Below are 71,531 nucleotides of genomic sequence, written 5' to 3'. Positions count from 1 at the left end.
CCTCATCGAATCTCTCAAAATAGTGTCAAACCTCTTAACAGCCAATGAATTATTTTTGCAACATCTGCTGAAATCCTTTTTAAAATGAACAAACCCCCCGTTAATATGCGACCCAAGATGTTCATTGTTATCAAATCCCTTAGCAGTCTAAGTCCTGTTTATTTAACAGATACATTGCACAGAAGACAAGGTGTATTGATGCATTTTTGGAAATAGGGTGTTTTTGCTCTCATGGTTGTAAAATTGCATCAATAAATGAAAGTAAATATTAAATACCTATTCCCTCCCCCTACCCCAGACACACACAAAAAAAGGACTGGATGTGAAGTGTCAGGAATGTCAGAGTTCTTGGTTGGCTGCGGTTTTTCTGTGAAGTTGTATTTGATGCCGAGTCACTGACTGGGAGGAGCCAGCGCCGGATCCCGCAGTGAAAAGAGCAACTCGCCAATCAATCAGAGCCAGTGCAGAATGAGGAGAGAGAGGAGCTGAATCTATTCCAGAGCTGCCTGCAAGCAGAGCCCCAGCGGCCACTGGTAACTCGCTCCCTCTCCGTGTGTCTATCAGCTCCGGGTCCGCAACTCAGTTTTGACCTGAACTACCTGCTCAAAGCGGCGCCTCATAAACGTCCTGTCATTTCGGGGAAGTTTTTGTTGTTGTTGTTGTCAATACTGCGCACGATTGTTTCACAACAACCCGCTTTAAGGAGTAAGCAGGGAACACAGAAATTTTACCCCACCTCTGAAAGAGCAGGTAAGGCTTTCCTCCGTGTCTTTGGCCAGGACTGGGAGATCGTTAATCGACCAGAATATGGAACACTGGTGTTAGGAATCAATGTTTCAATATGAAGGGGAGAGAAAAGTTCCAACACCTCTGCTGCTGAGGCCGTGATTGAGGGGGTACAGCTCTCCAACCACCCACCACGTACCTGACCCAGGTATAATTCTGGGCAGTGAGTGTCGGGGAGGTGGGGATGGATAGTGGGTGGGGGGGGGGGGGGGGGTGGAGGTGGATGCTTCCCAATAGGGATCACTTGACAATGCGCAGGAACTCTTTCTTTCTCATCCCTCAACGCCGATTTTAATGCCCATCCCCAGCAACTCAATCGAAATAAGGACGGAAAATGTTGGAAATACTCAGCCGGTCAGGCAGCATCTGTGGAGAGAGAAACAGAGTTAGCGTTTCAGGTTGTCGACCTTGTATCAGAATTTTTGTTTTAGCAATTAAATTAATTGAGATCTGCTAACTTATTATAGTTCAGGACTTACTTGACCTATGCATCACCGTAAGCTGTGTATGTTTGTGTGTGTGATTCACCCAGTCTTGTTTCATAATACAGCAGTTAATTGACACATGAATATTACCTGCCAAGTCACTTACCTCACAACGTCATTTTAGCTATATTCTTCGAGGAAAGAATTTCCAGTTAGATCCTGAAAACTTACATGGCAGAATTTAAAGGGACTGTCAAAGTGAAAGTCACACTCGGGACACACAAAGAGGCAAATAGAACCAGAGAAAGAGATTTTATCGGGTTCTGCCACCTATATATTTAATATAAATTAATCATTGCATTGCGATTTTATTATGACTTAGAATCTATAGGGCTAAGGGACACCTACAAGGTTGAAACAAGTAGAAGGAAAGACGAGATAAACAGGAAGTAATGATTAAGCAATGCTTAGCTCCGGTTTAGTAACCCTGCAGAGTGTATAAGGAAGAAACTCGGAGAGGTAAGGATTTAAGGGTTAGAATAGAAGATGGGGCTATGAATTTTGAATTGAAGACGTAGATATAGGTTTATATTAGTGCAAGCTTTGCGCTTTTATTGTACTCATTTTTTCCCCTGTAGTTCAACACAGGATTTGAGAAAGAGCGACACTACCTGATTATTTGGCATTCCTGGCAAGTCCGATTAACTGAGGAAAAGCAGCAGAGATGCAGATAGGAAACTTATATTATTGCTGCGTTTTAATTTACCGCCTCAGCAATAGGCCTGTTGGCTTTACCAATACTATCACAGATTGTCAATGGGTTGTCTTCTAATTTCACAAGCTGCTAGGAGGACATGCTGTGAGTGAAGTCGTACCTATTTCTTGGAATGATCATGTTTGATATTGCGCTGAAGAATTTAGAAACTAAATCCATCTGTCTTTGAAGAAGCTTTGAACTCACTTTTAATTCCGTCACAGAGAATACTCTTAACGTTTAGTGAAGATGATGTATTATTGTGGGAAGTCTCTTGCTAATCTTTCAAAGTGTGTGGCCATAAATTAAACTGAGGTATAACAGCTCATACGCAGTCTTTGTTATTCCTTGAGTTAAGATTAAATTATCTTTTACTGAGAACATCCAACAGCACAATTGTTGGGGTTCCCTCTTCCAAACTTGCCTTGAGTCTCAAAGGCATAAGGTGATAGAATACTGATAGAGGTCTTTGATGGCGATTGGAGCAATCTGAGTAAGGATATTGCACGGCGTTAGCCATGAATTCTATTTTAATTTTGCTTTAGATTATATTCCAACACCGAGAATTATTCTGTTTATTTCTAGACACGTGTGTACAGTAAAAACGCAGTCTAAAACCAGAACTGAGATTATTGTAGGAAAAAAACTACTCCCTTCCCAGGTATAAATCTTACCCTCATCAGCCTGGCACAGACAAGGTAAGAGGATTCTAAGGGGCTGGACATCAAAATATATAGATTTTACACAAGACTAGAATAATATGAAGATTAAGTTTCAATAACGACATAGTATAACATTTAAAATTTGTTGTATCCCGCGCATATTCGAGAATAAAAAATCTGCGTTAATGATTGATTTTAAAATGACAAAAAGCTGCAAACTTTGGGAGCAGTAGAAGGAAGGAAAGGTTTCCAACTTTCAGGTCCTGAGGATGCGGTGACCAGGAAGAGCAGGGTCAAGCTGTGATAGTTTTGGAAGAACAAGAGATAACCATTCAAAGGAGCTCTCCCCCCTGGTAGTCTCAATAAAGCGGAGAGAAACAAGAAATGTTGCAAGAGCGATTGGAAGCGAGAGATAAGAGAGCAGTAGTATATTAGATAACAAACCATTTCTTACCTGCTTTCTAGAAATGCGAGAGAGGAAGTGGAAATCTTTTCATGTACAGGACATGTCAGTTTTAACACTAACAAATGGTTAATCACTAGTCGCATATATTAATGGGAAAGAGTTGGATCATAAAAACATACATTAGTTTAGTTTAGTTTAGAGATACAGCACTGAAACAGGTCCTTCGGCCCACCGAGTCTGTGCCGACCATCAACCACTCATTTATACTAATCTTACACTAATCCCATATTCCTACCACCTCCCCACCTGTCCCTATATTTCCCTACCACCTACCTATACTAGGGGCAATTTATAATGGTCAATTTACCTATCAACCTGCAAGTCTTTGGCATGTGGGAGGAAACCGGAGCACCCGGAGAAAACCCACACAGACACAGGGAGAACTTGTAAACTCACAGATAATCCGAACTATATATATGTATATATGTGTGTGTGTGTGTCTGAGTGATGTGGAAAAACAAAGTTACTGTAAGCAGAAATGTCCAAAATTTAAATATTCTACAAGGTTTGGTTCCGATTTTGTAGGCTGCCCTGTAAAGCAGAAGTTGAATTGGGAACAGGGTGGAGTAGTATTGTGTTTACATATTAGTCCTTTTCCTCCTTTTACAATAAACGGTACATACTTTCATTATTTGTTATTTGCCTATTTGGACCTGTTCTTTCAGCGCCATAAGTTAATTTACTCTTATTTATTAATTAGTTCCAAACTCTACCCCCTAAATGGACAATCATTGCAATGGGGCAGAGAACGGTCAATCAATTCAAATAGTGTAGAACCCGGGTTTTGGGATTTGTTCCTGCCTTGACCAGATATAACTCCGGGATATCTCGCTGGCAACCCCGATATTCATTCAGCACACAGATCAAATAGGTTCGTGCTAAATGAATAGTATCAGATAGACAAATTATGTTTTTAATTGTATTGTCCATTTGATTGCAGGGTTCAAATTTCTAATTCTGTTTGTAGACATTTTTGATACAAAGACGGACAAATTCCCCTCCACACAAGCAATTTGTGCGAGATCGCTTACATCTAACATGTAACTGCGAACTGTTGGCAAATAACCATGTCCTTTGCATGACGCCTGTAATTTCGGTCATTAACGAGCTCCTTATTAACTTAATGACAAATTATAGCACGCAAACCTGACTCATGGTAGTTTTCGTTCACTCGCACATCCTTTTTACGTAAAGGATGTTCCTTTACTGTTAGGTAACATTGTCTTTTCTTTGCAGTCGACTTCGACTCTTGGTGGAAAGTCCCTCGGCAATGCAAACTGCCACATGGAGTAACCTTGGAGAACAACAGGCATCGCCTTTAACATCCGGCTTCAACTCTTGGAAATCTGCCGCCCTTCCCAAGAACTTGGGGATAGCCACATCCGGGAGCAGTGCATTTGGCCCCTCATTAAACGCAACCCCCAACTTTTCCTTTAATAATAAATATGCCTTACTTAGCAGCCCAAGCTTAAAATCTCAGGATTGCGTTCAGTTCAAACCCAACGTCCAGTCGACAGTTGAATACTTTTCCAACTCCTTGCACCCACGTGTTGACATGGCTCACTATCACGACTCTTGGTTCAGACCTCCTCACCAGAGCGGTGCTACTGAGGATGGGGGTCTCTCGGCCACCTGGTGGGACCTACATGCTGGATCGAGCTGGATGGATCTTCAGAACACGCAAGGTGGCCTCCAAAACTCCACCCATCCAGGTGGGCTCCAGCCTCCTTTAGGGAGCTACGGGTCTGACCACCAGATCTGCGGCCCCCCAACTCACTTGATGCAGTCAAGCCAAGTTATGATCAACCAGGACGGATATAAACAAACTGACCCCATCCAGGAGCCCATGGTCCTGAACCAGACGCTGGAAGGAGCAACCAGGGCAAAGAGCACCCGGCGGTCCTTGTCTCGAAGCTCGGCGCAAGGGAGCTGCCGATGTCCCAACTGCTTGGAGGCTGAGCGAATGGGGACATCCACGGATGGCAGCAACAAGAAGAAAGTTCTTCACAACTGCCACATCCCAGGCTGCGGGAAAGCCTACGTAAAGACCTCGCACCTCAAGGCTCACCTGAGGTGGCACAGCGGGGACCGGCCTTTCGTCTGCAATTGGCTCTTCTGTGGTAAGCGCTTCACCCGGTCCGATGAGCTCCAGCGGCACCTCCAGACCCATACAGGCTCCAAGAGGTTCTTCTGCCCCATCTGTAACCGGGTCTTCATGAGGACCGACCACCTTACCAAGCACTTGAAAACACACGGAGAAGGCAGCCAGGCAGCCAACAAAGAGCCCAGCGGGGAGGCTAGCAAGTGCAACTCAGTATCTGTACAATCCCAGTCCCCAGGGGCCATCCAGAGGGACTGTGAGGGTAAGGGGGTCAGCGATGGCCTCCCAGTTGCTGATAGACAGCAAAATTAAGACTTTTTGAAAAAGGGTTCTTTTCAATTATGTAAAAAAAGTTGTTGCCAGTGTGTGAGATAGTTGCGCTTGTCAACTACTGTTTATTATCCTCGGGTGAGATTCTGAAGGAAATTCAACATTCCCGGAAAAGGTTATACTTATCCAATGCTCTTACACTATTAAAGAGACACTCTCTTTTTGAAAAGGTGTTGAAAAAATCGATGTTCATTTCTTCACAAAATACACAATATAATTAGGTCTCCCCCCGCCCCGCCCCCCAGCTCCGCCATATCCCCCTCTGTTTGAAATATATATATGAGATGCAATAGTTTCTGACTCGACTATTCCCTGTGGCAAAGAATTTCACACCCCAGAAATCCTCTGTGTAAATAACTTGTTCTTAGCTTGTCTCCTCAATCTCTAGTGACAATTTTAAATTACGATCTTTCGTCACTGACTCCCCCCGACCAGAAGAAATTGCTCTTTCCTATTCATTCCATTGAAACACTTTAAATAAAGTAATTTAAATAAAACTCTATTAAATCTACTCAGCCTTCTCTGCTCCGGTGGAAATAGTCACAATATTTTAATTCTCTCCTCATAACTATAGCTGTCCACCCCTGGAATCTTCCTGGTGAGCCTACTCTCTGAATGACTTTAATATCCCCAGTTGGAAAAAAATAAGTCTTGTCAACTTTTGTTTTATCACGAGACAAGTGCCCCATTAATATTCTTGTGTCTGTTTCATTTACATTTCTGCTGATGTTTATTGTCAAAATGTAAACTGCCAATTTGAACAGAGATGTTCTCACTAGAACAATTTGGAGAATAAGGGTGATGATGACTACAAGGTCTATTTACATATTAGTCTCAGTTCTACAGAACAGCAATTTCTAAGGAATAGTTCTTTAGTTTTATTAAAATTTAATAATTTCTGCGCTTCAAAAAGAGATTCACTGTGTGCAGTGTTTCGAGATAAGTTTGATGTGATAAAGTGCTGTATAGTGCAAGTAACTTTACCAAAATGCTCCAGCGGGCAAGAATGAATCTTTCATGCAGCTTTGTGCCATAAACTCAACCTAACTAATGCCTCTTTAATGGAAGGAATTGTTCACATCATAACCAATACACCATTCTAAACCAGCAGAGTCTATTTATTTCAGCCACATGTTCAAAACATTTGAAGTAAAGCTTACTGATGTAATATTAAACAGACTGAACAAGCATCTCAGAGACTTTCAAAGTGAAGGTTCTTGCAATGAGAGAGTAAGAGTGGTAAATTTGTTTTTTCATTTAAAAAATGGTTTTAATATTCATCATCCAGGTAGTGTCTGGACAGCAATAAGTAAATCGCTAGTGATTTTAGATGTGATATAGAGTTCCTTTAATTACCTAGGATGAAAGCTTTCAACAGCAGATGCACTTCATGATCTTGCCCTAGTCTGAGTAGTTTTTTTTATATAATCAGCATCCTGTGTACAGTGTAATGATGTGTCAAGGCAGTAATGGGTGAGAAGTCATGTGCATGTTGCCTTTCAACACAATGAAGAATGATGTGGCTTGGAGCGAAGGTGAAACAAATCTTAGACAAACATTTTTTAAAAATTCATTACTGCTATTAGATATGGTTGTTCGTAATTTTGTCAATTTTTCAGCAACATTTTTACATTCATTTTCAGCTGTTGTCTATGTTTCCATTTTATTCTGTGGACATTAATGTAATTTTAATAGTTTGCTTCACATGGGCAGCAAAATAGCACATTGCACCCTCCAGAATATATGAACTATTGCACCTAGTTTTGCACCTAGCCACAAAGACAATAACATTCAGTCAGATCCTAAAGTCTTTAGATTGCTGGGATTGATACAGAAACATTTAATAAATTGTATATTTACATTAAAAAATAGTGAATATTTATATTAATGTAAATACATAGAATAAATAGAATATCACACTGGCTTTGGTTCCTTGGTTTATTTGACTTGTGGGAGGCATCTAATTATTTACTTGTGATAGTGATTGCTGTGAGTTATTAGTCTTTACAAGGTATCAGATAACTAAAGGTGCACTGCTGCTGGTACAATATCATATTGTCAATCATCAAAATGACAAGGTAATCACATGAACTGATAGCCCAGTCTTCCTTCCAATAGCCATGCTTCTGATAGCTGCCTCACAGCTTCTGACAGCATGAACCTTGAAAGCTGATGACACTGTCCTTGTTAGCCTTGTCTCAGTACCTCTAACTTAGTCCCTGTTCACCCAGCTGCTGATGATTCTGCCTCTCTTACCCACTTACCTTTACTGCCGATGGCCCAGTCCTGTCTCCAGCAGTTTTCTGGTACATCCTAGTTTTTAAAAAAAAGTCAATCATGGGATCTGGACGCCGCTGGCAAGGCTGACATTTATTGTCCATTCCTGATTGTCATTTAAAAGTTGGTGCTAAGTGTTCTTCCTGAACCACTGCAGTACAGTGCTGTTGGGGATTTCCTTCCAACCTGATGGAACATCATTTAACTGTAAAAGAATAAACTCACAAATGCTGGAAACCAGAAATTAAAAAAAAACTGCAACATTCTGGAAATACACAGCAAGTCCATTAATATCCCTTAATGAGAAGCATAGGTTAACATTTCAACTATTAACCCTTGATCAGAGCTAAGATCAATACCTGAAACCCATGTTTCTCTTTGTAGATGCTGATGGGCTTACGGTATTATTCATTAACATTTTAATGTAAACTGTTTCTTGCATATCATGATCAAGGAATTGTAATAAATCATAATGGGCAGTGAACACAGTAGATATGTTAGTGTAGAACAATTTTATTTAATTTCAACCGAAATTGAATTACATACAATGTACAGCACAGAAACAGGCCATTAAGCCCAACTGGTCCATGTTGGTGTTTATGCTTCATACGAGCCCCCTCCAATTTATCTTCATCCCATGTGCCAACCAACAACCACACATGTAGGATTATACTAATCCTACATTTAATCCCATATTCCCTACCACATCCCCACCTTCCCTCAATTCTCCTACCACCTACCTACACTAGGGGCAATTTACAATCACCAATTTACCTATCAACCTGCAAGTCTTAGGCTGTTGGAGGAAACTGGAGTACCCGACGGAAACCCACGTGGTCACAGGGAGAACTTGCAAACTCCGCACAGGCAGTACCCAGAACTGAACCCAGTTTGCTGGAGCTGTGGTGCTAGCCACTGCACCACTGTGCTGCCCCTAATCTTATTGGCATAACCTTCCATTCCTTTCTCCCTCGTGTGTTTATCTAGCTTCCCCTTAAAAGCTGGCTGATGAATGCAGTGTTGGGAAACTCAATCCTCTGATACTGCTTCAAGTCATCTAATGTAATTATTTACAACAGCAGGTCTGATGCTGATTCCGATGATGGAACAGAGTTGGAGTTCATGCTGGAAGGCTATTACAATGGTGTTCAACCAATCAAAACCATGGCTATGTTTAAACATAATTTTATAATATTTGTGTTGCATGACAAATTTATAACAGGTTCCAAATTGTTCCTGTACAAAGAATGTGATTTTCTAGACCACGATGTTATTACAAATATTGAAGCATATGTTAAAATAATACACTCTCCCTCCACTTAGAAAAATGGCCTGTATATTCTTACAGAAACTATGCTGTGAATTACATACACAATAGGAAACTAATTCTGTGTCTTATTTAATTGACGTCTTTATAGTTGACAAAAAAAAAATAAAGATTTGTTTTCAAATGTTTCATGATGCCTCTGATGTGGTTTTTCACAGTTTGGATTGTACAATACTGTAGAAAACTCAAGGAGGGAGTCCAACTGATAACAAGGTTAGTAAATTAACTGCTCAGAGTAGAATTAAGCCACACAGATCAGAAAATACAAGATTGATTCCTGGGCTGTGCCTAGGGTCACCAAATCTGGCTGGATATATTCCAGGGAATTTCATCAGCTGATCTCCTGCCTCCAACTGCCCCTTCCACTCAAATAGGTTTTGTTCTCATCTTCAATGTTTTTATAATAAATAAGACTGTTCAAGGAAAAGGGGGGAAAAATACACTTTTAAAGCCCGGTGATTTTATTCCTGGGTTGCTTGTATCAGTGTTAATCATTAATTATAGAATCATAGAGTCATGATGGCACAGAAGGGGGCCATTGGGCCCATCAAGTCCATACTGGCTCTCTGCCGAGTAATCCAATCAGTCCCATTCACCTGCTCTATCCCCATAGCCCTGTAAGTTTATTTCCCTCAAGTGCTCATCCAATTTCCTATTGAAATCATTCATCGTCTCCACTGGTTTTGACAGAGTAAATGAGGAGAAGCTGTTTCCACCGGCAAAAGAATCAGAACCAGAGGACACAGATTTAAGGTGTTTGACAAAAGTACCAGAGGAGACAGGAGGAAACAGCTTTTACACAATGAGTTCTTATTATCTGGAATGCACAGTCTGGTGGGATCAGATTCAATTACTCCAGAACAATCCTGGAGAGTTGGGCACCCTACCTGTGTTGAGTTAGCTGATCTTGGACAGGTAGCAGGAGGATACTGCAATTGGTCTCAGCACCTCCAGGCTTGGAAAGAAGAATCAGCCAAGGCTCCTGCTCCTAATCACCATCCAATGACGCCTGCTGGAATTTATGTACATGCAAACATGAGCAAGGATAGAATCAGGTTGAGTTGTGATGCCCCCTATTGTCAGATAGCTTACAATACTGATGGTGGTCTCAGTCATAAAGAATGACCACTTGGTTGGAGTACCAGAAGGTGGATGACATTGTTGGAACTCTATCCCAGCATGCGTTGATGCCTTCAGGAGAGGAACAACATTGTAGGGATATAAAGATAATAGAGCTACCTGGAAAGTGGATCAGCAGCGACTGTCACACAAAGCATCAGGTGTTGCTGATAGCAGGAGAAATTGGAAGTTGGGATGAAATGAAATGTACAGATGCCATTCATAAATGATTGGACGAAATTAATTCTGGTATTCATGGGATAAAATTGACAGTTTTTTCAAATCGCTGACATAGGCACGATATGCCAAATGACTTCCTTCTGTGCTGTAAGGCTGTATGATTCTAAAAATAGCAATAAAGATCAAGTGTCAGTAAAGTCTTACAGTATTTGAGGCAGAAAGATAGAAAGGGGGTGGGGGGGGAGAGAATGGGACAGCGGGGCCTGGATCGGGTGGCCGACGAGTGGGGTGGGTGGGGGCTCGGGGGGGTTGAAGTGGGAGCGAGTGGACGACGGGGTTGGGGTTTGGAGCGGTGGGCAAGGTGGGCGGCTGGTGGGGTGGGGTGGTGGGAGGCAGCAGGTGGCCAATGGTGGGGTGCGGGCATTGAGGCAGGGGGTGTGTGGCTGGTGGGGCCGACGGAGGGGCCGAGAGTGAACGGCAAGCACTCGGGTGCGGGAGGCTGTGCCAGAGAAGAGAAGCGGGATATTGTTGGGGGTGGAGTGGGATGGTAGCGATTGAATTTAATTTTTTGTGATAAATGGAGCAGTGCCATCTCTAATCCTGGCAGCTGCCTAAAACGTTACAGTCAGTGACGTTACAGTGCATGAGGCTGCATTTGTGCATGTGCACCTAGTGGTTGCTTTGTCAGCAAACACAGCCATGGGAAAAAGGCGTTGACCTGGATGATCAGCCATGATCATATTGGATGGCGGGGCAGGCTCGATGGGCTGAATGGCCTACTTCTGCTCCTATGTTCCTATGCTCCTAAAATGAGCAAGTGGGCAGTCGAGAGGAATGATAACCAGTGAGTGAAGTATAGATGGAGAGCAGGAGAGAGAGGCAACAGAAAGACAGTCAATATCAGAGAACAGCAGCTTGTTAGCAAGAAAAATATACAGAAGGAGGGCAGTCATTGAGAGAGAGACAGCAGAAGGAGAATAGAGAGTAAATCAGCCAGTGAGAGACACAATCAGAACAAAACGGTATACAAACTGTTTGGAGTGCAGTAGTGCACTGCACATGCAGTGAGTGCGCAACAAAGTAATTTATGGGTAAAACCCAACAAGGGGTAGATGGTGAGAGATCAGAGGCTGCATTTTGGAAGGACTGTGGAGGCGGGAACGGAGGCGGGTGGGATAGCCAAGTAAGCCCCTAATGGGCCTATTAAGGCCACAATGCAGATGCCAACTGGAATTTTCCAGTTGACAGTCAGGCCCACACCCCCCCAACACCGAGGCTGAATCCTAGTCAATAAATGGAGACAACCTCCCGGCGGCAGGCCTGGCAGGGGAGCCAACATTGCAACCAGCACTTTTACCCCACCCAGCCACCCTGTGGCTGTCCGTATGCGATGGCTGTAGCTGCAGGCGATCTTACGGTGAGGCTCCCGATTCCAAGATGATGTCTTGACAGCTGTGGCCTCTTTTTAATTTTAAGTTTTTTAAATATCTTCGGAGGGCGGCTCAAGATGGAGGCACCGTCTCTCCTAACTACATCGGTGACAGTGAAGCTGCCAATCTGTCAGTGCTGGAGTGTCTTCTATTGGTCCTCGGGCCTTGGGAGCCTGCCCATCATGCTTAATTGGACAGCGAATGCGGAGCTAGGCCACTAATTTGCCAGCTTATCTAAAATTGCACTGGGCATCAGGCTCCAACAAGATGCAAGGTCGGGACCTGGAAATGCACCCGACATCGATGTCTCAACTCCAGAACAAATATTCAGCCACAGGATTAATGTTTGTGCTGCAAGTTTGCATCTGTTATGAATTTTCAGCAAGATTACAGTGTGAGAGAAGAAAAGCAGGGAGGAGCTATTCTGAGTTCAGGGTAAAAACAAACTGTGCAGCTTCCATTCAAATTTTCTCATCAGAGCAGTGTATGTGCCTGAAATATGTGTCAGATTGGCTCAACTTGTAGCACGCAGAATGGCATGGATTTTTAGTTCTGCGCCAGTATCCCATCCATTCTAGACTATCACTGCAGTGCAATACTGAGAGGGTACTGTGTTGTTCGATGTTATTGTTCAGGGGTATGTGGAAATGTGGAGTAATCAGTTCAGCCATGAACTCATTGAATGGCGGAGTAGGCTCGAAGGGCCAAGTAGTCTACTCCTGCTCCTAACTTGTATATTCGTATGTGAGATGTTAAATCAAGAGAAGTCTACCTGTTCAGGTGAATGCAAAAGATTTGAAGGGATGTAGAGATTTCTCTCATAGCCCCTGGCCAACACTCCTCCCTCACCATATACCAGCAGAACCAGATTATTTGCTCCTTAGTGTCGTATCTGTCTTGGGGGTAATTGTTGCATCCACTCAGTTGATCAGTGGATAGAGTGCAACACTGATCCATACAAACTAGGAATCACAGAATGATACAGCACAGGAAGCCATTTGGCTCATTGTCCTATGCTGCCTCTTTTGTAGTCCCACTACCAATCAGCCGTGTGCCCCTACTCTTTCCCATAGCCTTGTAATTTTTTTTCCCTACAAGTATTCGTCCAATTCCCTTTTAAAAGTTATTATTGAATCTGCTTCCACCACCCTTTTCTGCAATGCTTTCCAGATCACAACTCGCTATTTCCTCATTTCACTTCTGATTCCTTTGCCAATCACCTTAAAGGTGTCACCTCTGGTTACATTCTGCCACTGGAAGGAAGTTTCTCCTAATTACTCTAACAAAACCATTCATGATTTTGAACATCTCTATCAAATCTCCTTTTAGCATTCACTGCTCTAAGGAGAACCACCCAGCTTCTCCAGTCTCTCCACTTAACTGAATTCCCTCATCCCTGGTGCCAATCTAGGAGAACCACACGTTCAATCCCTGGTCTGTCATAAGCTAAGTTGATCGAAACCTAGTGATGTGTGACAATACAATTGGGCCTCATGGCCCCTGTATTAGGAAGGGGGAAAAATATCTTCAGCCCAACTAACTTCAAAAACCCAACTGCTTGTCTAAAAGCCAAATGATTGAGTGAGCAATCACACAGATTAAAAAATCAACAGACATTTGCTGCATCATCCATCTCCATAGCAAGTGGTACATATGGGATGTCAAGTGGTACATATGGGATGTCCCAGATAGCATTTTAAACTAATTATTTCCAACTCCAAATCTTCTCTTTGATTCCTGATGCCTACATATGCCCCTGATACTGCAAACAATGACAGAACAAACTCTCCTAAACTTCTGGTTCCAACACCCCAACTAAATGAGACCACCTGTGATACTAAAGCTCTCACCTCTCTAACTCTGTCTCTGTAAGTTTCGAAGAAGCGGGACCTCCGGCCGGTAAGATTGATGTGGGCGGCCACCGGGACAAAGTAAGTTGATTTAAATTTATTTTCATTAATTTTAATATGTAAATGTGGGCCCCGCAGCCGAGCGACGGGGACGCGGGGCCGGACCGAGGCCTCGCCGCCACCGGTAAAATGCAGCAGGCCCTTCCTCGGACCTCCCGCCACGACCTCCAACACCGGATGCCTCATAAAATTCAGCCCACTATTTCCATCATCATGTTTAGAGGGGCTCCCATTGTGTAGGGTCTTTACACTTCCCGATATGACCTTATTAAATAAACATAGGCCACCCTTTGATTTGTAAACAGGATATCACACACATACATGATGGACGTGCTCTCCAAAATGGGGTTTGGGGATGGAATCACAATTGGATCAAATTGCTCTACACAAACATTAATGGCGCCGTCTCAATCAATCAGAACGTTTCCTGATCCAATCTGTAGTCAGACAGGGCTGTCCTCTCTCCCCTGTTTTGTTTGTTTGCTGTATTGAACCTTTTGCTGAGTCCATTAGGAAGGATGCGGGCATAAGAGGGGATGACAATCCCGGGTAGCAGAGGCACTCGGGTCAAAGCCTCCCCGTATATGGATGACGTCGCCTTCTTCTACTTGGATCCGCTGTCCGTTTGCAGGCTGATGAGCATCTGTGACCAGTTCGAACTGGCCTCGGGAGCCAAAGTAAATCGCAACAAGAGCGAGGCCATGTTCCTTGGGAACTGGGCTGACCGATCCTTCGCCCCCTTCACGGTCAGGTCAGACTGCCAGAAGGTTGCTGGGGATATGGTTCGGAGCGGTTGGGATGTGTGCCAAAACATGGAAGGAGCGAGTAGCCATGGTAAACCATAAACTTAGCATGTGGGAGCAGCATTCTATCTCCATTGCAGGTAAGAACCTGCTCATCAGGTGCGGGGCGCTCACGTTGTTGCTGTATGTGGCACAGGTCTGGCCCATACCCCACTCCTGCGCCGTGGCAGTCACCCGAACCATCTTCTGCTTTATCTGGAGATCCAAAATGGACCATGTCCGGAGGGACATGATGCTCAATCCTCTAGATAAAGGGGGAAAAAGCATACCCAACGTTGCCCTCATCCTGATGGCCACCTTCATGTGCGGCTGCATCAAGCTGTGCATAGAGCCCCAGTACGCAAACACCAAGTGTCACTACGTGCTGAGGTTTTATCTGTCCCCGGTGTTGTGAAGGATGGGTCTGGCCACATTGCCAGGAATGCTCCATCCAGTTGGACCATGCCATACCACCTATCCTTCGTGGGAAAGGTTTGTGCAGAAAACACCTTTGACCACCAATCTATCAGGCAGTGGTCTGCACAGAATCTCCTCAAGGCCCTACAGAAAAAGGAGATGGTGGATCCTGTCGGATGGTTCCCCGAGCAGACTGCCAAAGTCATTTGGCAGAATGCCTCATCACCAGAACTTTCAAACAAGCACCAAGACGTAGCTTGGCTGGTGGTGAGAAGGACCGCCACCCCCACCCCGTCAGATCCTTCCTGCACGCCGGAAATCTCACCCCCTCCAGACGCTGCCCCCAAGGTGGCTGTGATGGGGAAGAGACTGTTGCTCATCTCCTTCTGGAATGTGCTTTTGCAAAGCAAGTGTGGAAAGAGATGCAGTGGTTTTTGTTGAGGTTCATCTGAAGCAGCTCTGTAACACAGGAGTCTTTGCTCTACGGTCTGTTCCCAGGGACATTTACCGAGACAAACATAAACTGCTGCTGGAGGACCATCAACTCGGTGAAAGATGCTCTTTGGTCTGCCTGAAACTTGCTGGTCTTCCAGTGCAAAGAGTTATCCACGACTGAATGTTGCAGACTGGCACTTTCCAAGGTCCAGGACTACGTGCTGAGGGACGCACTAAAGCTTGGGGCAGCCACCACAAAGGCTGAATGGGGAAAGGCCAATGTGTAAGGTCTTCCTGCCATAGTGAACCGAGGGGCTGGAACCTGTGTGCAGGTTCCCTTCAGCCCAACCCTTGGGCTGTATGCAGAAAATATGGTTTTGCCGTGTAATGCAAATGTACATTGCATGTAAAATGGAATGGAAGGGTTGTGAGGCAACTCACGTTCTGTATTGAAGAAAACTGATTTCGTCTGCACTTTCTGGAATGTCAACTTGGAACTGCTTTGAGCTGTTTTGTAATTTTTTTTTTAACAGATTTTTGTGAATAAAGTATAATTTTTGGGGGGGGAGACACCCACAGCTTGTTTGCCAGCTTCTCAAACCATGTGTTTTCATTTTTTAAAAATAAATTCCCAAATTAAAAGTTACCTCTAGAAAATTAATGCAAACCATGACCCAGGTGATAGTAACACCTTCCCCTGAGGAAAAAATGAAAATTCATCACCATAGTGATGTGTTTTCATTTACAAAAACAAGAACTGAATAACTTACAACATGCTACTTATTTTAAAACACTACTTTATCACATGCAACACACATAACAGTCTTCCTGATTGTCCACCAGCTAATCCATCTTGGCAATATTCCTTTGCTGAAGCCATAACCAGAAACCATGATGCAATTAAGACTAAATTGTGGTGTTTTCTGAAAGTTGTCCTCTTCTGTGTCTGAATGTCATGAACAGGTAGTTAATCTTTTTTAAAAACAACTTTCTGTTTACCAACCACCTGTCTGTAAACAGATTAATGATTGCATTTTTCTCTCCCTTCAACCCTGACTAGTAAATGACCTTAACAACAACACAGTTGCTACAGTTAAAACAAAGAATAGAGTTTATTAATATACATTCTTAAACTCGGGAAGGGAATTAAACTTCTCAACGCACACATACAAACATTCAAGGAAAGGTTAAAGGCATAAAAAAGGCAAGGGCATTTACTAAATAGAAAATTATCTTAACTACAAGCTAACATGGATTTTAGTTAAAACTAGACTCCTTTGAAAATATCAAAAAGTCCAAAATGGAGATCGCTGACTGGAAATACCGGATAGGGGAAGGAATCGTTGAGAATACCTCTTCTCTTACAATTTCTTCTTCTGACACTCTCTGACATAAACGGAAGCAGCTTACTTGCTGAAGCCACCTTTTCCTTATACAGAGAGAAAAGCTGGTAGAAAGCAGGTTTTCTTGCTGTTTTTGCAGACTGTGTCTTTTTAATTTTCTTGCTTCTTGCAGACGGTGTCTTAGAGAGAAGTGTAGAGAGCTGCTCCAGGCAGCTGTAGCTTCTTGCAGGGGCATCTCAGGGAGAAGTGTGTCTTCAGGCAGCTGTAGCTTCTGATCTGCACAAGGCAGCTGTGGCTTCGGAACAAGCTGTACCCTCAACTGCTCCAGTTTCAAATTCAGTCAGGCTGAATAGGGTGGCTCCTGGGTCCTATTACTTGGACCCCTTCAAATTGCTGTCCCACCTGATCTCTCTCCTCCATTTTAACAATTGGAACATAGAAGTAAAATCTTAAATATGCTGTATAAAATGGTAGTTGACACTGATACTCAAATGCACAAAACACAATTTACAATTGGCTCTCATTAGTTCACGATAAGTTACAGTTGGTTCCCATCTATTTGTGACAATGAAAATCCAAATTTTTATCATGTCCCTGGGTAAATGATGATTCTGACTGTCCCTCTGGCTTTTGTATGCCAGTAGATGTGAATTCTGCAAAGGGATATTCCTCCTTGTTATCCACATGTGAGTTTTCAGACTCAGTCCTTGAATTAGTCTGTTCAGATATCACTTTCTGAACTTTATTCTCTTCCATATTTCCAGGTTCTTCATTGTTTATGTCTGGAAAGAATGTCCCAATTAATTCCACAGTTAAACCATCGTCCTCAGCTTAACTGCAAGTGTATCTTCATTTTTAAGTCCATTCGCCAGATTCAAAGGGCTGAATCTTATGAGCCCTCCAGTTTCTGGGGTCATGGGGGAGGTGGTCCAGAAAATTCTTCTGGGAGAGGCCCGCCACGACCTCCGATGCCGAGAAGGCACCACCGTATTTTACCGGCAGTGGCGAGGCCTCAGTGTGGCCCTAGCCCACCGCCGCTTGGTGGCGAGGCCTTCATCTTAATATGCAAATTAGATTAAAATGAAAGAATAATTACCTGCCTGGTAGCGACGGCCGTGCCACGCTGATATTCCAGCCGCCCACTGGAGCTCCCATGGCTTTGGAACTCCATTCGGAGTTCCAAGGCGTGACACTGGTGGGAAGGAGTGAAATTTTCAGGGCTGGTGGTGTGGGGAGAAGGGAGAACTATTGTAATTGGTTGTAGGGATGGTGGGGAGGGGTTGAGGGACAAAGGTGCTGAAGGTGGGGGGGGTGGGTGGTGGTGAAAGATCAGCATATTAAAAAGTGGTTTTCAGGGAGGATAGGTCATTTTATTTATGGTGAACTCAGTAGGGGGGTGGGTGAGGCGGTGAAAGGAGATTCAAAATTTAAATAAAATTTTATGTTCAATTTTCATCCAGCGGGACCTTTAAACTAAACTGCAGGGCTTGAAACCCTTTAAAAATGGTGCTTGCAGTGGCGCCGGATGCCATTGCTGGGGATGAAGCAGCTGCCCCGGCCCCTCCATTTAAATGAGCTCCCGCGCAAAATATCGTGGGGGTTCAGCGACGGTGCATCCTTGCCTGAAGACAGCCAACTTCAAAGTGTGTCACTGCGATTTGCGGCACGCGAATACAATTCAGGCCAAACATTCAGGGTTCTCGTTCTGAGATAGCGTGTTTAAAATTGCTTCTTTCTGTGCAAACAACTCATTCTTTTGGTTGGTCAAAATTATTTTGGCCTCTTTAGGCAGGTTGTTTAAATTGTCCTGATGTTTGAATAAAAATACTTGATATCCCTGTTTGGTTTGGTTTGGTCCTTAAACAACTTACAATCCTTCAGTTGTTCTTGAACCCACTCAGAACGAGGCTTATCCAATTCCTTGCGAGCAAAAGCTATGGCATTCTCGTTTTGGGATCTCATCTTCCAATCTAAACTTTGATTATTCCTCACAATTCCTGAATAATACCATCCCAATAGTTTGGCGGTTTCAAATGGTCTTTTGTAACCTGTCCATTTGCTTGGATTCCTGCTGCTGTAGATTGCGTTGTATCAGCATTAGCAGACACATTTGATTTAGTGTCAGTTCTCATTAACCCTTCAAGGTTAGTCTGAAGTCTCAGTCCTTCTTGGGGAGAACATTTAATTTGAAATCCTTTAGATACTTTTTCTGCCTCTGTTAAGTCCATTAATGGTGTGGATGCATCTATATTTTTAATTTACTCTCTGGTCCAAGAGGATTACAAATAGCTGAGGTTTTTAACCCACAGGAATAGCTCTTGCACTCTTGCCTACTGTTCCGGAAAATGGAAAAATCATATCCCCTGCAAGATCCTTTCCTTATATAAAATCAACCTGAATAACTGGTAGTTTAGACATAACACCAACCATAACAGATCCCTATATAAAATCCTAGTTTAAATTCACTCTATGTAATGAGTTCTTCATGTTGTCTGATGCAAGATAAATGAGATACGTGGAGTCCAGTTTGTTGAAGATCTTTAACAGCTTTATTAACAGCTAAACTATTATATACAGTACAGAGCTAACTATTTACAGAACCTTCATCTGGGTGTTACAGTCGCAGAGTGACTATGGCTTGCAGTCACATGACTGCATCCTGGTACTTGGCTCATTAGCATACTGAGATCTTAAAGGGACATCACTCTTAAAGACAATCATACAACATTCTATACAATGGGATAGGCACACAATTCCCATTGATAGCCCGTATCAATGCATTTTTATTCAGCAAACTCTTTGAAGAAAAGTCTTTGAAGAAAAGTCTAAATCTTTTTCTAACATTAAGCTCTGAGCTAAACCAGTATCTCTCAGGATAACAATCATTCTGAGTCTTTCCTTAGACAAAAATGGAGTGAATTCCCCTCACATATAAAACCCTCATAATCTTTAATGCCTTTATTTGCAAATACATTGAACGGTACTGATTTTTTCACCAGCCTCACTCTTTTGCGCAATATTCGTTGGAGAAACACAACCGACACTCATTAAAGCTACAGTTTTGTTTCAACTTCCAAAACTCAATTTTTACATGTCGGACCTTTTGACGGTGAAAACATGTTGGTCTTTTTGACTTGCTCCTATCCTCCATACTGCCTTTCTAACCACTTTGAGAAACATATATCTTCTCATTTCTGCTATCCCCTTCACTGTACTCAGAAACTGGTTCACTATCACTCTATCCTTCCAACTCCTGTGTGGATTTGCAAATGAAGATCTACTATCTCCTAGCTGCTTAAGGGGCAAATAATGGCCATCAGCTTAAACAGCAGCTTCTCGAATATTAGAAAGCTTACAGTCTTCTAGGTGTGTCCTAATACCTTCTGGAGCACTATTTTTAAATTTCTCCATTGACAACAACTCTCTCACATTTCCAAAATCCTGTTCAAGTTTCATTGAATGATACCAATGATCAAAAATCATTTCTTTTTTCTCTAGCAAATTCTACAAAAGTTTGATTCTGTCTCTTCCTCAATTTTTGAAATTTTAATCGATAAGCTTCTGGAGCCAACTCATATGCATTAAGTACCGCATTTTTTGACAGCTCATAATCTGCAGACTGTTCCTCTGAAAACATTGAATAAACATCCAATGCTTTTCCTATTAAAACACTTTGCAAATTGGTCCGTGTTTCTTGTGGCCAAGCTAACATTGTTAAATGAGACAAAATACCTTTCAACCCCCTTCCTCAGTGAATTTAGGCACTAGGCGAATATTCCTTGTTAAATCAAAACCCAGAGTTGAACTCAAATCATCATCCAAACTACCAGTTATTTCCTGTCTAGGTAAACAACGTCTTTCTCTATCCAATTCAAATTGTCTCACTTCCCTTTCTCTTTGAACCTCTAATTTAAGTTTTCGCATTGCTCGCTCTTTTTCCTTTCCTTTGAGTTCCAGTTTTTTCATTTCCATTTCTTTTGCTGTTTCAAGTTCAAACCTTTGCTTTTCTTTATCCAATTCATGTTGCTTCATTTGCAACTGAATCCTAGCCAACACAATCTGTGTTTTATCAGGGTCAAAATTTTCCTCTTTAAATTCCAAATGCTGTGCTAAAGATACTACAATTTCTGCTTTTTTAGCCCCTGCTCTATCTTCATCTATTCCGCTAACACCATCAACCTAACTTTTGTTGCTTTTTTTTTTGATTAGATTAGAGATACAGCACTGAAACAGGCCCTTCGGCTTGTTGCAAAGCACTCAGAGATACATCTCCCCATTCCAGGAAAGTCTTAGCAATTAACAAAGCCATTCTGTTTCTCAATAGGCACAATAAAACTCACCATGAGATTGTCTTCGCTTAAACTTTAGCAAATCCCAGCATATCCGTCTCAGTCTGTGAATCCAAAATCCCACCAAGAGCCCCTTCATTGTTACCATCCCATTAGGGATCATTAACTTCTAAAAAGAGAAAGTTGAATTCCCAGTTATTACTGAAAAAATTATGCCACAAGATTTCATGTTTTAAATTTAAAAAAACTTTACGGAGTTAAACAGGAGTTAAACAAAACAAAACTCTACAAACTTAGTACAATTCGGAAACACTTATATTTTAAACTTTGCAGAACAGGAAGATGTATACTTCAAACTCAAAGTCACAAATAAGGGTGGCACAGTGAAGCAGTGGTTAGCACTGCAGCCTTGCAGCTCCAGTGACCCGGTTTCCATTCTGGGTACTGCCTGTGTGGACTTTGCAAGTTCTCCCTGTGACTGTGTGAGTTTTTGCTGGGTGCTCTGGTTTCCTCCCACAGCCAAAGACTTGCAGGTTCATAGGTAAATTGGCCATTATAAATTGCCCCTAGTATAGGTAGGTGGTAGGGGAATTGAGGGAAGGTGGGGACGTGAGAGGGTAATGGGATTAATGTAGGATTAGTATAAATGGGTGGTTGATGGTCTGCACAAACTCGGTGGGCCGAAAGGCCTGTTTTAGTGCTGTATCTCTAAATAAATAAATACTCCTATTCAACTGTTATTCCACCCCAAGAATTTTCCCTATGCATTACAGTATCTTGGTGGTTTGTTCACTTCTCCTGGGACCAATCCAAAGTGTACCACAACTCTTAGGAATTCACTTCGATTTCCTTAATTTCTCAGCTGTCTTCTGAGGTTTGAGATCACCTTGCGAATCTGGACTTCCCAGCTTGAGCATGGGCCTGCCTCAAAACAGAAACACCCCAGGTTCCCGATGGCTTCTTTGCTCTTGAGTCCAGCTGACTTCCAAAAGCCAACTGCTTGTCTGAAACTAACAACCTGTCCAAAAGCCAAACTGCTTTTCCAAAAGACAACTGACTGACTGAGTCAGCAAGAACACAGATCAAAAAACCAACAGACACCCCCTGCATTATTTATCTCCATAGCAAGAAATACACATGGGATGTCCCAGATAGCAATTTAACCTCATTATTTCCAACTGCAAATCTTCTCTTTGGTTCCTGATAGCTACATGAATAATTGATATTGTTAGCAATAACAGAACAAACTCTTCTAAACTTTCTGGTTCCAACTGCCCAATAAATGAGGCTACTTGTGGTAGTAAGGCTCTCCCCTCTCTAACACTGTCTCTTTAAGCACTCATGGAGAGATTTTTGAACTTTAAATCCTCTCTTTGTTCCAGGAAATCAAATGAATAATTTAAACCCCTGACAGAGACAGCTGCAGACACACTGGGTGGATTTTATGTTCTCTCCCGCAGTGGTTTGGAGGCAGGGAGAGCATATAATCAGGTGGGATGGTGGTGGCCAGGTGACCTTGCGCCAAAGTTAAGTCCGTGGTGGGAAGGCCTGTGAATGGACTGCCCGCTCCATCATTAATTGAGGCCCTTAACCTGGCAATTAATGCCCAATTAGGGGCCTCATCCTGCCACCGTTGCAGTTAGCTGTGCGGCAGGCAGCCCTGGCCCCGCATGGGAAGCATGGCAGGAAAAACCATGTGGGCTGCTTGCTGGGTGGTGGGGGGGGGGGGCAGTGGGGGTGGGGGGGGGTGTTGGTGGGGAGTCCCTTGTTAAAAGACACTTAGTGCCTGAACAAGGGACCTGGCATCAGGAAGGTGGGGGCCTGCTTAGCGCCACCCCCGGCCTTGCTGGTGACCGCCCTACACCCCCTCCCCAGTGACCCCTCCTGTCCTAACCTACCTATGGCCTGGGTCCAGAGCCACACCTCGGCCTCAAGTGGGTGCTCCACTGGCAGCAGCTACAGCCTCTGCAGTGGCGCTGCTCAGTTAAAGAGCTGCTGGCTTCTGATAGGCCGGCAGCTCTCAGAGGGTGTGACCTCTTTCACTGGGATCCTTGATTTCGTGGAAGGCCCACCGCTGTCCCATTGTGTTTAATTAACACTTTAATTGGCAGGCCTCCCACAAAATAGGCAACATGGGGCTCTCAGCGTCACATTTGCAGGACATCGAGACCCCCTTTGCCTGGATAAAACTCCGGCCACCATCTCCATCAACAAGTTAGTGGGGGGGTTCCCATTGTGTAGGGTCTTTACACTTCCCAATATGACCTTACTAAATAAACATGGCTATCCTTTGATTTGTAGCCACCTTAGGTTTTTTTGCCAGCTTCTCAACCAGGTGTTTTCATTGTGTTGCATTAAAATAATTCAATTCCCAAATTAAAAGTTACCTCTAGAAAATTAATACAAACCATGAACCAAGTGATTGTAACAATGACTACATTTCAAAAGTACTTCATTGGCTGTAAAATACTTTGGACTATCCTGCGATCAGGAAAGGTGCGACATAAATACAAATCTTTCTTTTTTCTTTCACTAGACAATAGAAAATGGTAACAAAAGATGCATTGGAGAGGCTGTTTGTTTACAGATGTCCCCTTTTGTAACATTTATACACTGAATAATGCTGTGCAATATTAGCAACAAACTATTAACACTTCATTGCTTTATCCATTATTGCAACAAAGTGTTTAATCATTTTTTTAAAAATGGGCTACAGAGGAATTTCTTATAAATATTCACAATCATTTCAAGCCTTTAATGTTTTGGGACATTCCTGTTGGCAGTACTTCCCCTTTCTTTATTTGTCTGGTTTTGAGCTGGCCGGTCCAGTTCCATTCAAAAAAAGCTCAGACATAAAACAAACACAAAGCAATGGTGTTATTTTTAAAACATGAAAGTGTGTTTTCCACTTCTGTGTTTCATCATGTGGCGGCATCACTTATTGAGGCTAGGCTTTCAAACCAAACATTAGAATTTAAGCTATAAACTGTCATACCGCTATTCTACTTCTTGTCTGGTTCTGGCTTTGCAAACTGTGACAGCTCTTCCCCACTCTTATTAATCACTCTCAATCTGTAAGTAGCCCAGTTGATGCTCAGTGATTCAGTGGGTTTGATCTGTTGTTTCTCGTTCCTTCACAAACAAAGAAACTCCCCACAGCATCTTCTCTGAATAAACTTGAGCTCATCCAAAACTCTGCTGACTGTACGCTAACTCACACCAAGCCACAATCACGCCCGTGCTTCAGAGCATGGCTACCCGACCCGAACCCGACCCAGCCTGACGCCATGTGTCGGGTTCGGGTTCGGGTCGGGTCGGGTCGCTCTTCCGGGTCCAGCGTTTGGGCTCAGGTCGGGTTGGGCCGGGTCAGACACAATGGCAGCCAGGACATCAAGCCAGGAAACGTACATTTGGACTCTGCACTAGTCTGCTGTGAGCGATTCCATCCAAGGTAGAGCACAACCTCTTTAATATAATCAACTTTATTTCAGTGGTCGGGTCAGGTTTGGGTCGGGCGCAGGAAAAAAATCAAAGGACTTGGGCCGGGTCCAGCTCAGGTCGGATGTGGTTCTGTTGGGCCTGGATCAGGTTTCATTTGCAGACCTGACCAGGCCTTTACCGTGCTTGCTGACCTGCATTGCATCCCATTCCCCAAATGCCTTGATTTTAAAATTCTCTCCCCCCCACCCCGTTCAAATCCATCCATAGCCTCACCTCTCCCTGACTCTGTAGCCTCCTCCAGCCCTACAACCCTACAAACACACTGGTTGGAATTTTACTCTTGTCAGACGGGAGCTGTCCACTGACCGAAAAGTTGTTGACGATCCCGCCTCCGCCTGGCCTGGGGATCCAGACTGCATTTTACGGTCCCCAGGCCCTTAAGTTGTCTGAGGCGGGACCTCCACCTCATTGAGGTAGGAAGTCCCACCTAATGAAGCTGCTGGCCAATCAGCGGGCCGGCAGCTCTTAGTCCCAACAGCGCCACTGGAATGGTGGCCGCTGCTGGGACTGCAACCCAGCTTCAAGAAGAAGAGGAAGGACAGCCCTGGGAAAAGAAATTTTTTGGGGCCTCAGGGGGATTGCTCGGTCAGGCCCCGGCGAGGCAAGGGTGGTCAATTGGAGGGACAGGGGGTGGGGGTGGTGGTGTGTTGGGCCCTGGGGGTGGTGGGGGCATCGTCCTTCGCCCCATCATTGGTGGGTGCTTGATCAGGAGGGGACCGCCCCCCCCCCCCTACCCCAGGCCATCAGAAAGCTGCCTACTTTTAGCAAGCAGCTTTTCTCGGACCTGGGCTGCCTGCTTACCAAAGGTAAAATCCCTGTAGTGGCGGGTGGAGGCCCTTATGTAGCCGTTAACTGACCACTTAAAGGCTTTGATTGGCCTGGGGTGGGCCAGCCGGTTTTCACCACCGCCGTCCCACATAAAATGGTGGCAGAGGCGGGAGCAGGGCAGGAAAGGCCCCCTGAACCTCCCACTCCATTTTATGCCCCTCCCCCCCACCGCCATCCCGCTCTTTGGGGGCTTATAAAATTCTGGCCTCTGTGTTCCTCCAATTTTAGTCTGTTGTTCACCCCACACACCCTTTGTCCCATCATTACCTTCAGCTATCTAAGCCCCATGCTCTGGAATTCCATCCCTAAAGCTCTCCACCTCTCTACCCCTCTCCCTTCCTTTAAGATTCTCTTTAAAACATACCTCTTTGACCATACTTTTAATTAGCTATCCTAATGTCTTCTTCTTTGGTTCAGTTATTTTTTGCCTGATTAGGCTTTGTTAAATGCTTTCGTATTACATTAATGGCACTTTATACATGCAAACTTTTGGTCTTCTTTTGGCTCTCCTTCGTCCAGGCAGAGATCAGGAATCTGGGAATCCCCAGGCACCAATCCTTGGCCTATGCTCCTCGCTCAGTGCATTATTCCATTCCCCAGTTGGTTTTGTTTGTGGACACTAGAAAGCAATGAATACCTTCTTTATCATACTAGCATTTTCAGAGAGTTAAATATAGAATTAAGCAGAGTTAGAAATGAGTAAAAAGGCTATAATTAACTCTCGGGATTCTGATGGCATCAGAAACCACGATAGCATTTTTAAAGTAGTTTATGGGATGTTGCCTCAACCCTGAGATTAAATTACAGCTTTCTACTGTCTACCATCTGTGTTTTCTTAAAAACAATATACACTGCCCCCACAGTAAAATGAAAACGATGTTAATGATTTTTAAAGCAACATTGCCGCCAGTAAATATGCCCTGCTAATCTCTTCCTGTGTTTGTCTGTACGATGCATTGATGGCTCTGCTTTCAGTCATCTAGGCTGCATGCTCTGCAATTCCCTTCCTGAACCCCATTACGTCTCTACCGACCTCTTCTCCTTTAAAACCCTCCTCAAAAACAATCTCTTTTGACCAAGGTTTTGGTCATGCCTCCTAATATCTCCTTCTTTGGGTTGGAGTTCATTTTTGTCTGGGTGTACCACTGTGAAATGCCTCAGGAGGCTGTTCTACATTAAAGTTGCTGTAAGATGCTGAGAATATAATTTCCATGAGAAAACACCATTGTAAAATTTGCACTCAGCAAGGTCCCACAAATAACAGTGAGATACGTGACCAGATAATGTGTTTTAATGATGATTGTTGAGGGATAAATATTGACCAGTACATCTCCCTTGCTCTCCTTTCAATAGTTCCATGGGATCTTTTACATCCACCTGAGAGGACAGACAAGGCCTCAGTTTAACGTCTCAGCTGAGTGATGGCAACTCCGACAGTGCAGCACTCCCTCAGTACGGCACTGAATTGTCAACCTGGATTATGTGCTCAAGTCTCTGGAGTGGGGCTAGAACCCCACAACCTTCTGAGTCAGAAGTGAAAGTGCTACTCACCGAGCAAAGGCTGACACCTATCGAACTGCTCATCCTAAAGAAAATTCTCTCTTCCTGTGGGGAAGTTTCTGATCTTGCCTTGGCAATTAACTTAAGTGACATGATGGAATTCAGGAGCTCTTTGTGTGGTGATTCACAAAGTCGATCCCATTTTTCTTTGGGGCAGCCTGGTACAGCATTCTAGAAAGCAGTATTCATTGTGGCCCTTAAGGTATAGTTAGTGACATTAGCTTACAACATAATCCAAGCCTCTCAGGTGTTTGCATTAAGGAGCTAATAGTGGTATTAAAATAGTTGGCAGGAAAAAAGACAAAAGCGCAAGGAGAGAGCCAACTGTGTAACAGCCCCGACAAACAAATTTTTCTGCAGCACCTGTGGAAGAGCCTGTCACTCTAGAATTGGCCTTTATAGCCACTCCTGGCGCTGCTCCACACACCACTGACCACCTCCAGGTGCTTGCCCATTGCCTCTCGAGATAAGGAGGCCAAAGAAGAAGAAGAAAATAGTAGACAAAGTAATATCATACAAAGGTGTGATATTATTTAAAACAGCAACCTCTAAGCTCAGAATTATGTTGTACTTAAAGTATCAATAATTTCCTTATTTATTTTTATTTGCATCAATTTCAACTGGCTGGCTGGGGAAGTGGCATGCAGCCCTCTGTCCACTCGAGGGCAGTGCAAAGAAAAGTTGCCTTTGCTTAAGCAACTTTTACCTCACAGGAGTATGGAGAATACTTAACATATGTGTTGGGCAGACAAAGTCAGCTTCAGATCTGCAATTCGTTGTCAACTTGAATTGTGAACTCTTAATAGGAGCTTGTGTTCTTGCACACTTCCAGTAGTGTGAATTGTACAATCTGAGGGAAAGTTGCATAAATAGGAACTGAATAAGATCAGCACAAAAATTGTTGGGTTTAATTGTCTTTTGTAGTCTGTTCACTTTTTCTGATCACAAATCCCATTCCCAACGCTCTCCTGATTTTGACAGTGAAGCTGTCCCAGGTCTCCAAATCTTTTTTTAAATTTATTTTCATCGGATGTGGGCATCACTGGCAAGGCCAGTATTTGTTGTCCATCCCTAATTGCTCTTGACAACTGAGTGGCTTGCTCGGCCATTTCAGAGTCAACCACATTGCTGTGGGTCTAGAGTCGCATGCCGGACAGACCAGGCGAGGATGACAGATTTCCTTGCCTAAACAGATCATTTTTTATGACAATCAGTGATAGTTTCATGGTACCATTACTGAGACTAGCTTTCAATTCCAGATGTTTTATTAATTAATTGAATTTCAATTCCACCAGCTGCCGTGGTGCGATTTGAGCCCATGTCCCTGGGGCATTAACCCGAGCCTCTGGATTACTAGTCTAGTGACAATACCACTACACCATATTCTCCCCTGAAGAATGGCAAAGACATTTTAAAGAAAATATAATCACAGGTAACACTAGCAGGGATTCAAAACAATTAGGATGCTGCTGGGTTGTACAAGGCTGTTTTAACACAGACAGACTAAGTTGTAGACTGAACTGGCCTGAGTGGGCAGTTGGATCGATCAAGTTGTATAGTGCCAGTGGACAGATAATTCAGTGTTTGGGTTTTACCCACAACAGACTCAAAAAAAGTTCAACTAGATTTTGAGGTGCTGAGTTTTCAACTGTTGGGATACAATTTCATGTAGCACACATTGAAGTCAACTCTGTTCTCGGAGAGTTGAAATACCTGTCTCGAATCAAATACCTGAAACTAAATCTCAGGGAAACAGCTCCTCCCAATGGTTGTGTGGGTCCTATAGGTCAGAAACTCCCAGCTGTGATCAGTGCTCTCAACCGAGTTAGTTGATCTGAGTGACCCTTGGCCTCTAGTTGGCTTGCCAATCCTCCAGGATTGTCCTGAGGTCTCCAGGAATTAAAGATTAATCTCCTGGACACTGCTGTAAGCAAACATGACAGAAAATTCATAGGAGCACTAAAAATAATTGCAGAGGAGCCACTTTCTGAGTTTGGTATTAAGGTATGTCATTGGAACAGAGGGATTTTATTGTGCATGTAACTATTCAATCCTGATGTAGGAGAGTTTGATGTTGACACTGGGTGACAGAAGTGCTTTATTGCCCAATACTAATATCCCTCAGCTGTGGATTGTTAGTTGCACTCCCCAGTTGGTATGGTCAGGCAGTGTGCCATGAGGATGGACACTGGTTGGGTGACCAGTGGCTGGAGTGCGAGAGCAGAGCAGGTGGAGACATATGTGACTATTTGATGAAACATCCAGGAATACATCCAACCACAGTAGGCAACGCTAACCTCAGGGCCTCTGTTGTAAGCAGAAGAATTAACTAGGGCTCTTCCTCCAGATTGTATCCTCAAGTAGTTTCCAGGAATACAGAATTGTTTATCATACCCATGATAGGCAATAGTCAATCCATCAGGATTCAACATCCTGAAGTTTACTTCGACAGCACTATCCAGCTCCGCAGCCTGCATCACCAAAAATGACAGGAGCAGCAGTGTCATGGCAACAGCATCACTCCAAGTTCCTTTTCAACTCACATAACTGGACTTGGACATATTGTTGCTTCATTGTCACTGGGTCAAAATCTTGGAATTCCCTACCTGAAACCGTATTGGGACCACCATCACCACAAGGACTGCAGCAGTTCAGGGAAAAGACCCTCAACTACCTTATTAAGGCAGCTATGGATGGGTAGTAAATGCAACCCCCTCTGTACCGCACAAGACAACCCAAGACAAATCCTGTTAAAATATTAAAAGTCCTACATTTGTGGACACTTCCTGACAAATTTTTACCATTATAAAATGCTATGTCCGCATTTAAAGTGGGATCTTCCTACAAAAACCTGTTACGCTGTAATTACACCCTCCCACCATTGGGAGTGGTGCAGCCCCATGTTGAACGATGCTACATTTAGACAGCACAGAGAATGAGACAACAAACAGTGCAAGGCATCAACCAATTGCTAAGGGTTTATTCCATGTAACAGGCATGTCCAGTCCCAGTCATTAATTTTTGTTTTAAAATCTGACCTATTTGATGTATTTCACTTAAGGAAAAACACACCTTCATGCGTTCTAAGTGCATTTGTCATCTGTCTTACTGTTTTGATCATAAACCATGCAACTGATATTTCCTCAGAATTAGCGGCTTTGATACAAAAAATGTTGAAATTAGTGTGTGTTACCCTGATTCACGCTGAAAAGATTCAGTGTGTGCTATCTCTGATTCACATTAAGCTTGATGTCCTTCTGAGATAGCTAAACTAGACATCCCGTTATAAAATTTTGATTTAGTGTGTGGTTATCTCTGACATATCCTGATTTGGTGTGTAATCTAGGCTGACACTCTAGTGCAATACTGAGGGATTGCTGTACTGTCAGAGGTGCCATCTTTCAGATGAGACTATTACAACCGCGGTGGGAGGTGTGCATTGTTTATTCTAGTTCCACTATTCCACGGGTCACAACATATATTTAAAGTTTTTCCCACTTATGGATACAATCAATCATAGATTCCATTTTTATCACAGAATAAAACACACCAACCAGGTTTCTTTAATAAGCAACAACATTATCAGTTTATTTTAAAAAAACATCTTAACCAGTAATGAAGCAAAGTCTAAACACAGATTGAAATATTAAAGTTCCCTTTTTACCTTAGCTCCTCACACACATACATACACCGGTTAACCAGAAAAATAAAGGGATTTTTGTTTTTAGAGCTCTATTAAAGACAAAAAAACACTTGGGCTGAATACTTGCTCATTCTTGAAGAAACAGCAAATGTTGTGTTCCAAAACTGGCATACAGTCTGGCCTCCAAGTACACATAGACGGGTCACTGGAATCTTTTATAACAGTTCTTTTCAGGCAGCGTTGAGAATTAATTTAGCAGGCTTTTCTTCAAAGACAGGAGACGAGATGAGTTGACACAGTGGACTTCTCAGGGTCTTGTAGAGAGGTACTGGAAAACTGAGGTAGGTTGTGGTCTTCTCTCCTTCTATGGGAATTCTCTTCTCTCCTTGGAAGCTCCCTTCTCTCCTTGGAAGTTCACTTCCTTTTTATTCAGTTCAACCCCGACTCAAAACAATTCAAAAGTGAAACCGACAACAGGAGGTCAACCTTTTGACCTCCATCAATCTTGACCTGTCACTTCTTTGTAAACAACTTCTCCAGGTGTCCAGAGTTCTCTGTTGTTTATTGAGCTGCAGGTCAGGTGGTTTCCCAGAAAGGCTTGTGGAATGGCTTGTTTTCCTCACAAGACCTCTCAGTGCCTATTTAAAAAAACATTTCCAGGGACTGTTTATCAAAGTCAAGTGGCCTTTACATAACCCCTGTTGAAAACCCCAAAGTTTAATGTTTCTTCAATCTTTCAAAAATGAATGCTCAAAAAAATATATTTAACAAATCAGAGGCACTTTCGTAACAAGACATTAAACTGAGGCCTCGTCTGCCCTCTCAGGCGGACGTAAAAGATCCCATGGCACAATTTTGAAGAACAGCAGGGGAGTTATCCCTCAATCAATATCACAAAAAACAAATGATCTAGTCATTATCACATTGCTGTTCATGGGAGCTTGCTGTATGCAAACTGACTACACTTCAAAAGTACTTCATTGGCTGTGTAGTGCTTTGGGGGTTCAGAGTCACGAAAGGCACTATATGAATGCAAGTCCTTCTTTCTGAGAGACACTGAGATAGATTTGATGTGTTATCTCTGACAGACACTGAGATAGGTTTGGTATCTCCGTGTTAGCTCCTGGACACTAACGGGTTAAGGGACAAACTGTTGAAAGGCGTCTTGCTGTACTTTCGTTACACGCCTGCTGTACAGTGGGAGTTGCTGATGGAAGAGTGTGTTGGCTGTTGGTGTGGCATTTTGCTCGGAGAGAATATGTGTCTTTTTTACTCTATTGATCTCCGGGCCTACAGTACTTCTGGCACAGAGATTGAAGGGTTAACTTCACTACCTACGGCGTGTGTGACTATCAGCTGACCCTTGAGAGAAAAAGAGAGAGTCAGACATTGATCTCAACTCAGTCTGAGCAGTGCTGGGATTTCCTAAACGAGGTAGGTGCAGGGGGGAAGATCAGCTGGGATAACGAGTTTTTGTGTGTCTCTCATTACTAAATGCGGACGCGAGGTGATGAAAATGCCGCTAGCTTTGCAGGGGCGAGCTGCATTGTCATTGTTAAGGTATATGGGAATCCGCCCAATGCGGATCTGCAGGGCCCGGCTGTTGCTTAACATTTCACTGAGTTTTTCTGAGATTCTGCTGGTTTCGTTGCAGTCTTGTTTTTCTCTTCACTGGCACGATTCGGGCTCAATTTGATACATTGTGATCCCATCGGCATTGGGGCCCGGCGAAACTGCACAGAACAGGTGGAAACTGACACTGATCTGTTACTGTAACCATTTAATAATGATACAGTCACACTTCCGGTCGCAGTTTGCAGAAGCATCTTGCTACCAGCCTTGGTTCAGTGCACTCTGGCCTCTTGAATCAGAAGGTTGTATGTTCAAGACCCAGTCCAGAAACTTCAGCACGTTCTATAGGCTGATACTCCCAGTGCAGTACTGAGATAGTGTTGCATTGTCGGAGATGCTGGCTTTCAGAGGAGCCCTTAAAGCATAAGGTCCTGTGACACTATTGGAAGAAGAGCAGGGGAGTTCTTCCCAGTTCCCTAACCAATATTGATGCCTCAATCTAAAACAGATTATCTGGTCATTAATTGCATTACTGTTGGTGGGGCAAAAGCAAAGTACTATGGCTGCTGTAAATTTGAAATAAAAACAGAAAGTGCAGGAAATACTCAGCAGGTCAGACAGCCTCAGTGGTGAGAAAAACAGAGTTAATGCTTCAGGTCAGTGGCTTGTTTATTGGAGCTTGATGTCCACAACTTGGCATTACAACAGCGACTAGACTTCAGAAGTTCATCACTTTTGAACATCCTGAAGTCAAGAAAGGTGCTATAGATATGTAAATTAATTCTGTCTGGTCATACACTGTGCTTAAAGAGGGTGGGGTCTGTCTGGGTTCCAGGGCTGTTCTGTTAATGGACAAAGGGACTAACATTCATTTCATTTTTTTCTTTAATTTCTAAGGGAGTGTTTTATTGAAGGGGCCCATTTCCAGACATTGTTGTGTGATAGCACATTGTGTGTGTCACAATAATGCCATTCCCTTTCCTCGTGCTGTGGTAGAGTTCCACATGTATCCTCTCATTATCCACCCCAAGCCATTCTCTGCTTCAGCCTTGACAGTGAGTGTCAGCAGGCTGTTCAACTGCAGGAAGCATCATACCTGCGCCTGATCCTTCCATGTGCATGCTTTCACTGACAGTTGTTGGGTAAAAGTCAGGAGCAGGAAGGCTGACTCAATTTTTTTCCTTTATTCTTTAAATCTGTGGCACTGAGGCCAATTATAGCACTATTCCTATTGCCTTGGCTAACTCTTTTATGCCAGGCATCAAACCAAGGAGCTTATGGACTGAATATCTTAGTGCTGCCTCCATGTTAGCACATCGGAAGAGATGACAGTTCTTTGGATTAATAGAAATAAATGGTGAGTTTATTTTAATGTTCATTCCCTGGATGTGGGTATCACTGGCAAGACCAGCACTTATTGGTCATCTCTAGTTGTCCATGAGAAGGTGGTGGTGAGACAACTTCTTGAATCGCAGCAGCCCGTGTGGTGCGGGTACACCCACAGTGCTACTAGGGAGGGAGTTCCAGGATTTTAACCCAACGACGATGAAGGAATGTTGATATATTTCCAGGTCAGGATGGTGTGAGTTGGAGGGGTGGGCAGGTGCGTGAGCCTTTATATTCTATAAATATTGTGTAAGTATGTAATACTGACTTTAGTGTGATGCCCCTCTCTCCTACAGAATGGCTGCCAGTGCCATCTCTGCTCCTTCTTCTTGTGACTGCTTTGTCGCTCTCCCACCTGCCACTGAGAGAAAAGAGGTGATTTTTGGGAAGAACTCGGACAGACCACGGGATGAGGTTCAGGAAGTGGTTTATTTTCCCGCAATTGTGCATGCACCAGGCTCTAAGCTGGAGGTAAGAGAACGGCCATCACATCTGAATTGCAGCATCAGAACAGGCAGTTCTGGTGTACTTAGAAGCTGACATCGTTTATTAATTATGAGTAAAAACAGAAAATGCTGGAAAGATTCAGCAGGTCAGGCAGCATCTGCAGAAAGGCAGTGCTAACGTTTCTAGTGGTGAAGGAGGGGAGTGAGAGGGAGACAAAAGTAAAGTAGAAAGAAGAAAGCATTTTGCAGCCTTGCGAAAGCCAGTTTCCTCGGTTGCAGACAGTTTTCGGTGTTGCCCAGTCTGAAAAAGATTAAGAATGAGATGATTTTGCTCAAAGTTTATGTCTGGAATCACAATCGGCTTGAAAGAGCCTTGAGGGAAAGCGTTTGGCTAGGAGGCACATGGGTGGGGTGTGAATTTGGTGATACCATTATTTTGCCAGTGCACAGTATAAATGCATTTTTGGAGCAAAGTGGGATATGGATACAAACAGATGGACTTGAGGTAGATTTGTTGAGTCTAATGGCTTTTTTATGTTGTTAAAATGTATTTTATATAAAGTCAGTTTTGAAATATTACACCAGCATACAATCCCCTTAACAGTCTCTGATACAGAATGACCCGATACAACCCTGGAAGTTGCCATAAGCTACATTGCAGCATGAATACTTAACACGTTCATTTAAAATTTCTCTCCTTGCTAGATTATGGAGTCATATAGTCATTTATGTTACAGAAGGAGGCTGTTCAGCCCATCGAGTCCATGCCAGCTCCCCGTGGAGCAATCCTGTCAGTCCCACTCCCCCACTCGATCTCCGTAGCCCTGCAAGTTTATTTCCTTCAAGTGGCCATCTTATTTCCTTTTGAAATCATTGATCGTCTCCGCTTTCACCACCCTTGTGGGCAGCGAGTTCCAGGTCATTACCACCTGCTGCGTAAAAATATAAACAAATAAAAGTTCTTCCTCACATTCCCCCTGTGTCTTTTGCCCAAAACCTTCATTCTGTGTCCCCCTACTCCTTGGACCATCAGTTAATGGGAACAGTTTTTCTTTGTCTAACTTATCTCTGCCTGTCATAATCTTGTAAACCTCTACCAAATCTCCCCTCAATCTCCTTTGCTCCAAGGAGAACAACCCTAACCTAACCTTGTAACTAAAATCCCCCCATCCATTCTGGTAAATCTCCTCTGCGCCCTCACATCTTTCTTAAGTGTGGTGACCAGAACTGGACATAATGCTCTAGTTGGGGGCTAACCAGAGCTTTATAAAGGTTCAGCATAACTTCCCTACTTTTGTACTGAATGCCTATATTTATGAAGACCAAGATCCTGTATCTTTTACTAGCCACTCTCCCAATGTGTTCTGCCATCTTCAAAGATTGATGCACATGCACCCCCAGGTCCCTCTGTTCCTGCACACTCCTTTAGAACTGTGCCATTAAGTATATATTGCCTCTCCCTATTCCTTCTGCCAAAATGCATCACCTCTCACTTGTCAATTTTAAATTCCAACTGCCACCTGTCCGCCCGTTCTGCTAGCTTATCTATATCCCGTTGCAAGGCGGTTCATATCATCCTCATTGTTTGCCACTCCTCCTAGTTTGGTGTCATCGTCAAATTTTGAAGATCCAAGTCATTTATATACAGCAAAAAAAGCATATTATTGTAATCCAACCTAAATTCACGTGGAACAAAAACAGAAAATGCTGGAAACACTCAGCAGGCCAGGCAGCATCCTCGGAGAAAAAACAGAGCCAATGCGCCAGACTGCGAACCCCACCAGAATCAGGAAAAGCCAGAAATTGATGGAGTTATTTATCCATTTAGGCTAACAACATTTAAAATAGCAGAGGAATTTGCAGTGACCACATTAAGTATCCATAGAGTATCATCACTTGCAGTATTTTCTCAGCTTTGAATAATGCTGGCCCCCTGCTCATTCAGATCTTTGAGTTGTTTTCTTTGCTAAACTATTGTGTTTACTATATACCATATTCTGTGGTAATTGTTCAAGGCTCCTATACAAATTGGGAAAAACTTAAAATACCCTTTGTTAGAAAGTGACATTTGTGCAGCTTCTCAATCCTGTTATCGAGGAGTTTCAATGACGTGGGTATTCTGAGTTCTTCTGTAATAAACATCTTTTCCATCGCCATGAAAAATATTAGCATTAGAGCAAAAGTGAGTCTTCCAATTTCAGGCACCAAGTTTCAGCATCAAGTACAACCAGTCTCAGTCTGTGCCTGATTTAAACCCAGCACGACGGAGGTGAACGTGGTGTGTTGGTCCGTTCCACTACCCAGTTTCTCGGATAGTTTGGTTTTGTTAAGGACTCCACTTCAGAGTTTGCTGGTATCTACCTCAGCTGGAAATAACTTTAAAAGAATGGCCAACAATCAGTGAACTTCCCCACCCCTCCACCCCCATCACTGGGGGTAACTGATTTGGAAAGTCTGTGGTGTCCAAGATAAAACCCAGGCTCAAATTTCCTGTAGAAATAGACCTGCTTATCCATGGAAGGGCAGTTTTTGTGGGTTTTTTTTTTCCCCAAGGCAACTGAGTTTTAAAAGGGACTTTTTTTTGGTCTTTTTTTTGTGGTATGGTTCCCTTCCCTCTCAAACTGCATGAAACAACAATCATGCAAGTTTCCAAAATACTACAGTGAATATATAGCTCTGTGCCGCAGAAAAATAAGCACCAATGTTACTCCTTTATTAAGTTCCTTATTTAATAAGGAACAGGAGTAGGTCATTCGCCTCTCAAACCTGTTCTGCCATTCAGTTAGGCCATGGCTGATCAGTATATCAGTTCCATTTACCCGCCTTGGAACCATATCCTTATCTAATAAAAAAAAAACTATCAATGAAATTTTCAGTTGATTCTCAGCCTCTACTTTTTTGGGGAGAGAGTTCCAGATTTCCACTACCTTTTGTGTGAAGAAGTGCTTCCTGACATCACCCCTGAATGGCCTAGTTCTACATTTAAGGTTATGCCCCCTTGTTCAGGATTGCTCCACCGATCCGATGAAACACTTCATTCATCCTAAACACCTAATTAGACCGCTCCTCGATCTTCTAAAAGACACCATGATACCCTCTGGTAGGTTGGCATGTTGCAATTCAAAGGAGTACAATCCCATTGGGTGCCTAGTATGGAAGAATCATCTATATTTGATATAGATCATATTTCAATTTTTTTTAATTGAACAGTGTACATACATTGAAATCGAACAGATTGAGAAAACGCACGCAGTGATTCTCAGCCGACCAGCCTGGTTATGGGGAGCAGAAATGGGAGCCAACAACCTTGGTGTCTGCATTGGCAATGAGGCCGTGTGGACGAAAGAGCCCATCGGTGAGAAGGAAGCACTGCTTGGAATGGACCTGGTCAGGTAGAAACCTCTTTCTATTTTGTACTGCTTAAAGTCATTAGAGTCTTGTATTTTAATTAAGGTGGAGATCAATTGTTTCAATAAATATAAATGTTTTAAAACCAGTGGGATAAACTGGGTACTCGTGCCAACTTTAATGAATATGAATTTCAGGAGCTTGGCGGGATGGATTTCAGTTTGAACAGCACTGTTGACCTTTGAACTCAAACTAGCATTGGCCAAGTTTCAGTTTTGAGCTCAGTAACTTGATAGGGTGCTCCCTGGCAGTGGGAGCTTCCACCTCAGAATGTTTGGCACTATTTTGGTTTGATATTTATCCCTCCTTTATTACTGAAAACAACATATGCTTAGCAATAACTGGAGACTTTTCTCCCATTGGATGCAGGCAACTTTGGCAAGCCAGTATTGCCTATCTCTGTTTGCACTGGGGCATTAAGAGTCAACTACGTAATGGGGGTTAAGAAGGCATAGAGGATGTTTTGCGATAGTTTCCTTTATTAACCGAGGCATAGAGTACAAGAGCAGGGAGGTTCTGCTAGAACTGCATAAAACACTAGTTACGCCACAGCTAGAGTTCTGCGTACAGTTCTGGTCACCATATTGCAAGGGAGGATGTGATTGCACTAGAGAGGGGATTTAGGAGGATGTTGCCAGGAATGTAGAACTTTAGCTATGAAGAAAGATTGGATAGGGTGGAGTTGTTCCCTTTGAAACAGAGGAAACTGTGGGAAAATTTGAGATGTACAAAATTGAGGGGCCCGGATAGAAAGGACCGATTTCCCTTAGCGGAGTGGTCAATAACTAGGGGGCATAGAGGAGACACTTTTTTTACCCAGTTGTTGATGAGGGTCTGAAACTCACTGCCTGAAAGGGTGACAGAGGTAGAAACCCTCATTGCGTTCAAAAAATTCTTGGATGTGCATTGAAGTGCCGTAACCTACAGGGATACGAACCAAGAGCTGGAAAGTGGGATTTGGCTGGATAGTTCTTTTCTAGGCAGCACAGACATGATGGGCCAAATGGCCTCCTTCTATGCCATAAATGTTCTATGTTTCCTGTGAATGGAGTCATGTATAGACTGGACAGGGTAGAGGGTGGTAGGTGCCCTTCCTGGAAAAACAGTAGTGAGCCAGTTGAGATTTTACATTAAATGCAGTAGTTTGATTTTTATTTTTCTGTTGTTAGCCACATTTAGACCAAATTTATTGAATTTAACTGCTTGACTTGCCATGGTAAGATTTGAACTTCTGAATGCTGGGTTACTAGTCCAGTACCAAACCCTAAATATCGTATAGTGTGAAATGCCTCTGTTTGTTATTTTACGATGGGCATCAAATCATTTGAAAAAATGAGTTAACACCTGTATAAAAATAGAAGGAAGTACTTTGGAACATCCGGGCACTGTAAAAGGTGCCAAATAAATGCTAGTCTTTTTATAGGAATTTGTTAAGCTACTAATATTGCCATTAATAATTTTTGTTTTGATTTTTTTGGAAGGGGCATCTACTTGATAAAGTGTTGGACAAGCCTTTTGAATTTTGTTTGTAAATACTTCACAATAATATAAGCCGGATCAAAATGCATCACTGAACTGTTCGTATGTGATGTTAAAATGAACCTGATGCACATGCATCTTTCTTCCAGAAGAAAGGTTTGCCAAACACTTTATCTTGCTGTTATTGTGCATGGTATAGATTACAGCCTATTCCTATTATATACATTATCCTATTTCCCGTTCCTCCATTAGGCTTGGACTGGAGAGAGGTTCCACTGCCAAGGAGGCCTTGGATGTAATTACCTGCCTTCTGGAGCAATATGGCCAGGGTGGGAACTGCAAGGAAGCTACAGAAGCATTCAGCTACCACAACACATTTCTGATTGTGGACAGAAAAGAGGTTTGGGTACTGGAAACATCTGGGAGATACTGGGCTGCTCAGCAAATTACAGGTCAAATGTGGCAGAAGTTTGAAAAGCATGTTGAAGTCATTTTATGTTCTGTCAATAGTGCAGTATTAAGGATATTACAGTGTTGTGCCGGCAAAACCCAAATTGTGAGGACTTCTGGTCATTGCTGCACCAAAGCAAAACTCCAATACATTTCACTAACAAATAATTCATTTTTGAAACCCAAACTACTGCAGGGCCATGGGATATGTAAAGCTCCTTTCTGGCCGCTTACCAAAAAGAAATTTGACGCATGATTCCTGCAGTCGGATCAGTGACTGACTCATTATATCAGGTGGAACATTCTATCACTTCCGTAAAGCTAAGTGTCTTGGCCCTAGTATCATCTTCAATACAAATATATTCTTGGTCTGGTTCCTCTACATAACAATGCACGACAGTCTTCACTGTTATACTTATCAATCATTTCTTTACATGTTTAAAACACTTTGACATGTTTCTGACTATAGACAGGAGAGAGGCTGGGAGGTACTTGGTGATTTATCCCAATACCATGTTGTTCAGCCCAGGGGCTGGATTTTGTTCTCCTCCTGACGTCCGGTTCCATGATGGGCGGAGTGGAGAATTGGAGCAGCAGCGGCCTGGCACGGAACTCGTGCCGGGATTGCCGGGCCCGATCTTCCCGGTGGCAGGGAAGCTCCATGGCGGGCCCTCCACCTCTCCTCGAGGGGACCCAACTTTTACATATTTAAATTACCTGTTTGCATTAATTAAAATCTAATCCGCAATGATCTTACCTACAGTTCCAGATCTTCAGCACAACGGGCGGCACTCGCGCACCTTCACTTTCCCGTTCAGGGAAAGCTGGTGCCATTGAGGTGGGAAAGGGGGTCAACTCTGCACTTAGTGCAGTTGGGGGGAGGAGGGGTTAACTCTGCATTGGTAATGTAGTTGGGGGGGGTGGGGCTGGTGAGGGAATGGGGCAAATATGTATTTTCGGGGGTGGGGACAGGGGAAACTCTGCAGTTTCTTCGCAGGGATGGAAATGCCTTAAAAATGGTGCCAGCGCCTGTGCAGGAACAGTTGGTGCCATTCACAGCGTCGCCGAGGCCGCCCCTGCCACTTGATGGTGTGGGGGGGGGGGGGGGCAGGGTGTGTGGCCACCCTGCATATGCTAATGAGCTACCGAGCTCCAGATCGCGGTGGCCGGACCACAAGATTCAGCCCTAGGTTTTTTTTGGATTTGTTCCAAAGCCACTATAAAGTCTAGATATGCCTTTAGATTGTCCGCAAGGAAAAGTCATCCGCAACAGAAGAGATTGCTGCTGATGATGGATTGTGTCTTTGACGAGCCATTTCTGACATTAACTACCTTTGCTTAACTTCTGCCTTAAGGTATCACCATGTTTGATTATCATGTGGTAAAATTGATACTGTAGTCTCAAAGTTTCACATAACTAAGTTTGGTTTGCAAAATTGCTTGTTTTTCATATCCTATCCAACTTGTAGCATGCGGGATTTACCAGTGCAGGTCTTTATGATTACATCTCTCATCTACGAAAATCATTTGCCTAGATATACAAATTTATTAATGTGATCCTAGTGTATTTAACTACAGTGAGATCATCCACTTGAATAGGTGCATTTGAATTGCTATTCATGTAATGTCTACTACTGATGATATTGGGTAACAATGTGATGCATGGATAGTTGTGTTCACTTTTTAAGTTATGTTGTGTGTCAGAACTTCTATTGCCTGCAAATTGCACTGGCTGGGAGGGGAGAGAGGTAATGGAGTTGCAATTTGGGGTGGAACCTGGATTCCCAAGGTCTCTTCCCTTCTCAAAATGCCCAATTGGTTGACCTAAATGGAAAAGTCCTGGGGAAAATTGATGTACAGAGAGATTTGGGTGTTCAGGTCCATTGTTCCCTGAAGGTGGCAACGCAGGTCAATGGAGTGGTCAAGAAGGCATACGGCATGCTTTCCTTCATCGGACGGGGTATTGAGTACAAGAGTTGGCAGGTCATGTTACAGTTGTATAGGACTTTGGTTCGGCCACATTTGGAATACTGCGTGCAGTTCTGGTCGCCACATTACCAAAAGGATGTGGATGCTTTGGAGAGGGTGCAGAGGAGGTTCACCAGGATGTTGCCTGGTATGGAGGGCGCTAGCTATGAAGAGAGGTTGGGTAGATTAGGATTATTTTCATTAGAAAGATGGAGGTTGAGGGGGGACCTGATTGAGGTGTACAAAATCATGAGAGGTATAGACAGGGTGGATAGCAAGAAGCTTTTTCCCAGAGTGGGGGATTCAATTACAAGGGGACACGAGTTCAAAGTGAAAGGGGAAAAGTTTAGGGGGGATATGCGTGGAAAGTTCTTTACGCAGAGGGTGGTGGGTGCATGGAATGCATTGCCAGCGGAGGTGGTAGACGTGGGCACGATAGCGTCTTTTAAGATGTATCTAGACAGATACATGAATGGGCAGGAAGTAAAGAGATACAGACCCTTCGAAAATAGGCGACAGGTTTAGATAGAGGATTTGGATCGGCGTAGGCTTGGAGGGCCGAAGGGCCTGTTCCTGTGCTGTAATTTTCTTTGTTCTTTTGTTCTTTGTTCCATGGGGAGTGGGCATTTCCTCTTCTTCTATGATGATGGAATCAGTATAATGACTTGGTTTTATTAATTATGATCAATCTGGCTCACCAAAGGTTGTTAATACTTTGTACGACAGTCAATCGTGCAAGTGCCAAACTCTTTTGAGTTAGCTTATCTAAGTCAAAGGAACAATAGAATTGTCTTTAGCACCCCTTTGGTTAGAGAGGAGGAAAGTCAGACAGAGATCCCACTCATGGGAACAGAAAGAGGCCATTTAGCCCCTCGAGCCTGTTCTGCCATATATGAGGAGGGCTGATCTTCAACCTAATTCCATATCCCTTTAATACCTGTGGCTAAAAAAAAATCTATTAATTCCAGTTTTAAAGTTAACATTTGATGTTGCATCAATTGTTGTTTGCGATTGGGTGTTCCTAACTTCTACCACATTGTGTGTACAAGTTTTTCCTAATTTCATTCCTGAAAGGTCTAGCTCTAATTTTTAGACTATGCCTCCTAGTTGCTAACTAGCTATCCATGCAAGTATATGGACGTGGGTATGGACAAGATGAGACTACCTATAATGCTCCTAATGAATGAATAGCACACTCAGTGTCTGAGATCATTTGTAAAGGTTTAGCCACTTGAATGACTAGCCAGAGGTCGGTTAGTACCTGCGGAAATGTACCCCAGGATGGTTGGGGAGAGAATTTGAGGGGAAAAAGTAAATTGAATTGACTCAGTGATTTAAGAAGTGTACACTGCCACAAACAGGACCCAAAATCTTTATACTCCATGTTCTTTATACTTAACAGAGGGTGCAAAAAATATCTCTAATCAGCTGACCATCACCACAGAGATCAGTGCTGAACACGCTGACCTCCGAAACTATGCCCAGAGTCAGGGATGGTGGAGTGGTGAGGGCGAGTTCAACTTCTCCCAGATTTTCTCTCTGACGAACCCACCAGTGAGAATGGAGGCTGCAAAGGTTCGTTACTGTGGAGGCAAGGAGCTGCTTTGTAAGCAAGAAGGTGAATAAAGTTCAGAGGCATAAAATAGCATATTGTTATTGCATAAAAGGATTGTCAGACAGGTGAGCAAATAGCTGGTCTTAAGAAAATACAGTTACTGGTGCTCCAAGTTTTTATACCACAGTGGGGCAGAATGAGAATTTTATGCCTGTTATTTTCCATCATGTCCTGGTCAGACTCTTGATTATCCGAGAAACCTTGGTACGGGAGGAGGCCCTTCAAGCCTGTTCTGCCGTGGCTAATCTGTGACCTAACTTCAATTATCCGCCTTTGCCCCATTTCCTTTAATACCTTTGGTTAACAAAAATCTATCAATGTCAGATTTAAAATTAACAATTGATCTAACATCAATTGCCGTTTGCGGAAGAGAGTTCTAAATTTCTACCACCCTTTCTGCGTCAAAGTGTTTCCTAATTTCACTCCTGAAAGGTCTGGTTCTAATTTTTAATACTGTCTCCCCTAGTCTTAGACTCCCCAACCAGTGGAAATAGAGCGAAACTATCTGCTCCCCTTAACATCTTGAAAACTTCGATCAGAACACCCCTTAACCTTCTAAATTCCAGGGATTGCAACCTTAGTTTGTGTAATCTCTTGTAACTTAACCCATTTGTGAGTCATGTTCCTACATAACAGTGACTACATTTCAAAAGTACTCCATTGAAGAACTTTGGGATATCCTGAGGTCATGAAAGGCACTATATAAAATCCAAGTCTTTTCTTTATTTCTGCTGCTTCATCTCCAAGTGAGAGATAAACCAGCAAATGAGCTACCCTCCGCTGATTCATATTTGTCTTCTGGTGGCAGAGGAGAAGGACATTGATGGCACACTGGGTGAAAGCATTGCCTAAAGTAGCACGCTCTACACAGACTCCAAGGTTAACTGAAATAAAAACAAGAAATGCTGGAAATACTCAGCAGGTCTGGTAGCATCTGTGGAGAGAGAAGCAGAGTTAACATTTCCGGTCAGTGACCCTTCATCAGAACAGGACATTCATCGCCAGTTCTGATGAAAGGTCACTGACCCGAAACGTTAACTCTGCTTCTCTCTCCACAGATGCTGCCAGACCTGCTGAATATTTCCAGCATTTCATGCTGTTATTTCAGATTTCCAGCATCTGCAGTATTTTGCTTTTATTACGAGGTTAACTGGTTGAGTTTTTAGTCTAATCTCGATTGGGTCTGACAGTTATCCATAGAACCCCTAGATTATGTAGAGGAAAGAAAGATCACCCAGGCTTTCCATTGCTGCTTGCTGCCCAGTGACTCCAGCTGGAAAATACACCAGTCAGCTATATTGGTAAAGCCATGAGGCTGTACAGAGCCAACTCTGAGAACTCCTTAACAATCGTAAATGGGGGGGATGGTGCAGTGTCTAAAAAAGCAGAATGAGTTTCCATAAGTTGCTGTTCCTTATCTAGTGGGCAGACACCATCCAAGACAAAGCAGCCCGCTTGATTGGCACCCCGTCCACAAATATTCACTCCCTCCACCACCGACGCACAATGGCAGCAGTGTGTGCCATCTACAAGACGCACCGCAGCAACGCACCAAGGCTCCTTAAACAACGCCTTCCAAACCCGTGACGTCTACCACCTAGAAGGACAAGGACAGCAAATGCATGGGAACACCACCACCTGCAAATTCCCCTCCAAGTCACACAGCATCCTGACTTGGAACTATATCCCCGTTTATTCACTGTCGCTGGGTCAGAATCCTGGAACTCCCTTTCTAACAGCACAGTGAGTGTCCCTACCTCACGTGGACTGCAGCGGTTCAAGGTGGCAGCTCACCACCACCTTCTCGAGGGCACTTGGGGATGGGCAATAAATGCTGGCCTAGACAGTGGTGCCCACATCCCATGAATGAATTTTTAAAAAAAGTTGGCAGAACCCTTGAAGCATATCTCTGCATATTTTCTGATGCCCCATTGAAACATGGGGATTGTTGGACAAAAAAAGGTCCATCTAGTTCACCTAACATCCTGGCAGTTATAATTTTTGAGATTAATTCTATGAATATGGGCATCGCTAGCAAGGCTAGTATTTTTCTACCCATCCTTAGCTGCCCTTCAGAAGGTGATAGTGAGCTATCTTCTTGAATTACTGCGGTCCTTGTGATGAAGGGACTTCGGTGGTGTTGGGAGGAAATTCCAGGATTTTGACCCAGTGAAGTTGAGGGAATGAAAATATATTTCCAAGTCGGGATTGTGCGTTGCTGGCAGGGGAACTCGGAGGTAAGTGTTCCTGTGCACCTGGTGCTCTTGTCCTTCTGAGGTGGTGGAGGTAGCAGATTTGGGTGGTGCTGTTGAAGAAGGCTTGGTGAGTTGCTGCAGAGGATCTTGTAGATAGGACACACTGCAGCCATGGTGTGCTGGGAGTGGAGGCCATAATATAATGATGATCAGCCCCAATTAATTAATGTATAACAGACCCAGACATGACGCATGGAAGATGCCAGGACCTGGAAGTCTGTAAAAAACTTAGAATATTTTTTTTTAATAATCTTTCATTGCATCACAGCAGGTAGCATCCAAGCTGAGACAATCATGGACATCCTACGTGATAAGGAGAGTGGAATCTGCATGGACTCGGGTGCCTTCTGTACCACAGGCAGTATGGTGTCCATCCTACCTCAGGATGACAGTTTACCCTGCGTGCATTTCTTTACAGCAACCCCTGACCCTTCGAGGTCAGTTAACCAATGTTGATAAACACTCTCTGCAACAGTTTTTCTTTACCAGTATATTGTGTTTGTGGTGGACATTTTCCTAAGGCAGCAGCAACCTATCGCCAATATATTAAAGTCTAGCACTGAAGGGTTCTGCTAAATGGGCAGTCGGCTATTTCATCCACTGTCTGACCAGTTGCTGCTGTGTAACATTACACCTCACGTCATCATGGCCTTGAAGTGAAAGTTGTAAAAATTGTGTGGGCAGAAATGTATCACTGTTTATTTCCCACTTTGCTTAGGATATTGACTCGACCTGATTACTTTTCATTGTGTGTGCAGGAAGGGGAGAATTAAAAATAGTTTTGTAAAACAATGTTCTTGTGTATGGGGGTGGTAGAGGAAGCAAGACTTGATTCTGTTTAGTGATGACTGCTGTGTGGCGCCTCTGTCTCTCCTCCTTTGCACCCTGCACATTCTTTTAAAATATGTTGCTTTTATTAATAGATCTGTCTTCAAACCCTTCATCTTTCTCGATGATGTAACGCCAGTCCCTATGGTGATTTCTCCCAGTTATGGTGATGATGATCCAGTCAGGAAACAGCCTCGGTTCCAGAGTAAACGGGACCGCAGGCACGAACTGTACAAGGCACATCAACATGCTAAAGACACAATGGAGAGTGGACAGGTATTAATGGCACTTCATTTGGTAAAGAATAACTCCTCCAGAGGTAATGTTAACTGGACTGATGATGGCTACTTAACAAGGCTCTGGTCCTCTAGCAGATAATAGGATAATCTTGCCAAAGCTGGCAAATATCAGCATAGCTACTAGTCAATAAATCTGATGTCTAACTATAGGAACCATAGAGGGGTGTGTGGATGGAGGAGGGGAGCAGGAGCTAGTGGGATAGTTGTGGGGGACGGAGGGGAGAACAGCAAGCATCCTCTAGAAGTATAGGCCCGCCAGATTCCACTGTTCAAAAAGTAATCACAACTTCACTGGAAACGTCTGCAATCTCAAGTAGCTTGTTACTTTGTGGTTAAATTATGCAGTGTTGTATTTGCTGCATTCCCAGATTTACAGGCATCCTGATGCCCACTTAGTTCCATGGAGAGAAATGCCAACACTCTATTCTCTAGTAGGATTTTTCACTGAGAATTACATGGGTTATAATTACTGTTCCATGTGACTGACATCAGAACCCCCAGTTCATTCACAAACTTCCCACTAAGCCAGTATCCATTACATCCATTTAGTGTTACCAACCCTCCAGGATTGCCGTGGAGTGTCCAGGAATTAAAGATTAATCTCCATGACATTGCTGTGAGTAACCCAGTAGAAAAAGCATAGGGGTATTTAAAAAAAAAAATAATTCTCATTTTCTTTGAACACTTTTGCTTCTTAATTATAAAATTATTGAAGATGGGAAGAGTGCTGTTTTACTGGGTGAGTCGCTTTTCGGTGGGAGGACGTGTTGGAACCTTCGGAAATATGTCCAACCAGACTTAGCGACCCTACATCCACTAATTCTGATCTTTCGCGTATTCGCTTCTCACCATTTTATCAATGCTGTCAGCGTCAGTATTCTTTTAGACATTCGTCCCTTGTTTTTGATAAGCTATGCACACTCTATCCCACACAGTGTTCCTTCTCCCTGCATCTTTGCTGTTTGCGCTGCCTCCTAATGTAATTAATTCTTTCCTTGTCCTTTTGAAACTTTGGATCACTTTATCTGCCTCAGTCCTTCCTTCTACAATCCACCAGCTTCTAAAGCCAATATTTGGCATCACCTCAACACTGCTTCCTGATTTACTTTGTCTACCTTTTCCATCCTTGGTCTTGTGCTGTACTATGGGTCTTAGCTCTTCGCTTTAGTTTCTCAATAAAAACAAAATTGAATGGTTGGATAAACAGACTGGAGTGTGGGGTAGTGAGGCGAAATGGCATTGAGATGAGAACATTTCAAAGGCACTTAGACCATTGTATCACATGTTTGTTCCCTTTTAGGAGCAAGGTGTAAGGTTACACCAGACTATGCAGAACCTCGAGAAACAGGGACTGAAAGCTATCAAGAGCATGTTGGCTAGTGGAGGGACTTTTGACCCAGAAGAAATGGCAGATCTGTTCTTTGACTGTGTTGACACGGAGATCAAATTTTACAAATAAGCTGTCAAGTGAGATACTTCTGCAAATCCCGCTTCAGGTACTTCTCACTCTCTCTGCTGTTTTTCACTTGATCTGCAAAATGCATTTTAAGTCTAGCTCAGGGACTGTCCTTGCAGAAGGTTGTAGTTGGGGTTGGCTGTTGGCGGGGGGCCCTACATTTGACATCCATGCACATAAGGTAGAGAATGGGATGTGGGGAGAGGAAATCAGTCAGAGTAACCAACTCTGATCACTATCCAGTGAGCCTTGTTCAGGAGCATGTATAGACATCCAGGAGTGGAGTTTCCGTGTTGGGTGCAACCTGTAAGTTAGGTCTGAAAATGTACTGAAGTCACACCCATTTTCCTGATGTTCAGTTACATCTAAGTATCTTTCCAATTGCGTTAAGTTACACCCAAACCTAAAATGGGCGTAAATCAGCGTAAACAATGAGATTCCAAGGAAAGCGTCAAATCCACATAATATACTTCCTGAAGTGTGCAACTTTATCTCAACGTCTTTAACTATCATTCATGCACATCAGGCACAGCATTTTAAGGAAGCTACAATCAAGGAAGTATTTCAATTTTTAAAGAGATTTTTATACTTCATGCCGTAAAGATCCATTCAAAAAAAACAGAAAATCAGCCAGTTTCAGTAGGAGACGTTTATATATTTTTTTAAAACGCTCAAAATTGCAATTAAACATCAGAAGAATTACTTTCATTCCTGTTGGGCCTTTAAAATCTGGTCACAATGTTTAGAGATCCCCGAACAAACCTACTTGGGTGGCTACTTGGAATGGGGGAGCATGGGCAGTTTTGTGGGTAGTGATTCGTTCTGATGAAGGGTTTGATGGGAAGATGTAATAGATTGCGGGTACTTGTGTATTGTAGTTATGCATGCAACTTGCTTGCACCCCGCACCTTTTACACCACGCAGTTGATTTGTTCACTAGTTGCATGTCTCTGGACATAAATGTGGAGGAAACTGCGAGCCCTGTTGAGTGTACGATCAGATTTGACTCTAGTGTTTGCCAATTTGTGGGCTACGCTCACAGATGAAGAGCAGGACAAGGTGAAGGAAGGCTGCCAGTGTCTGTTAGAAACATATCTAGTATGAGTCACCACCCACAAGAAAGAAGAGAGAAACTAGGAAGGATAAAACAGCTCTATCGAGTAGAATGTGAGTTGCTGGAAAAACAGTGTAAAATAGCTTGTGTTTGTTCAAAAAATTGTCACTGATCAATGAATGAAAAATTGGTTCCCTCTTCCAGTTGCCCTCTTAATATGTTTTGTTTTACTCTATAGATTTGCAGATAGAGGTTGATCAACTGCTGGACCATTGTCCCAAAGACGCAAAGCAAATGGATATCTTCCTTGAAGCCATGAGTTCCTGTAAACTGGACACATGCACATACATAAGCCCCACAACCTCTGTGCTGAAAACTCTGTTGTCTGCCCAATGGATTTGCTGTTGTATTGATAATTGACAGCTAAATTGCCTTTTGTAGCTGCTAGACTTAAAAGACTGCCTGTGAGCTGACAGGCAGTCAATTTATTGAGATACACTGCTATTTAAAGAGACAGTATCCCTTTTGAAGAGTTTAACAGAGCTTTCCTAATTAAAGCTAATTAACATAACCCACTAAAAATTAGATTAGTATCTGAAGTAATTGTCCCAAGCCAGATTTGGGTTTGTGCTTTCAAATCAACTGGTCTTAATTTCAAACATAATATAAGGCACCACCCTTGTGTTGGGAGATAATCAGGCAAACTCAGACCAGGAACAACCCAGTGCTAAAGCTCAGCATCGAGCCAACATGACGGCCGTGGTCTAGAAAATTTTACAGTGCAGCCAACACACTGAGGCTTTTTTCATCAAAATTAATGGAGCCCTGATTACAGTTGAATAAAGTCACTCGAGCGTTCCTCAGCTTTCTGACTTAGTGATGTGGCCCATGTAATGCGTTGTCATGACGGCAATGCCCTGTTCAGCAGGTGTTTAAAGCTGTCCCGCAGTTTCTTAAGAATTTGTTTTTCTTCTGGAAGCCTGTCAAAAAAGTGTTTTTCTTTTGTGCACAGAGCAAGAGCTATGTGGTTTGTTAAAGGAAAAGGGAATTGGAAGATGCCAGGTTCAATCCCCATCCATGCTGAGTTAGTCGATTTTTAAGCCAGATGATAGAAGTGCTCTAGTTATCTTCTGCGTCCTATGATGGGGAAGAGGAACCTGCCATGATTCCGGCTCCTAAGTGCTATCGAATAAATCCTGCTTGAAAGTGCACTTGTGTGAACTTTACTCCTTCTGCTCAAACTTGAACACGAGATTGAATAGCCTACTGTCATTTACTGTGTAGTCTCCTGCATGAAGACTCTCCACTTGGGTGAAGTACAGGACAGTATTTAGTGCCCATTGAAATGTATCCCAGCAAAAATTAGGGCAGTGGGGGGGGAAGAAAGGTATAGGAAAGAAGAGGCTAGCGAGGCTACCTTCTGAACAAAATGCTGCCCATCTGTACTTAAAAATGGGATAACTTCACTTGTTCGACATCTTTTAATAGTGTCTTTTTGCTGGTGCAGACGGCCACTATTTTGAGACTTTGCCTGCATGGCTGAGTCACCCACCTATAACACCTGTATCCTGAGAACAGCTCTGTTAATTGGAAGGATAGCTCCAGTGCAAGGGGAGACAACGGAAGAAGTCTGACTCTGCCGAACAGTAGCTGCTTCCTACTGCGTTAGAATATTTTAAATTATCTGGCGAGTTGAAAGGACTTTTTTTTTTTGGTGGGGGATGTGGGGTTGCTTTGCTTAAAAGCCCTTTGCTATTGTACAAAAACAATAAGTCAAGTCCCTCCAAACAATCCCATTTTACTTTTGTAGCCTTTAGACCCAAGCAAAGGCCTTTGGGAGAGGTAGGGGAAAATTTAGGAGGAAAGAAAGGAAATCAAGGTTCATTTATCTCATGACAGGAAAGATGTCAAAAACTGCAACCTTGCCACTAATGAGAGGCACATAAATGCCTTTGCAAAATGGTGATAGAATTTATTGTTATAAAAGAGGGAAAGAACCTGCCTAGTTAAGTTGCAGGGCTGGTTCTACCCCCTTTAAATAGACAGTTGTACTCATTTCAGCCTTGCAATATGTTCCTTTTGAAATCCCGTTGATCCGACATCAGTTAAGGGAAAATTGTACAGTATTTATACCCAATTTAAAGGGATCCTGCGTCTTGAGGGAGTCATTTACATTTCAGAATTAATTAAAGGGGAAGTGTAATCTACTAAATTGCCGTATAATCCTGCATGTTGAAAACGTACACTTACTGGCGTCTCCCTGTCTCTCGGTTCTGTGGGGGTGAAATTCCTCCTTTAACGAAGAACAGGAGACTGCCTGCTCTTGCCCTGTAATTAATGGCCTTGCCAACAAAGTCATTCTCAAAAGATCACACATTTGGAAGCATTGCGTTTTTGACTCCATTGCTGCATTTTAGTTACAGAGGACAAAAGAAATTCTGTTTTTCATTTTCTTTTTTAAAAAGTGAGTTTCTGTCTCAAGTATCAACATTACTGGAGGCACAAACATTTTCTGAAGAATTCCCGCTTTTCAGTAACATAAATTGGGAGTGCCCCCCCCCCCCCCCCCCCCCCCACTGCCCCCACAACCAAATGACCATCAGTTGCCCTTTCCCCCCTCATGGACTTTTTGGACCAGACACTCTGCTTGTTTAAGTGAACTGTGTGAAAATCGCTAAAATATAAACTGGAAGCTTAACATTTTTTCCCCCAAGTAAGAAGCTTATACAAACTTGAGTTTTCACTGGATCTTTAATTCATTTCAAAAAGAGGTCAAACTGTCTTTGATCTCTCCACCTGTGTGTCTCTTCCCTCCCCGGCCCGCCCAGTCTGGTTTTGGACTAGATGAGAGGTGATCACCCTATCCTCAAGGAGTTTTAATTTCCTCTGACCTGTATTTTTTATTGCATTGGTTAATGTGTTATCCTTCATTTGCTATCTGAACTATTTTAAGCCAGTCCATACTGGTTGCAATGGGGTAACATCTGCATTAATGTAGCTCAGACAGAAATTTAACACACATACACTAACAATAGAGAACAGAGGATAGTTAAACCCCCAAAAATGTCTGCTTCGAGCTTAAATTTGACCAGTAGCTCCAAGCAAGAATTATGATTCCAAAGCATAGAAATACGAGATGGTATTGGTAAATGTCCAGATGCCTCCCGCAGTACTCAGCATTATGTGAGCAATTCAGATGAATACACACCCCCTTTTTGCAGACCAGAATGTGAGATAAAATGATGAAAAATACATGTTTAATACTACACCAAAAGAAATGTTGGTGAAGCTCATGGTGTGCAACACTGTGTAAAAGAGAATCCAGTGTTAGAGAAATGCTCAGAGAACAGCAGCAGAGCAAGATTACTCTGTTGCAGACTGTGCAATGTTTCTGTATTATTTATGATGCTATTAACTAATAAAGTACAGGAATGACAATACAAGTGTTTTTTTATGTACATGATAGCTGAAAGAGCACAATACCAGTTTCATTGTAAATCAAATACTAGCTCCCTTCCACCATCAAAAATCAAATGCTGACTCAATTGCTAAATTCATTGCCCAGTGTGACACTGACCCACACGAGCAAGAGAGGTCCCAAGATCTGTATTAAGTTAGCTGATTTCAGCTAGGGGGCACTGATAAAGTTCCGCAATTAGCCTTGAGGTCCTTTAGGCCATGGAGGTTAAAAAAAAGACACCGAGCCTACAATACAGAAATGGGCCATTCTCCGCATAAGCCTCCTTCCCATCCTATTTCATCTAACCCTATCTGCATAAGTTTCTATTCTTTTCTCCCTCATGTTTATCTAGCCTCCCTTGAAAAATATCTCTGCTAGTCACCTCATCAACTCAATATGGTAGCAAGTTCCATGTTTGAACCACGCTACTGGGTATATAAGTTTCTGCTGTATTCTGTGTTGGATTTATTAGTAACTATTTTGCTATTTTATAATTATGACCAATAGTTCTCATTTCCCCTACCCCAAATGGAAACATCTCTCCAGCTACTCTTATCAAACTCCTCCATGTTCTTAAAGACCTCTAACAGAGCAGCCCCTCAAAAGGGTCATGAATCTTTAGAATTCTCTATCCCAGAGGCTGTGGATGCTCTTGTTGCGTATATCCAAGACTGCAATCAATATATTTTTGAACTGAAATGGAATCAAGGGATTTGGGAATCGGATGGGAAAGTATTCAGGCCTGAGAATCCACCAGGATCTTAATGGCAGAGCAGGCTCGAGGCGCCGAATGGCCTATCGCTGCTCCTATTTTTTGTATTGTATTTTCCAGAGAAAAGAGCCCCCAGCCTGAGCAATTCTTCCTGATGGGTATAAACCTCTCAATTCTGGTATCAGCCTTGATCAAGCTATGAGGAAAGTTTGGAAGGCCAAGATCTCATCAATTGCTGAGTTTAATGAGTTCTCAGCTCGGCCGCTAGGGGAGCCCACCTCTCACTCTCATTGACAAAGGGGAGCGCTCTTGCGCATCTTGTGCGCTCGTTGGTGTCAGTGGGTCGGCGGTTGCTCTGGTAACGGAGGCCGCGGAGAGGAGACCATGGCGCAGGGTAGGTCTTTGACAGCTGAACTCCGGCGCAGGGTAGGTCTTTGACAGCTGAACTCCGGCGCAGGGTAGGTCTTTGACAGCTGAACTCCAACCCAGGCCAAATAAAAAGGGGGATGAAAACTTCCTCTCTTACAGCAGAAAGCTGCTTCGTTTAATCAGTGGGCAGCACTCCGGCCTCGGGAGGCTCCGGGTTCAGGTCCCCAGTCCGGTAACTTGAGCACCATAATCCAGGCTGATGCTGCCACAGCAGTTCTGAGGGAGTGCAGCACTGTCGGAGGTGCCGAGCTTTCCGATCATATGTTAAACCGAGGAGCTGTCTGCTTTGTCAGGTGGATGTTAAAGGTCCATTGGTGCTATTGTAAAGAAGAGCAGGGTTCTCCCCGGTGTTCTGGCCAATATTTATCCCTCAATCAACATCACTAAAACTGGTCATTAGCGCATTGCTGTTTGTGGGAGCTTGCTGTGCACAAATTAGCTGCTGCATTTCCTGCACTATAACAGCGACTACACCTCAAAAGCACTTCATTGGCTGTAAAGCGCTTTGGATGGTTGTGAGAGGCACTGCATGACTACAAGTCTTTTACAATAAACTACTGTGCAGTACCAACCAAGTTACTTCCACAGACTATACGTTCTGTTCAAGTTATAACGCTAGGTTTTTTAAAACAATATGCAGAGCATAAAACTGTTTATTTGTTGGTACTAAATTGGCATTCTCATGTAGATGCCATAGTGATGGCTGCTTGGAGAAACGGGAGCACCAGATTAAAGGCCTGCTACCCGACCCGACCCCGACGGGACCCAACGACATTCGGGCTTGGGTCGGGTTTCCTTTGCAGACCTTTACACCAGATTGCCACAGTAAGGGATGGTCTTATGAGGGCGAGGCTGAGGAACATTGTTTGACTAGAGTCGTGAAAGTTTCACTTTGTGTGTAATAGCTGGCCTGGGGGTGCTTGATGTTGACATTAACTACCTGGAATCAGGAAATATTCCATTCTCCAGTGTCAGCATAGCTTGGCCTGGTTAATACAGAAAAGTGTGAAGTGATACATTTTGGTAGGAAGAAAGAGTGGCAATACAAATTAAAGGATACAATTATAAAGGGGGTACAGGAACAGAAAGACCTGGGAGTATATGTGCACAAATCATTGAAGGTGGTGGGGCAAGTTGAGAAAGAGGTTAAAAAGGGCTTATGGGATCCTGTGTTAAATAGAAGCATAGAGTACAAAAGCAAGGAAGTTATGATTAACCTTTATGAAGGTTCGGCCTCAACTGGTGTATTGCGTCCAATTCTGGGCACCACACCTTAGGAAGGATCTGAAAGCTTTAGAGAGGGTGTAGAAAAGATTTACGAGAATGGTTCCAAGGATGAGGAACTTCAGTTCCATGTATAGGTTGGAGAAGCTGGGGCCGTTCTCAGAGAAGAGAGAATTGAGAGGAAATTTTATTTAGGTGTTCAAAATCATGAGTGGTCAAGACAGAGTAGATAGAGAAACTGTTCCCACTGGCGGAAGGCTCGAGAACCAAGGACACAATTTAAGGTGAATGGCAAAAGAACCAATGGCGACATGAGAAAAGGCTTTTTTACACAATGAGTGGTAAGGATCTGGAATGCACTGCCTGAGAGTGTGGTGGAGGCAGATTCAATTGTGGCTCTCAAAAGGGAAATGGATAACCACCTGAAAATGTTTTTTGCAGGACTGCAGGAAAAGGGCTAGGGAGTGGGACTAACTGATATTGCTGTTGCAGAGAGCCGGCTTGGACATAACGGGCTGAATGGCCTCCTGTGCTGTAATAATTCTATGAGCACAAAAATTTGTTTTGTAAATAATACTACCTATTTAAACTAATTACAGTAACTGGAAGTAATGTGATTGGAGCTGCTTAATGCTTTACTCTGAATAAACCACTTTGTCCCAATGTTTATCCTTTATGTTGCAATGATCCTATTTGCATCTGGGCATCAGTGCCTAAGCCTGGTTCTTATACTGTTCTAACACTGGCTCTAGATTTGAACTTGCAAGGGACCTTGCGCTAGAGATTTCTTTGCCAGTTTTGACTGAGGAACCTGTTTTGAGAAGACACAGATCTCTTCCTGCATCAGTAGGTCAAACAAGGAGGCACCTTGATGGCACATGAGGGGTTAGGCCATCCCAACTGATGAGATGAAGCATAGGGAGGTGGATGGAGGATAACTTGTGAGTAAATCCTCCTAGTTTAACCATGTTTCATAATTCGTATGGTCATATGGTATGGTCGTATTTTGTCTTTCTTCAGTATCTGGTGAAGGACTGTATCAATTTAAACACAGTTGAAACTTTGATCTGAAAGTTGGCAGATTTTCTTTCTAATTCATTTACTCTCATTTGGTATTATTAGAATAGTGGAATCTGTTTACTCTATTTATGAGCATGTGTTCATGTTGTTTTCAGACAGCCCATATGAATCAAAGAAGTTGGTGTACATTTCCATGTCACTGATTGCCAAGCGAAATTTGCAACTCCCTGCAGAAAAACAGACACCAGAAGACCTGTGAGTAGCAGCTCATCAGTGAAACTCCATAATAAACAGCACTGTGCCTTTAAGACTGGATAGTTATATGGTGAAGCCAAATTGCAATTAGACTCTCCCAGTCTGTTAATGTTAAAGGTCTTTCCCAATGTGGCACCTAGCTATGCAGATCAGAAGATGTTGATCCCTGATCTGTCCTGTGATTGATTATTTTGCTCTAGGTTTCCAATTCCTGAGTGCTATTAGGCAAACCTTACTGGAAAGCACGTGTGTGTGGCTATTAGGGAGGACAAAATTGAGCTTGATTGTGATGCTCCATGTAGTGGAATAGTGTGCTAAATGTCACTTCTAGGCTTACACGGTTTTAAGGTACTCCAGGGCAGCCAGCACCCATGGAATTATGCCTCAGCAAGGGTCAAGCAAAAAGAGAATTTAAAGAGAGACGTTATGCAGTAAACCATGAGCTGTTACTTTTGTTTCATGAGGATGGACAACTTTATAAATGCAGTGATATCTTCAACACATATTTCAAGAGGTGGTTTAAATGTAGCATTCTATTGATGTGCTGACTTTGATTTTTTAAAAATTCTGTAAGATTTACAAGATGGATGAGCTGTGAATTGAAGATGTAGGGTGCTGAGATGGCACATTATGTTGGTGAATTAATGTGCTGTGTCACATGGTGCAATGGAACACAGGAATCTCCAATCGACCTATCTGCCTGAGGAAGGTACTGAGCTGACACTGATGCTTCCACAGCAAGAATGAGAATACCTGGGTTTCTCCAACACATTTCCTAGTGGCTGCAGACTGGGTGCCATTGGCAAAGGCATAGCAGCAGGAAGTCATCTCCTGTTGTTTGCCAGATAGGCATCCAGTACATCTTGGGCACATAATCCAGGCTCACACTGTCAGTGCAGTACTGAGGGAGTGCTGCACCATCAGAGGTGCTGTCTTTCAGTTGAGACATTAAACCCGGTCTGCCCTCTCAGGTGGACATAAAAGATCTTATCAGACTATTTGAAGAAGAGCAGCAGAATGCTGCCCTATTGCCTGGCCAATATTTATCCCTCAACCAACATCAATAAAAAAAAACATTGTCTGGTCATTGTCATGTTGCTGTGTTTGGGATCTTGCTGTGCACAAATTGGCTGCCACATTCCCTACATTACAACAGTGACTACACTTCAAAAAGTACTTCATTGGCTGTAAAGTGCTTTGGGACGTCCTAAGGTTGTGAAAGTTGTTATATAAATGCAAGTTCTTTTTCTTTGTCATTGGCAGGATGAGGATGAACCGTGTTCATGTACACAGATACAAAAAAACCTTCTAGGAAAAAATGTCACTATTGTTTTTTTGGAAATGCAATCGGGTAGGGTAGGGTTACAGAAATTACAGCTAGGCATCCGATACATCTTGGGCACATAATCCAGGCTGATACTCCCAGTGCAGCATTGAGGGAGTGCTGCACTGAATGAGATTGGAGCCTAATAATTCATATGGAGTTTGGATGTGAGGGAGTTATGGCCCACTGTCACAATATCTGCATTTCCCTATTGATGCAAGCAATATCTCCCCACCTTTAAAGTAAATTTTTAAAAATAATACATTGATTTGTCTCCCTATCGAGGGCATCAACTTTGCAGAATCAAAATGTTACATTTCTTTGCTTCACCTTAATTTTCGTTCCTTCCTGTTACCCAGATTTGTTTTTCAATTTGTAAATAATCTAAAATTACACTTTGAATTGTTAAAATGAGTACAAGGCCTCCATCTAGTGGTTGCATTTAGTACAACTTTCTTAAATTCTTTATAACAAAGGCAAGAATAAATTTCTCTTTGAGTATACAAAGTGTTGAAACTTTTTGCTGAGGTTTCTCTGGGCTCTGCATTGACCTAGCTGTCTATTTAAGTCTGACTCAGTGACACCTTTTATTGGATCTGCTTTGATAAAAATAGAACTCCTGGTGTTGACAAACAATTCCACGTTTTCTGTACAGAACACAAGCTGTGGCAAAGCTGATGACTGTTCGACTAGACAGGGAGAATATTGGAGCCCTTGGAAATCTTGAGTGCTTGGGAAATGTCTACAGTCTTTACCTTCAACAGGTAATGGTCTAAATGGTCTATCTGTAGCCCCCTCCCCCCAGATAGTTTTACTGAAGTGTTTGAAGAGGAAATGTGCAGGCTCCTCTTGATAGCTCAGTGGGTAAATCCATCACCCAGTGTAATATTAAGCTTTACAGATTATAAATTCCAAGTTCACATCCAGTTTGTGAATTAAACTCAGTTAAAGTGGAGGTAGAAGTGCTGCAATTGGCCTGAGCACCCTAGGACTAGAAGGGGAACAACCCCTTATTGCTATCCTGCTGCTGGAAAATATCTTTATGCATATCAGGTGAGCAGAGGATCTGTCTTGACTGTGATGCCCATCACAGTCGAATATCCTGGCAACACTCGCTGTCTGAACTTGGACACGAGTGGGACTAATTGAACCGCTCTTTCAAAGAGCTAGCACAGGAACGATGGGCAGAATGGCCTCCTTCTGTGCTGTAAGATTCTATGACGAAAGGCCATGATACAACTTACTGGAGAGTAGCCAGCTCCTGTGGAACTGAATCTCATTATAAATCAGGAGCAGAAGGGGAAAACTAAACTGTTCAGAGTGTTATTGGTAACTTTAACCTTTTTAATGATCAACATTAATGAGGATTATTAAGCCCAACAATGTGGAATAGCTAAACTAACATGAGTAGAGATGCAGTTAGTTACCCAGATGCGAGTTAAAAGGGAAAATCTAGTACAGGGGTGAGTATGGAATGCAAGCTCACACCTCCAGAAGAGTCCAAGTACTTTAAAAAAAAGTAGTTTTACAAATGTTGCTGTATCTTCTATGCATACATTTTTGAGGTCACCCCATAATAATTCTATTTCCTAGGAGAGGCAACAAACAGAGAAAAACCCTGTGGCAAATTTAGAAACATCTTTTGGAAATTCTTCTCTAATTTCCTAACATAATCAAAGAAGCTCCAGGGAAGCCTAGTTGCCTGCATGGCATCCTTTGAGAATGAATACTTCTTAACTTGTGAGGAACATAAATAATGGCATGGATTTGTTTGGCCAAATGGCTTGTTCCTATGGTGCATATTCTTTGTCATTAACATCCATGCCAATGCAATTTGTCAGCAAGAAAATGAAACATGGCTGCCTTTTTCTTCCTAACTTCTACAAATAGGGAACAGTTTACAAACAGACTAATCAAACACCAGTGTTAGAAAGCAAACACACTCCAAAGGAATCCCCTTGAGTTGTGTCATCTCACTCTGTTGTTTGGCCATTAAAATGGCTATAGAGAGAAGCCCTGGAAGGAGAAATTTTTGTAAAACAATTTTTTTTAATTAAAAAAAAGTATTCGGACTCATTTAGGTGTAAGTGTTCATGACAGTACTTTATGCTACACTAAAGTCCCCTTTAATTCACTTCCCTCATGGTCAGATCAAATAACACCAAGTTCCAGGTAGAGGTACTTGCTAGAAATCTGAAATGAAAACAGAAGTTGCTGGAAATACATAACTGACCGATCTGAAATTGAAAGTTAGATTAATGTTTTAGGTGGGTCTCCTCATCAGATCTAGGTAGATTGTAGGCAGCTTGACCAGTAGGTCACGGGTCTTAACACCAATAATACAGCAGGTGATCATTCCACCTCAGAACATGCATAGTGAGCCTCCAGCTAAAAATTTGCATCAGTCATTCACTCACTCTTTACGTTTCTTCCTTTCAATCACAGAATCAAATTAAGAAGATAGAAAATTTAGAATTGCTTCACAGTTTAAGGTGAGTATAATTTAATGTTATCACTAGATTCATTGTTAACATATTGTCCCAAGCAAAGTATTGAGTTCATCGCTGGTAATATAGACGCATAGTTTCTGTTCATTCAGTACAAGGATTCCTACTCACAGAGTGAGGGTTCCCACTCACCCAGTGTGAGAGTGATTGCTTGCTCAGTGTAAGGATTTTTAAAAATTTGTTCTTGGGATATGGGTGTCACTGCAAGGCCAGCATTTATTGCTCAACCCTAATTGCCCTTGAGAAGGTGGTGGTGAGCCACCTTCTTGAACCACGATAGTTCACGTGCTGCAGGTATACCCGCAATGCTGTTAGGGAGAGAGTTCAAGGATTTTAACCCATTGACAGTGAAGGAATGGCAATATAGTTCCAAGTCAGGATGATGAGTGACTTGGAGAGGAGCTTGCAGATGGTGGTATTCCCATATGTCTCCTGCCCTTGTCCTGCTAGGTAGTAGAGGTTATGGGTTTGGAAGGTGCTGACAAATGTCACCAGTGCTTTAGTGTAAGAATTCACTCAGTATGAGGATTCCTACTTGTTCTGTGTGGGAGTCAGTACTCACTTAGTGTGAGGGTCACTATTCACTCAGTGTTAGGATCCACAATCATTCAATGTGAAAGCACCTACTCACTCTGTTTCTAATTGTCCAGTGCGGGAGTTCCTACTAGTTCACAGTGAGGGCCCTAGTGACTAGTTGAAGAGCCATGTTGACAGAGTATCCATTCATAATGCAAGCGGACCCAAAAGGATGAGGGAAATATTAAACTATCTAATTCTCTATTGCAGATTTTTGACACTGGCTGCCAACAGAATCCAGAAGGTGGAAAACCTTAAAACTCTACAGAAACTGGGATTTTTAGACCTTTCAAATAATCAGATTGAACAGTTGGACCCAGGTTAGTTTGCTCTAGTCATCATTTTACAATTTAAAGTAGATATTCCCCTATGACTGGATGCTACAATTTAGTCCTCTGCCATTTCACTTCTGGAAGCCAGTTGAATTTAGGTTTGATCAATGGGATGAAAATGTCCTTCCACTGATTGCTCTGAAGTCAATAATGAAATGGGTTGAGGCAGACTCAATTCAAAGTGCGACGGAGTCCAACATATGAAATTATCCATAATTCAACATGAATTATCACCAACATTTTAGTCTCACTCAAAAGGAAAAGAACCGTGCATGAGGGTGCAGGGAATAGTATCTCGTAGTGGTGCTATGTCATGTTGTTCTGAGGCTTAATGTATATCATTGCAGCAGGGTAGAGAGAGCCTCTGACCTTGCTGTCATCTACTGGCTTGGCAATTCTTGATTCTGAAAACATGGAAGTATTTCATTCACCATCACTGACTCCTCTCATCTTGATGAGCACAAAAAAATCAACAAAATATATGTCTAAAGAAAAGTGTATTTTCTAATTAATTAAAATTGTATAGTTCTCTTAGTTTGTATCTTAAGTGATGCAGCTTGTGCCAGTCTCAGCACTATATGAAACTAGAAAACAGTGTTGTAGGTAGAAGAACAGGGAGAAGGTCTACATTAGCAACACTTTTTATGTGCACGTTATAGTACATGAATTATTTGAAAAGTGATATTAATTATGAATGTGCTTTTCATCCATAAGTAAAGATCTGTATCTAGCTTAAGTACAAATTCCTGTCTTTGGTATATTACTGATTGTCTGCATTCAGGCAAAAATTGGTTGCAAGGAGATTGAGCCACAAATAAAGGCTTTGGGGCACAAAAAAGTAATTAACTAGCAATATTATAGCGATCTATAGAATGATGTGAAATAAGGGAACCATTAATCTGCATACTTGAAAGTACAAAAAATCATTACAATATTGAATTGCTGAGGCAAAGTAACCCAAGCCAATCTCCCTGAAAAACCTCTAGCTCTTATCAGTACATTTTCAAACTGGCCTAAATGCTGCATTATGATTCCTGTGTTACAAACCGGGAGCTTTTCACAAGTTAAATACAACTGACAGTGCTCAATCTGCACATCACTCCAGACAAACCTACAATTCTTATCCGAGCATTCAACAGTTTCAAACGATTCTAGGGTTTTTGACTCCAGTGCCCTACCAGGAAGTCCATTCCCTGTGTTGATCATGCTTTTTCTGAAGAGCTTCCTTTAATCAGTTTTAAATTTGCTTTTTACTAGTTTGAACTAGTGACCCCTTGTGCTACTAAGATGCTGTGACTTGTATTACTATTACAAATTTATCTTTTCTATTCCATGTGATATGTTCTATGCCTCTGAGGTTTCCAGTCCGACAATTGTTTTTATAAGAATAAATTTAGATTCCTAGTGTCCCACAACTGTGAAGGCTGATTTGTATCAGGCTACTGCAAATACAAATAAAAACAAGAAATGCTGGAACCACTCAGCAGGTCTGGCAGCATCTGTGGAAAGAGAAGCAGAGTTAACGTTTCGGGTCAGTGACCCTTCATCGGAACTGACAAATATTAGGTTATAAGCAAGTGAGGTGGGGGTGGGGCAAGAGATAACAAAGGAGGTCTAGATTGGACCAGGCCACATAGCTGACCAAAAGGTCACGGAGCAAAGGCAAACAATATGTTAATGGTGTGTTGGAAGACAAAGCATTAGTACAGATTAGGTGTAAATACAGTGCAGGTCTCCTGCATCTACTCATCACATGCGTTGGAACTGGCCAAAGCAGGGCTAAGAGATGAGTTCAAACAGATGCTGTGCACCAGTCACATTCTCCTTATCCAAAGCAGATAGAATCATATAGCACAGAAGGAGTCCATTCAGCTCATCATGCATGTTCTGACTTTTTGAAAGCGCTGTCAAATTAATGTACAAATATACTGGAAGATGGGTGAGAAAGGACCATTAGACCCATCGTATCCAGTTAACTCAGACATTGTTCATCCGCCCCAGCTATTTTCAGGAACAAGAAAACAACTGGAGCCAACACTGAAAAACTCTGGAAAATTCCTCTCCGATCCCCAAGGCATTTGAGTAAATTCTGGAAGACATGCAGTGATTCATCACAATGACAACTAATTGGCATTTTACCCCTAAAGCTGGAAATTCACTCCACTCTTTTTGTTCATTCAGGGGATGTAGACATCACTGGCTATGCCACATTTATTGCCCATCCCTAATTGCCCTTGGGAAGATGGTGGTGAGCTGCCTTCTTCAACTGCTGCAGTCCTTGGGGTATTGGTACACCAACAAGTGTTGTTAGGAAGGAAGTTCCAGGATTTTGACCCAGCGACAGTGAAGGAACGGCATTATAGTTCCAAGTTAGGATGGTGTTGGCTTGGAGGGGACCTTGCAGGTGGTGGTGGCAGCATCTGCTGCCCTTGTCCTTCTAGGTGGTAGAGGTCCCGGGTTTGGAAGGTGCTGTCATGAACCTGCCCAGATCACTTTTAAAAGACAATAGTGACTGCATACTCACCACACTGCTGTTTTAAAAGTTAAACCCTGTTACGGCCAAACCAGGAAAAGGCTGAGAGAGGAGCCTAAGACCCCTTCCTCACCTGGTCGTAACACATTCTTTTGCTTACAGATTGTGTAGGCATGACCTTTAGTTGTACCATCCATATCCATTTCAAATAAACAGTTCAACCAGACTGTATCTAATCTACCCTTGTTTTGAAAACTTCAGAAAATTGCTCCACAGAGCTACCTGATTGTATGAGGCTGAAAGTCAACACAGCAAAATTGAGTAAGAAATTTTGGAATTTACAATGGGACATGTTGAGAGAAATGTGTGATCAAGAATCATGACAATGAGAAGTTAGGTCTTTAGACAAGAAATATGCACCCTGCACATAATTTTAAATTTATATAAATATCCATGGCAGATGTATTGATGTTAATGCCTGAAAGCTTGATGGCTATCACCTGAGTTGCTTACCTCCTTATTCATATTTATTTCTGTCCTTTTATCCTAAGGTGAATTTCCAGAGAGTCTCATAATTCTGAATATGTCAGACAATGACTGCACAAAACAGGAAGGATATAGGTGAGACAAGAGCCCTGATATATTGCTTTAAAAAGTTACATTCCAGATGTTGAGGGAGAAGCAGGGAATATAAAAGGTTTAATCAACAGAGAGTAGTTGATTTGTCCTCCGCACACTGTTGCGTTAGCAATGTGAGGAAACGGGGGTGCAGAATGTTTGTGTATTTTGTTGACTCTATCTGAATAAGAGAAAATAGGAGATATATAGGTGAATTTTAACATAATGGTTTGGCAGGATACTGCTGGTATCAGGTCAGCCACCTGTTTTACATCCCTCTGGATTTCCTATTGACTTCAATGGAAATTAAAATGGGGCGGCATGTGAAATGAGTGGCCAAAGCAATTCCGACAGTTTCCTATAAAAACAGAAAGTGCTGGAAATACTCAGCAGGTCTGGCAGCATCTGTGGAGCGAGAAACAGAGTTAATGTTTCAGGTCTGTGATCTATCATTAGAACTGGCAAAGGTTAGAAGTGTAACAGGCTTTGAGCAAGTGAAAGGGGGCGGGGGGAAGAAGAGCAAAAGGGAAGGTCTGTGATAGGGCAGAGAGCAGGAGAGATTAAATGACAAAGATGTCATGGAACAACAGGCAAAGGGAGTAGTAATGGTCATAGTAAAAGCCAAAGCATTTGTCCAGAGGCAGCATTAATGGCACAATAATGAACGGCTCTGTCTGAAAGCAAAAACATGAAAAACAAATTTAACATTGACACATGGTTAAAAAAATCCTGAGTTTCCAGCTGGGTGGGTTAGGTTGAGATTACCTCCATACTCTCTATACTGTAATAGTGATAATCTAACTGATGGAACAGGTGGTACATCTACTCTATCCACACTAAAGTGACATTCACTTTTGCTGATGGGAGCAGGGTATTGGTTGCTTATCTTTAGTCCATGGTTTCCTGTATTTTACAGGGAGCAGGTGATTGAGGCTCTCCCTGCCCTCCAGCAGCTTGATGGTAACTCTGTCCAAAGGAGGAAAGGTCCAAATGAAGCTGGTAAAGAAGATGGAGACAGTGGTAATTCTGAAAGTGAGGAGGATACAGAAGAACAAAATGACACTGAGACTGAGAAGGAGGATTCACTGCCTGAAATCTCTGCTTCACTGGGAAAAGTAAAAGGTAAGACTATTTACAGTGTGATTTTTGGGTTAGTATGTGTGATTAAATCCAAGCTATTTCGGCTCCCTACTGCAGTGTAGAAAGGATATTTTATGTTAGTACTGGAAGCAGAGGAACAGTCACTCAAGCCTGCATGAAAAATTTACCATCCTCTCCCCTCAATTCTGGATGGCAGAATCACCTACACTTCTCATTTCCCCTATTCTCATTAAAAGACTCAGCTGCCATTTCCCTTCACCTCTGTTGTAGGGGTAGCCCACCACTCACTGTACTCTCTTGATTGCAGGAATAGTGTGCAGAGGATAGAAACATGAAGTGATTCTATAACAACAGTCTAATTGACAAGAGCTGACTGGTTTACTGCCTTGTAATTAGTCTGTAGTATTAATTATTTTCTAACTAAGGTATAGTTTAATTTTGTGCAGTGGTTCCACTCATTGACCGTTGTCTTGCTGGAAGTGAGCTTGTGTGGATCCCAACTGTGGACATGATTTGAATTGGTGGATTGCCCTGTTCATTCAGTTGATGTGCAGGCATTCACTGTAAAGAATCACGTGACGAATGGTCATATGAGTAATGGGTTGGAGGTCTGAAACCACCCACGAATCAAAACCCAGCAAGAGTCACAGTCTTCAGAGATGGGGAGGAGGAACATTGGAAATAGTATAAAGAAACAAAATCATTGAATAACATCATCAAGGATCAAATTTTTGAAAAAAATAATTTTAAAAGCCACAAATCTTTACTGACAGGTCAGCTAAGTGGCTATGAAAATATCCTGTCCAACAAATATTTCAAAGATTCTTTCTAATGTGCAAACAGTTGATCAGCACTCTAGCCATTGTCTATCCACTAACGTTTTTAGAAATTATTCTGTGCTACCACTTGCTGTCCTTAAGAGAAATGTCACTCTGCATCCAATGAATCAAAGCACTGACTGCCTCCTGTCTGAACTGTGAATAATTGTACAATATCCTGACATTCCATGTCCTGGATATTTGCCATATGTTTCATTTAATTGTTGATTTGGCTGTGTGCTGAAACTGATAAATAGGTGCATAACAGCACTATTTATTTTGCTGATATTATTCAAAAGCAAAATGGCTACAATATATGAATAAAAAATGGGTGTGTTTACTTTCAGTGTCTGATGCTGCTTTTCAGATAATATCTGTTTATAGCTGATTTGTTGCCACAATGCAGACAGCAGAACTTTAGCTATCTTATAAGATGCATTGACCTTCATTAATAAAATGTCTTTTATTTAAGTTTGAAAATCAAACTACACTTTATTTCTTATATTTATTGGTATTGGGTTAAGTCTCCCCTTTATTTCTATAGGGTATTTGGGTACATTTCCCCTTTATTTCTATAGAGTATTTGAGTATCTTTTGCTTTGTTTTTATTTTAAACCCGATTTGGTTTTCCGCCTAACCCCTAGGCCAGTACTCCTTATAACCAGCCACCAGGAGGCACCAGAAACCATCAGGTGTGACTTCTCCCTGAATCTTTCCCTTTCTCCATTGCAAGACGCCACTGCCTCCATGTTGGTCCTCTTTTCTGATCAGGTTTAGAACTGAGCGGAGCAGCATTCAAACCTGCTGTTTCCACTGCATGGCCCAAGCTTGAGCATGTTAATTTTCAATGCTGCTTCCCGCTTCAAAGCTCCTACCATTTGATCTCCATTGCTTTGTCTCCTTAGCCGATGTTTGCACTCCAGCTGACAGGGTGGGCAGACCACCTGCTTCCACCTTTCTATCTATTTCACTCTGTACCAGCCACTAAAAAATTGTATAAGCATTACCAGGAAATTACAGTCCCTCTCATTGTCCCCTTCCTCAGTAAGGAAGGAAACACAGACTTTGCTGGCACTTGTCCACATCACCACGACTGAGTTTGAAAATGCAGCACTGCGGGGAATGACAGGTACATACCCACAATGCCCTCTACTTAGATCAGCAGGGTTAGTGCTGTAACACACTGCATTACCAGGCAATACAATGCAGCTTAAATATTTACAGAACACATTCATTTGATTAAAATTGTGTAAATGTTTGTTGAGGTTATATTTTTCATTTAAAACTGAAACAGGATGTCATATTAAAATTTTACTTTCATAGCAGAAAATGCACCTTGAGTAAATTAAAATCCCAGTTTAATGCAACAGTTATCATTAGAGCAATAAGGGGTGATTTGACAGAGGTGTTTAAAATATTAAGGGATGGGGCAGAGTAGATAGAACCACCCTACTTCCATTGGCTGAGGAATCTGTAAGCAGAGCACATTGATAGAAGATTTAAAAACAGCTTGATCAGAGAGCAGGAAAATGTTCTTTAATTCGAGGGTTGTGAAGCTGTAGAAAGCACTACCAGAGTTAGTGATTGAAGCAGGAAACATTGTCAACATTTTAGGAATAGGGTAGATGGGTGCTTGAAGGAAAAGGGGATAAAAGGATTCTGGGTGAGTTTAGGATTTCTGCTCATGTGGAGAATAAACACCAAAACCGACTGGTTGGGCTGAATATCCTTCTCCATGTTGCAATTTCTATATCATATTGTGGGCCACTGCTGCTCATAAGAACACACTAGTGTAAACTTCAAAAAAGTTGCTAACAGCTGAATATTAAACAGCTGTTAATAATAATCAGCTTTGACAAGACAACCAATAGAAACAGATGTGTGATCCGAGCAAGTCCGAAATGCAAGCAAATCAAAAGAAAGGCCAGAAAGATCAATCAGTAGGTAGGGCAAGCTTAACAATTTCCTGTGAGCAAAATGCCTTTTGTCATCACATTTGCTTTTGCAGAAGATTTATCTCAGCTGTTGTTCTAACATGCTAAGTGGAAAATATACCCTGTGCTATAGCTTAGAATTTTTAGAGAGTAGCAGGTGTTTGTCATACCAGTTAACCAAACCTAGAACCTTGTTTATAAATAACAAGGAAATTATTCCCAGTCTCTCTGCTGCTCAAAAAATGACAGGTTGTATCTTTGTTGTGTATCCTGTCTGGAATATAAATTTATCTTGGATTAAGTGACTGTTTAAATAATTATAATCATCCGCCATGCAATACTCCATCCATTGTATTCATTACTTATGGTTTCACAGAATTCTTTGCTGAGATTCACAAAGAAATGGTTTGTCGATCTCAACAGCGAAGGAAGGAGGCTGAAACTGGCCATAAGTTGAGGATGAACGAACTGGAGGAGATTCGTAACCAGATAACTCAAAGACTGTATGAACCAGTAAGAATGAAAAAGGTTTGTAGTTACCAAGAAAGTGATCCGAATGTTGGTTCAAGTGAAGGGGGACCAAGGGAAATGAAGATCAAGGAGCTGCAGCTGAAATTCTTGACTGATAACCCAGGGGAACAGTCACAGGGCTAACAGGCAAATTAATTCAAAGCAATTCAACTACATCACCTGTTGGAGTGATTTTCCATCAAGTTCAGCTTTATGCCAAAAAAGTACTGATTCAGTCACATTTAGAAGACCCACGCAAGGACTAAGCAGCTGAGCAATTTTCCCATTGAAGAAATAATAGATTATATTTGGATCAAAAGTTTTAAATAATGGACAAACCTCCCCCACCAACTCCCTTTTCCCTTTGGCTTAGTTGGTAAATGTGTACTGACCAGTGTGTAGCTGAATAATACAGACCACAAAGGTTCCAAGTTCATTCTCTGGTCTGTGCTAGTTTTCTACTACACTATAATTGTAATTGGATGCAGTTGGTGTTTATGGTGAAATGGTGTTTATGGCCTGAAAAAAGGTCACAGACCTGAAACGTTAACTCTGCTTCTCTCTCCACAGATGCTGCCTGACCTGCTGAGTATTTCCAGCACTTTATGTTTTTATGCCATTCCTTACATGTTAGCCTGGACAAAGAAGGTCAGTAGGCTGTTTAACTGGAGCTGTTATTTTACCTGCACCCTATGTCCACATGCATGCACATACACACACTTACCAGAAGAGATTGCTGCATAACATTCAGGAATATTGACTCTGGCTGATTTTTTTTCCAATCCCTAAGCCAGAGACATTGAGCCAACTAATGTCTATATTGTTGCATCAGCTGGATTTAGCCAACTCAGAATTGACTAAGGTTCAAATCTGGAATCTTCCATGTCTGCTTAAGTCATTACCAAACATCGGAGTGGGAATCTATTAAAAGAAGTATTTAGGAACATTTTTTATCATGAAGAAACGGTCTTCAGTAACTCTTATTTACATAAAACTAATATTTTTAATCATAACTGAAAATGTGTTACTTATATGCTATTCTATAATACATTCATTTCACCAATATCTATTCACTTGTATCTTCAAAAGCCTCCTGAAAACCTAGCTCTTACTGCACCTTCAGTTAATCCCCCCGATTCTTTGCTACTCCTACTTGACCCTGATCACAGCTAACTGAAGTCCTTTGAAATCTTTTGCAAAATTAAGAAAATGCAAATTGTTGGCATATATTTGAGAAATAGAACAAATGGTGATAGTAATTCATTTCTATATGTGTAGAGGTCTTTGGTCAATTAAATTTGTACAGTGCATACATTAAATAGCCAACAAATTCTGGGCCTTCACAAATTTGGAATGATCCACATTGACCAATATCTACCAGGAAGGGAACCTGATGGTAATCTTTTGGCAATTGGCCATTTTGGCCAATTTGTTTGATAGTGACTATCTACCATCTAGAAGCACATCAACAGTTAGTTAAAATTATTTTAACCATAGAAAATCTACCAAAATTAGGTGTTGCCACAAATAACCAGGTACGAAATGAAGCAACAGGGTTAGCAGCTGTAAAATAGTCTCTTCTGTGTACATGCCTGATAATGGCAAGTAGTCATTTCAAGGACTATCATTGCCTTGTATCCATCTTTAGACAATTGACATTCTGGCCATGTTAACAGAGTCATTCTTCATGCATTCTAGGATCCCAAAACAAAAACAAAGACCCTTAAAGGAAATGCATAATAGAGTCTGAATTTTCATATAAGGTCCTCTTGGCCGCCAAGAGCTGTTCATTAATTCTTGCCTCATTCAGAACTGAATCAGGCGCCAAGATTTCTGGTCTCTTGTAGAATCTGGATATGAAATTCCAGTTTTTGGCAAGATTAGTCATCATTTTCCAGAAACAAAATTCCTGACAAACTGTGGAAAGTGTTTTCAGGCCATACTTTAAGAAAGGAAGTAGTTTCTTAGGGTAAAATGAAAGCTGAGTATATTTAAAGATGTAAAACGATAACACTTGTCGGGTTTACAAATAGTCTACAGATAAAGAAAGAACATAAATACCCTGAATATCCACAGAGTTCTCTTGGCTGTGTTGAAGGCCATCTAGCCATCCAACACTTGAATTTATATAGCACTCCATCATGTCTCATAGAAACATCTCACGGACAATGAGTCACTTTGAAATGCAGTCACCATTGTTATTAGACAATATGACATTTTTCATGGAAGAAAAGCCCACAAAGAACACAGAGTTGAATAATATTTGAAATTTCATTCGTGGTAGAATTGGTTGAAGAAGGAGTATTGGCCAGAATGCTGGAAGAGCTAGTGCTGGTGTTTTAGCTTCAAATAGTGGCATTGAATCTCTAACCAATCAGTAAATAGGACCTTCTCATCTGAAGGATGGCACCTTAACAAAACAGCACTCCAATACTGCACTGGAACGTCAGCTGAATCCATAACCGTGTTAACACTGAGCCAAACCTACGCTGACTGAAATTGACTCTTTACATATGTATAATCCACCCTTTCATGGAATCTACCCAACTTGTTTAGTCACCTGAAGAAATGTGCAGCAAAGTTTCTTTCCACCTTCTACAGTTAAATCAAGCAGAAATCCAGAATAATACCCAACCCCTCCCTGTAGCTTACGAGGTAATGGTCAGTGGTTACTGAATCATATTGGGTGGAGGTATCCAGATCTAATCCCCAGGTGTTGCTTTAAGTTGAAATGAATGAGTCTCGTCATGCTATGTCCCATTTTTTGAGTTGCTATTCCAGTTTTTCATCAACTGTAGAAAAATGTAAAATACCAACTGAGGGAGGAGGTCACAATTTATGTTACGCAACTGTGTCTTTTAGAGGTGGAGGAGCTAATTGCCATTTGATGATGTGTCACTTTTATATGGTGTTGGAATCACCTGCAATATTTTCACTGTTTTTGTTCCCTAGGTTTCACTTTCTTAGGTTTTCCGTGTTGTTATTCTGTTTCTCTGTGCTCATATTGTTATAAACAAAGTTCTGTTTGTCTCTTTTTCTGCTGTTGGTGTCAGTATATTTGCCAGTGTTGACGACACAAAGATTTCCACCCACCCTGCCATCACTCCACTGTAAGTACCTGTAGCTTCCTCCACTTCCCCCAACTCCTTATGCATTCCCAGATTTTACCATGCCCCTATTTTAAAGGTAAGCAACAGCCTTTCATGTGGAACTTTGTCAAATCTTTGGAAATCTAGAAACTGTGGGCGGAATTTTGTCAGTATTGTGGAGACGGGCTGGGGGATGGAAGGCATGAAAAAATGGCAGTGGATGGCATCGGGAGGGAAGCCCAACGTGTTTACACCACTCAGGGATATTCCTGGAGGCGGTTGGGCTGGCAAGTGGAGGCCGTGCTTGAAGGCAGCGAGAAGGTAATTAAGCCTGTTGAACACACAATTAACAGCGATTTTACCAGGTT

General features: G+C 42.4%; 3 protein-coding genes across 7 annotated transcripts; all 3 read left to right on the top strand.

The window, feature by feature from the left end:
• The first annotated feature begins 468 nt into the window (after nucleotides 1-468).
• On the top strand, nucleotides 469-9,173 carry LOC137347954 (transcription factor Sp6-like). 3 transcript variants are annotated; one of them, XM_068013018.1, is made up of 3 exons: nucleotides 476-750; nucleotides 2,551-2,663; nucleotides 4,330-9,173. In XM_068013018.1, the coding sequence occupies exon 3, from the start codon at nucleotides 4,364-4,366 to the stop codon at nucleotides 5,504-5,506; it is 1,143 nt and encodes a 380-aa protein (XP_067869119.1). In that variant the 5' UTR covers nucleotides 476-750; nucleotides 2,551-2,663; nucleotides 4,330-4,363; the 3' UTR covers nucleotides 5,507-9,173. The 3 variants fall into 3 exon arrangements, with proteins under 3 accessions (XP_067869120.1, XP_067869119.1, XP_067869118.1); XM_068013019.1 differs by lacking the exon at nucleotides 2,551-2,663 and having other exon boundaries at nucleotides 469-533; XM_068013017.1 differs by lacking the exon at nucleotides 2,551-2,663.
• A 22,620-nt stretch (nucleotides 9,174-31,793) lies between these two features.
• LOC137348188 (secernin-2-like) lies at nucleotides 31,794-52,210 on the top strand. Its single transcript, XM_068013518.1, has 9 exons — nucleotides 31,794-31,999; nucleotides 33,820-33,994; nucleotides 37,180-37,361; nucleotides 39,109-39,308; nucleotides 42,677-42,892; nucleotides 45,413-45,581; nucleotides 46,068-46,248; nucleotides 47,572-47,767; nucleotides 49,020-52,210. The coding sequence occupies exons 2-8, from the start codon at nucleotides 33,821-33,823 to the stop codon at nucleotides 47,728-47,730; spliced, it is 1,281 nt and encodes a 426-aa protein (XP_067869619.1). The 5' UTR covers nucleotides 31,794-31,999; nucleotide 33,820; the 3' UTR covers nucleotides 47,731-47,767; nucleotides 49,020-52,210.
• A 1,074-nt stretch (nucleotides 52,211-53,284) lies between these two features.
• Nucleotides 53,285-71,092, top strand: LOC137347953 (leucine-rich repeat-containing protein 46-like). 3 transcript variants are annotated; one of them, XM_068013014.1, is made up of 8 exons: nucleotides 53,285-53,347; nucleotides 55,782-55,881; nucleotides 57,861-57,969; nucleotides 59,651-59,697; nucleotides 60,499-60,608; nucleotides 63,645-63,714; nucleotides 64,628-64,833; nucleotides 67,941-71,092. In XM_068013014.1, the coding sequence occupies exons 1-8, from the start codon at nucleotides 53,338-53,340 to the stop codon at nucleotides 68,216-68,218; spliced, it is 930 nt and encodes a 309-aa protein (XP_067869115.1). In that variant the 5' UTR covers nucleotides 53,285-53,337; the 3' UTR covers nucleotides 68,219-71,092. The 3 variants fall into 3 exon arrangements, with proteins under 3 accessions (XP_067869115.1, XP_067869117.1, XP_067869116.1); XM_068013016.1 differs by having other exon boundaries at nucleotides 53,325-53,379; XM_068013015.1 differs by lacking the exon at nucleotides 53,285-53,347 and adding an exon at nucleotides 53,352-53,411.
• The last annotated feature ends 439 nt before the right edge of the window (nucleotides 71,093-71,531 follow it).

This window comes from Heterodontus francisci, chromosome 33, assembly GCF_036365525.1.
Source record: "Heterodontus francisci isolate sHetFra1 chromosome 33, sHetFra1.hap1, whole genome shotgun sequence".
Lineage (NCBI taxonomy): Eukaryota > Metazoa > Chordata > Chondrichthyes > Heterodontiformes > Heterodontidae > Heterodontus > Heterodontus francisci.
This window is presented reverse-complemented; position numbering and strand designations above follow the sequence as displayed.

Coding starts and splice junctions, on each gene's coding strand:
- LOC137347954 (XM_068013019.1), top strand. CDS start 4,364: ATGCAAACTGCCACATGGAGTAACCTTGGAGAACAACAGGCATCGCCT.
- LOC137348188 (XM_068013518.1), top strand. CDS start 33,821: ATGGCTGCCAGTGCCATCTCTGCTCCTTCTTCTTGTGACTGCTTTGTC. Junction 33,995..37,179: donor CACCAGGCTCTAAGCTGGAG/GTAAGAGAACGG, acceptor TTAATTGAACAG/TGTACATACATTGAAATCGA. Junction 37,362..39,108: donor CTTGGAATGGACCTGGTCAG/GTAGAAACCTCT, acceptor TTCCTCCATTAG/GCTTGGACTGGAGAGAGGTT.
- LOC137347953 (XM_068013014.1), top strand. Junction 55,882..57,860: donor AAACAGACACCAGAAGACCT/GTGAGTAGCAGC, acceptor TTTTCTGTACAG/AACACAAGCTGTGGCAAAGC. Junction 57,970..59,650: donor ACAGTCTTTACCTTCAACAG/GTAATGGTCTAA, acceptor TTTCAATCACAG/AATCAAATTAAGAAGATAGA.